Source organism: Peromyscus maniculatus, chromosome 21 (genome assembly GCF_049852395.1).
Source record: "Peromyscus maniculatus bairdii isolate BWxNUB_F1_BW_parent chromosome 21, HU_Pman_BW_mat_3.1, whole genome shotgun sequence".
In the NCBI taxonomy this organism is placed as follows: domain Eukaryota; kingdom Metazoa; phylum Chordata; class Mammalia; order Rodentia; family Cricetidae; genus Peromyscus; species Peromyscus maniculatus.
In genome coordinates this window covers 26,991,621-27,052,568 of record NC_134872.1, presented here as the reverse complement: position 1 = coordinate 27,052,568, position 60,948 = coordinate 26,991,621, and the positions used below count along the sequence as shown (strand labels likewise).

At 49.6% G+C, this 60,948-nt stretch overlaps 2 protein-coding genes across 2 annotated transcripts; one reads left to right on the top strand and one right to left on the bottom strand.

Moving 5' to 3' along the window:
• Positions 1-13,753: 13,753 nt before the first annotated feature.
• Nodal (nodal growth differentiation factor) lies at positions 13,754-20,296 on the top strand. The gene is made up of 3 exons (XM_042266098.2): positions 13,754-13,949; positions 17,133-17,848; positions 18,682-20,296. The coding sequence occupies exons 1-3, from the start codon at positions 13,754-13,756 to the stop codon at positions 18,832-18,834; spliced, it is 1,065 nt and encodes a 354-aa protein (XP_042122032.1). The 3' UTR covers positions 18,835-20,296.
• Positions 20,297-23,363: 3,067 nt separating this feature from the next.
• On the bottom strand, positions 23,364-47,050 carry Eif4ebp2 (eukaryotic translation initiation factor 4E binding protein 2). The gene is made up of 3 exons (XM_006972706.4): positions 46,898-47,050; positions 30,116-30,301; positions 23,364-28,903 (listed from the first exon to the last, which is right to left on the bottom strand). Exons 1-3 carry the CDS (start codon positions 47,040-47,042, stop codon positions 28,872-28,874), a joined length of 363 nt encoding a protein of 120 aa, XP_006972768.1. The 5' UTR covers positions 47,043-47,050; the 3' UTR covers positions 23,364-28,871.
• Positions 47,051-60,948: the final 13,898 nt, after the last annotated feature.

The window sequence follows — 60,948 nt, the reverse complement described above, 5'->3', positions numbered from 1 at the left end:
CAGAGTCTCTGGCTAATCGCATTAGCTCTCCTGGGTTTTCCTGCATTCTCAGCCAGGTATGCGCACCTCACCTCTCCCATGATGCCTTTGAAGTCTGGGGCCCTTTGATGTGAGTGGGGGGATGTGGCTGCCTGGAGATCCTGTGACCCTTGTGGTCAGTGGCCCACAGAGCAAGGGTTCTGGGAGCCTGAGCTGCAGGTGCCCCCTCACTGCCTGAGGTGAGCCAGTGTGGGCTTTGGAGTCAGAGAGCTGAACGGGGGAGCTAGCAGCCGCTACCCATGCCACCTCTGCTCAGTTACCCAGCCTCTGAGCCTCCCACCCTTCCCTTTCAAAAGAGGACTATAGAAACACCTACTAGGTGAGAGAGAGAGAGAGAGAGAGAGAGAGAGAGAGAGAGAGAGAGAGAGAGAGAGAGAGAGAGAGAGAACGCTTCCATCTCACCTGGTCAAGAGCAAGACTCTCTGAAAGACAGACAAATCTTCCTGGGCTTCTGGCAGCCCCGAAACTGCCTTCCAAAGGCCTTAGAGAACTAAGCTTTAATCAAAATATTCTCTTAACCGTATTTTTTCCTTCAGAATTATAAACAAACATACGAAGAGCATCATTCTAATTATTTCCATTTTCGACACTTAGTTTCAGGTACATGTTCGTTTAATTTTATCTGTTCTTTTTTGTTTTGTTTTTTTTTTCTTTTGAGAGCCCTAGATGTCCTGGGACTTGCTGTGTAGACCAGGCTGGCCTGGAACTTGTGATGAACCCCTGCTTCTGTTTCCCAAGGGCTGGAATTATAGGCATGAGCTATCGTGTCCTCCAGCTTTATTGATTTCTTTTTGGGGGGGGGGCGGGATAGCATCTTGCCATGTAGCCCTGGCTGGCCTCAAACTTACAGCAATCCTCCTGCCTCTACCTCCCAAGTTGTTCTTCTGACTACCACGCTCGCTCGTACCTTAGCACACGCTTGTCTTAACACATATACACACAAACATAAGTAATTTAAAAACAAAATCACTGGACTGGGGAGGTAGCTCAGCGGTAATGTGCTTCAGTAGCACTTGTGAGACACGGGTTCAATCCCCAGGAGCAGCTTAAAAAAAAAAAAAAATTCAGGTAGGCAATGGTGGCGCACGCCTTGAATCCCAGCACTCAGGAGACAGAGGCAGGAGGATCTCTGTGAGTTCAAGGTCAGCCTGGTTTATGAATCGAGTTCCAGGACAGCCAGGACTTTTGCACAGAGAAACCCTGTCTCAAATAAATAAATAAATAAATAAATAAATAAATAAATAAATAAATAAATAAATAAATAAAAAACAAAACCAAAACAATTTGGTAGGAGCTGGAGCGACAGTTCAGCAGTCAGGAAGACTGGCGTGGTGCTCTCCCAGAGGACTTGGTTCCTGGCCCAGCACCCACTCCACAGCTCACACAGCAGCCTATAATTCCGTCCTCAAGGGATCTGCAGCAGGCACCTGAACACACATGAACATACCCACATGCAGACTCACACATTCACATAAAGAAGTAAAAGTGAAACAAACCTTGTCTTTTTAATGTGTTTGAGTGGTTTTCTTGTGAATCACATGCGTGCCCAGTGTCCACGGAGACCAGATGAGGGTATCTGATTCTCTGGAACTGGAGTTGTGGATGGTTGTGGGCCACCATATGGATGCTGGGAATCACATCCGAGTCCTCTGGAAGAGCCAGGGCTCTTAACCACTGAGTCAATTCCCAGCTCCCAGAATGAAATAAATATTTTGAAAATTTTCAGTAAAGCATCACAGGATGACTTTGTAAGTCTCTATTGTTTATTCTTTTGAAGTTATTAAGGATTAAACAAATGCTTATAAAAGTAAAAGGTATCCCCCTGACTCAGATTGCCAGTACAGATTTTTTTGTTTTTGTTTTTTTTTTAAGACAAGGTCTTGCTATATAGCTCTAGTTAGGCAAGATGGCATGTGCCTTTAATCCCAGCACTCTGGCAGGCAGGAGAAGGTGGATCTCTGTGAGTTTGAGGATAATCTGCTCTAGGTAGTGAGATCCAAAACAGCCAGAGCTACATAGTGAGACTCAATCTCAAAATAAACAGATGAATGAATGAATAAATAAATAAACAAACAAAGAAACAGGGTCTTGCTACATAGCTCTGAGTGGCCTGGAACTCCCTACATAGTGCAGGCTAGGCTTGAACTCATGACAATCCTCCTGCCTCAGTCTCCTGAGTGCTGAGATTTTAGGCACGAGCCACCATATGGCTCTGTCTTTTCTCTTTCTGTTTGTTTTTTCGGTTTGGGTTTTGAGACAAGGTCTTGTGCGGCTCAGACTAGCCCTTCTTACTAAGTCACGAAGGATGACCTCCAATTCCCAATCCTCCAGCCTCCACTTTGAAGCGTTGGAGCTGTAGGTACAGGTCCCCACGCCTGGCTTGCCTTTGCTCTTAGTAAGTGCCCTCACTGATCATTGTCCTAAAGCAGTTTGAGGGACAGTCAGCACCTTTGCCCCTAGAAAACAGTGCTGATGTTATGACATCCCCAACACAGACACACAGACACCGGAGAGATGGGGGGTGGTGGGGGGGCGGAGCGTTTCTCAGCCTGCACCTCACCTTCAGCACTGTGGTTTCCTCCTGGGACAACGGGAGGTGGGAGGCAGGAGACAGAGGCTGTGGGAATCTCGGTAGCTCCAGGATGGGAGGAGAAGCCAGCCTCCTGGTGGTCTCCCTGTTTGTTTCACAAAACCTTCCCACTCCCCGGGGGGTTCCCAGGCCCAGGGAGCCTTCACCTCCTGACCCTGTGGGAAGCACTCAGCCGGACTCCTGCTGGAGAGGGCCCAGGATGAGGCGTTGCAGGGCCCTGGGGCTAAACCAGCTCAATCCAGTCTCTCAGGCTAAGATGACCACGTCAGCCCAGTTCAGGACCCAGCTGCCGCTGAGCTCCTGAGAGGCGGGTGCCGAGTGAACGGTGCATGTAGACGGCACAGCCATGGGCCATGAGTCCAGATACTGGCACATCAAGACAGATGTCCCCCGCCGTGTGCCTAAAAGAGTGAGGAAGACTCGGACCAGAGGGAACTGGTGACCTGGGGCTCCTGTCCTTTTGGCAGCCACAGCCCCAAGAAGCATCTGCCCAGTCTTTTCTCCTTCCCACTTGTATCCCCACCCCCCACCCTCACCCTCAGCACAGGTATTGGGTAACATGTATTCAATCAACAAACACATGCTGATTTCTTATGTGTAACAGAAATAGGCCAGGGGCCCTACTGATGAACCTGTCTCATAGCTCCAGGATGAGGCTGGGGGCCGAGGAGGGGACAGCTAAAAAACGAAGGAATAGCAACCTATAAAATGAGGTCATCTCTGCTGTGGAAGACGACAGAGAGAAGGCTACCATATGGGAGGTTCCTTAGCTGGAGTGACTGAGGAAAGGCCTCCTTGGGACTGTGTGGGGACATGCCAGCACCTGGCCTGCGTTTACAACTCGGGAAAACTTAGGGCCCACCCCAGCATTACCACCCATTAGGTATACTCTTCCTTAAGTGAGCTGTTAAGTCTTTTGAGCCTCAGTTTCTCTGTCTGTAATGTGGAAGTCAACAGCCCACCTTAGTCACTTCCTAGGACTAATCGGAGGTGTCCACACTTAGCATGCTTCTAGTTCACCCAATCAGGGCCGTGTACATACAACCTAAGTGCTAGTCACCATGAGGGACAGTGAACAGAGCCATGGGTCATCGGGACCTTCCTGAGTCTGTGCTTCCTGATTCCAGGTCTTTCTCAAATCTAATGTGCATCAAAGTTTACAAGTCATTTGACTTTTTTTTTTTTTTTAAGATTTTTATTTATTTATTTAAGTTGCTTTTTCTTTGGAGACAGGGTTTCTTTGGGTAGCCCTGGCTGTCCTGAAACTCGCTCTGGAGACCAGGCTGGACTCAAACTCACAGAGATCACCTGCCTCTGCCTCCCGAGTGCTGGGATTAAGATGTGCACCACTACCGCCCAGTTTATTTTTAATTTTATACGATGTGTATGCACATGTGTTGGTGTGCAATCTGTGCTGGTGAGTGCAGTACCCTTGGAAGCCAGAAGAGTGAGGCAGATCCCTGGAGCTGGAGTCACAGGGAAGCTACCTGATGTGGGTCCTTGGAACTGAACTTGGGGCCGTTGTTAAAGCAATGCATGCCCTTAACCACTGAGCCATCTCTCCAGCCCCAAGTCCTTTGTCTTGAGGGCCAACAAATAGGTTTAATAGGTTAGGAAGGGAAGGGACCTGGGCACACTGACCTGGGCAGACCTAGCTACATGAAGCAGTGACTAGTCAGCTCTAAGGACCGTTTGCCGTGGTGAAATGAAGATCCAGATCTTCCCATTTCTCCAGTGAAGAGAGACAGAAATCTACCTTCTGCAAAACAGCAATAATTTTCAGCCGGATGCCATGGCTCACACCTAGAATCTCAGCACTTGAGGAGTTGAGGCAGGGGGATTGTAGATGAGCTACAACCCCAGGCACACAGTGAGTTCCAGAGCAGCCTGCTTTGTATAGTCCCAGGCCCTGTCTCAAAAAGGAAAAGGAAGAGAGGAAGCATTCTCTACTGCTAATGACTTAAGAAAAACATTTTGAAACAGGACTGGAAAGTGGCAGATAAACATTGCTCTCGGCCAACTGGCTTCAGACACAGTGTGCCATCCCCACTCACCAAGTGCCAGGCCTGCTGGCAGGAAGCTCCTGCAGGCTCTCAAGTACTTACCTCCTAAACAGAGACAGGTGGGGACCAGTCCTGAAGGACAAGGTGTCGGGGGTGGGGGGAGAGTAGGGGACAGTGACCCTGGAGCTGGATTCTGAGGAACAAATAATGTGTTTATATGTTTTACTTATCAGTTGGGTTTTGTTTTGTTTTGTTTTGTTTTTGAGGCAGAATCTTGCTAGGTTTCTCAGGCTAGCCTTGAACTCATAATAATCCTCCTGTTTCCACCTCCCAAGTACCGAAATTATGTGTGTGAACCATCACACCTATTTATTCAACTCACTCTAATAAAGGCAGGATTTACCAGAGCCTAGGCTGGTTTCTAACTCCCTTTGTAAGCTGAGGATGACCTTGAACTTTATTCTCCCACTTCTACCTCCTGAGTGCTGGGATTATACCAAACCTGCTCTATGTGGTCGTGGGTTTCACGTATGACAGGCAGACTCTTAGCCAGCTGAGCTGGATCCCCAGCCCTACTTATTAATTTTGACAAGAGGTCTAGTTGCTGTACCTGTGTGCTCAGATCACCTGCCGCTTTTGCCAGCCTTAACTACTTAGAAGGCTTGGAGCCCCCTCTCACCTGATAAAAGCAATGTTTTGTGTAAATAAAGAGGCAAATGATTTCTGGGGGGAAAAAACAAAACAAAACAAAAGAAGCTGTGAAAGTTAGGGAAGGGCAGGTGCTCCTGAGAGGCTGTAGCACATTCAGGGAGAGGTGGGCAAGTGGGGGGCGGGGGGGAGAACAGGACTGTGAGCTACAGGCTGGAGAGAAGGAGCTGGCAATACCTCAAGAACACAGAGAGCCACCTGAGCCCTGCAGGGGCCCCGATGGGACCTCTCAGCTCTGGGTGTCGGTCTCCCAAGAGCAGTGGTATAGGGAACAGATGCGTGGGACGTACTAAAAGGGAAGAAACAGTGTGGGAACCCCTCCTCCTCCCCTCCCCCCACCCGCTGCCATTCATGGAGTTCTTTTATTTCAGGTCACTGAAAGTAACGAATGGACTGGGGGCTACAGAAGGGAATCAAAAACTGTCCTGCTTTTCGAGAATTCCATTGCAATTCTGGTGGCTGTCGTGGATACATGGCCAGCTGTGGATACATGGCCAGCTGTGGATACATGGACAACTGCTGAACAGTTCTCGCTTTACTCATTCATGTGTTAATTTTTTATTTGTATTTTATGTATGAGTGCTCTGCATGTACACCTGCAGGCCAGAAGACGGCATCAGATCCTATTATAGATGATCGTGAGCCACCATGTGGTTGCTGGGAACTGAACTCAGGACCTCTGGAAGAGCAGCCGGTGCTCTTAACCCCTGAGCCATCTCTCCAGCCCATTACTCATTTATTTTTGAGATAGGGTCTTACTATGTAGACCTGGCAGGTCTGGGACTCAGATCCGCCTGTGTCAGCCTCCTGAACACTGGGATTAAAGGCACCTGCTTGCTGGACGATACTTTATTTTAGGAGCTTTTACTGTATAGTTGGAGACTGTATAGAGAAGAGGATTCCTGTCCCACCCCCAGTATTGAGGGGAACCCGGGGCCTTGCCCATGCTAATCAAGCACTCTACTATTGATCCACATCCCCAACCCTTTTCTCATTTTAAATTTTGAGACAGGGTCTCTCACTAAGTTGCCCTGGCAGGCCTTGAACTCACAATCCTCTGGCAGTTGGTGTTACAAGCTTTAAGCCCCAACTTCTGGAGGGGACTTTCAATCTGTGTTGGTGGGTGAGTTGGGGTTGACTGAGGCGATGCACTGGAAACACCAGAAAGGGGGGGGTTCTGGGGCCTTGCTTTCTAGGTCTGAACCCACTGAAGCAGCTGGCAAACATGGTCATTGAACACTAGACGATGTGCCAGCCACTGGAGTGATTGATGCAAGACGGCCGACGATCTCCACCTTCACAGAGAACTCGGTATTGAGTTCTTCCACTGTGGCCTCTGTATGCTACTTGTTGAGAAGTAGCCATGAAGAGTTCCAGGCTCTCCCACGTATCAAAATCTACAGAGGCTCGTCTCTTATATCAAATAGCACAATGTCTACATATAAGCTATATACCTTCCCAGACACTCTTTTTCTTTTTTTGACAAAGCCTCATGTAGCCTAGGCTGGCCTTGAACTATGTAGTTGAGGATGGCCTTGAGCTTCTGATCCTCCTGCTTCTGCCCCCACCCCCAAGTGCTGGGATTACAGGTGTGCACCACCACACCAAGTTTCTGGGGTGAAACCTAGAGCATGCTAGGAAAGCATTCGGTAAACTGTGCTACGTGCCCAGCCCTTCCCATACACTTTAGATTATCTTCCAGTGATTTACAAGATCTGGAAAAGATGGGCAAACCATTATCATACTCTATATAATGATAAGTTGGTTTTCCTAGAATATTTTCATAGCCAAAATGGTTGAATCGACAGATTAAGAACCTGCAGACTCAGAGGGATCAAGTGTGTATGAAGGCAGCCATGTAGGCCGAGTGTAGTGGGGCATACCTTTAATTCCAGAACTCTGGAGGTGGAGGCAGGTGGATCTCTGTGAGTCTGAAGCCAGCCTGGGGTAGAAGATTTTCAGGCCAGTGGGGCTACATGATGAGATCCTGTCTCAAAACAAAACAACAGCAACAACATGGCAGGTAGGAAAAGCTCACTAATATTTTTTGTTGTTGTTGTTGTTATGTCCCTGCAATCCCAGCACTTGGGAGATGGAGGCAGGAGAATCAGGAATCCAAGGCCAACCTCAGCTACATAGTGAGTTTGAGACCAGCCTGGGGTAGAAGAGACTTTGTCTCAACAAACCAAAACCAGAGCAGGAGAGATGGCTCAGAGGTTAAGAGCACTGGATGCTCTTCCACAGAACTTGGGTTCGATATCCAGCACCTATGTGGTAGCTCACAACTGTGAGTAACTCCAATTCCAAGGGCTCCTACCCCCTTTTGGGGCCTCTGAAGACACCAGGCACACATGTGGTACACAGATATATAAGCAGGCAAAACACCTATTGTAACACAAAATCTAAAGGTCCTATAATAAAAAACCCAGAGCCAGATATTGGGGTAAATGCTTCAAGATCCAGAGAGACAAAGGAAGAAGCCACTGCCACGTCTCACCTCTCCAACTCCACAAATCCTCGGACTGAATGTCTCTGAGTCCTCAGCTGAAATGGGTCCAGCCAAAAAGCTTTAGTTCCTGTCTCCTCATGCCTTATACACCTTTCTCTGCCCAGCCATATTACTTCCTTCTCAGTACTGGGATTAAAGGTGTGTGCCGCCACTGCCTGACTCTGTTTCTCTCCTAGACTGAGTCGATCTCATGTAGTCCAAGGTGGCTTTGAACTCAGAGATGGATCTCTGCCTCCCGAGTACTAGGATTAAAGGTATGTGCCACCACTGCCTGACATCTATGTTTAATCTAGTGACTTGTTCTGTTTCCTGATCTTCAGACAAATTTTATTAGGGTACACAATATATCACCACAACCTATACTCATAAAATAAAAATAAATCTTAAAGCCTGTCAGTGGTGGCCCATGCTTTTAATCCCAGCACTTGGGAGGCAAAGGCAGGCGGGTCTCAGTGAGTTCGAGGCCTGCCTGGTCGACAAAGCAAGTTCCAGGACAGTCAGGACTGTTACACAGAGAAACCTTGTCTCGAAAAAAACCAACCAAACAAACAAATAAATAATTTTTTTAAAAAAGTAATACTATATAGTAAACATGTCTTTGACTTCCTAAGAATCATGTCTGAGTTAACAAGCTGTGAACTCATGGGATGACCAAACTTATTCAATGAATTGCCAAATGCTACACATACGACGTTTATCTGCATTTACTATCTATGGCATTATTTAGACATTATTATTTATCTTCATTTTATAGTCAGGCAGGCAGAAGCATCAAAATGGATCTGGCGAGATAGCTCAGCAGATGAAGGAACTTGTTGCCAAGCCTGAAGACCGGAAGCCATATGAAAAAATGAATGAAAAGACAGCCCCAAGTTGCCCTTTGATCTCCACCTACATGCCAGGGCACATGTATGATCCATACACAAACACAAATAAATACATCAGTGCTTTGTTTTTAAGAGAGTAAACAATTAAGCCAGGTGCTGGTGGTGCACACCTTTAATCCCAGCATGCAGAAGGCAGAGGTGGGCGGATCTCCGAATTGAAAACCAGCCTGGTCTACAGAGCGAGTTCCAGGACAGCCAGGGTTACACTGAGAAACCCCGTCTGGAAAAACAAAACAAAGAAAGAAAGATAGTCAACAATTGACTCAGTACATTGAGGTGGTGAGAGAAGAACTGAGATTTGCTTTCTCAAGCCTGACTTCAAGGGCCTAGAATAATCACATGCCCCACGCTGGTGTTCAAGTCTGGGAGACAGCAAGAGCAGCCTGCTGGAAGCCTCTGCCACCTCAAGAGACTTTGCCCCCCCCCGGGCCCCCCCCCGCCCCCGGCCCCCCCCCCCCGCGCCCCCCAGCAGCGGTGTGACCCCGGAGGTTATCATTCAGGTCAGACTGTCTGGGGAAGTGAGAAAGTGTCACCCTCCGCCTTTCAGGAAACAACCCTGGGACTAACTAATGCCCTTAATTAAGGGAGAAGGGTGACTTGATGGTTGGCCTGTGTCCTGAAGAGGCTGCGAAGACGTGGGTCCTCTTCCCGAGGAGGAGCGAGAGAATGCTGGAGATGGACGAGCTTTGTCAGACAGTCCAAGGAGAAACCCCAGATCCCCAGGCAGCTGGGGGCCAATACACACAAGAAATGAGCTCTGTCTGCAGCCCCGGTCACATGAGGGCAAGGCTCGGGAACCTAAAAAAAACTTCTACAAGACACATGTGCACAACTGTATCAGTCAGGGTTCTCTAGAGTCACAGAACTTATGGAATGAATCTATCTATCTATCTATCTATCTATCTATCTATCTATCTATCTATCTATCTATCTATATTTGGGAATATATTTTTACGGAAATTTATTGCAATGATTTACAGGCTGCAATCCAACAATAGCTATGGTGAATGAGAAGTCCAAGAACCTAGCAGCTGCTCACTCCCACGAGGCTGGGGGTCTCAGCTGGAATGGATGCGCTAGCAAGGCAACAAGGTGAGTGCAAGCAGGTGGAGGAAGACCCCTTCCTTCCTCCATTGTCCTTACATAGGCTTCCAGCAGAAGGTGTGGCCTAAACTAAAGGTGTGCCTTCCAGCCTCAAGATCCGGATCAGAGGCATGTTGTCTTCTGGCCTCAAGATCCAGATCACAAGTGTGTCCTCCATTCCTGGATTATAGTTCATTCCAGATATAATCAAGTTGACAATCAAAAATGGTCATCACACAACTTTTTTTTTTTTTTTGGACACAGGGTCTCATTGAGTTTAGTTACTATGTAGCTAAAGCTATCCTGGCAGATTCTCCTGACTCCATTTCCTGGGATTATAAGTATTGCCTGTGTTTTCTTTTTTTCCCCTTTAATTTTTTTTTTTTTAAATATGGCTGGGCATGGTAGTGCACAAACTTAGGAGGCAGAGGCAGGTGGATCTCTGTGAGTCCAAGGACAACCTGGTCTAGGTAGTGAGTTCCAGGACAGCCCAGGACTACACAGAGAAACCCTCTCTCGAAAAACCAAAGAGGGAGAGAAGAGAGAGAGAGAGAGAGAGAGAGAGAGGGAGGGAGGGAGGGAGGGAGGGAGGGAGGGAGGAAGGGAGGGAGGGAGGGAGGGAGGGAGGGAGGGAGAGAGGATTTACAAACAACTTTTAAAGCATTTCCTTACATATTGATGTGCTGTGCCGTGGCAGAGAACAACCTTCAGGTGTCAATCTCCCTTCACTGTATGAGTTACAGGAATCGAACTCAGGTCACCCGGTTTGGTAGCAAGTGCTTTTTCCCACTGAGCCATCTCACCAGCTCGTTCTTCTCCTTCTCCTCCTTTTCTCCCCTCTTTTATGAGAAAACACCAGGAATTAAAGCATGGATGCAGGTGACAGGTAGACCTGCCTCTCCTGCTGGCTGTTCCTTGGGTATCTTGGGGCCAGAACATCACCTTCTCCTCGGGAGCTTCCACTTCGCCTTACAGTCCTCCTGTCTTGGACATGGGGCAGATAATGAAATCCAAGGAAACTTAGCTGAATGCGCAATGCACATGCCTCTCAATAATTAGCCATTGCTGTTATCATTAACTTCAACTCGCTTGTTTGTTTTTTTTTTTTTTTTTTTTCAAGACAAAGTTTCTCTGTGTAGCTTTGGCTGTCCTGGAACTCTCTCTTGTAGACCAGGCTGGCCTCGAACTCACAGAGATCCGCATTCCTCTCCCTCCCGAGTGCTGGGAGTAAAGGCATGCGCCACCACCGCCCGGCACTTAACATTCTTACACTTCTATGTGCCACATAGCGCAAGAGACACAGGATGCCAAGAGCTTAAGAGAAGCTTCTAACTTAGCACTGAAGGTAGAAAACCCATAAAGTTGGGGGCTGGAGAGATGGCTCAGCGGTTAAGAGCACTGACTGCTCTTCCAGAGGCCCCAGGTTCATTTCCCAGCTCCTACATGGCAGCTCACAACTGTCTGTAACTCCAGTTTCAGGAGACCCAACAAGCTCACACATGCAGGCAAAACGCCAATGCACATAAAATAAAAATAAATTAATTAAAAAGAGAAAGAAAAACCATAAAATCATCTTCTTGACTCTTGGTACATAAATTTACCCTTAGCCACCTGAATCCTAGGAGTCCAGACTCTGGCAGTCACGGGTTCTAGAATTTTCATTTCTTCAGCACCCCTCTGCATTGCCATACTTGGTGCTCATATTTTTGTTAGTCAGGTTCTCACTATGTAGCCTTGCTGGCCTGGCATGCCAGCTGGAACTCACCGAGAGAACTTGCTATGTAGATCAGACTGGCCTCGAACTCACAGATCTTCCTGCCTCTACCTCTCAGAGTGCTGGGATTAAAAGCACCTCCCCCATGCCTAGCAATCTGTCATTGTTTAATTTCTATCTGCTAGGATCCAGGTGCTGTCCACCTCTGGGGAGGGGTCTGCTCCAGAGGGCAGGAGCTCCTAACTCCCATCAAGTAACATTGATCAGGAACACTGATACCCATCCCTATGTATAATCCTTTCAACAGGGTTCAGAGCCTTTTAAGCACTTAGTTTTAAGTGCTTAGGAGATCTCTCCAGCTGTTTTATTTGGGACACATCCTACAAAACTGTAACCTGGCCCACCCAGGTTTCCAAAGCCTTCAGATAAGAACCACTGGGGAGCTTGTTGAATATGCAGATCACCACACCCTCTCTCCCAATTCTAATTCTGAAGTCTAGAGGGAAGTGTGGAGCCCAGGGTTTAACAAACAGCCCAGGAGACTGGCATCCTCGGGCAAGTCCAGACTTGGTGCTCAGCACTGTGGGTCTGCAGCTGGGACTAGAGGGGAAACTTGGTTCCTATGGGTCCACCTAGCAGGCATGAAGTCATAGGCTCAATCCCACGACCAGGACACCTGTAATGTAAGCTGAGTACTTAGGAGGTGGAGGCAAGAGGATCAAATTTTAAGGTCAGCCTCAGCTACAAAACGAGTTCAAGGCTAGCCTGGGCTACATGAAACCCTGTTGCGGGAAAAGAAAAATGCTTGGGCCAGGCTATGATATTGAGTGGGAGGTCAGGGTAAACCAGCTGGTGTGCAGGTCCCCAGGACCTGTGGGAGCTAGCCTGCAACGTGAGGCTCCTTCCAGCTCCTACAAGATCATGCAGGTCCGCAGGCCCCAGGGAGCCTCGGTCCCCTTTAACATCTGCTCACGTCTCAGGCTGTGCAAAGTACCCAGCACATAGTAGGTGTTCAGTAAATGTTAGCCAGCTGCTAATGTGCTAGTTGGAGGCTTGAAAAGGACGGGGTGGGGGGCGGGGAGCAGCTAAGGAGAAAGCCAGCAACAGTGGAGGAAAACAGGGGGCGGACTTCGGGACAGGAATTTACATTTCTTTAAAAGGTAATTCCAATCCTGCCTTGCGTTTTGAGAACACAAAGCCTAGGATCTTTCCATTCCCCAAATTCTCTTCTCCATTCCTATGAACGCAATCATTTGTACAGTGTGGAAAAAAAAATGTTCACCCTCTTAACATAAATAACACCCCTTATGAATATGACATTTTTATTATACCGAGTACCACGCAAACAAATACGATCGATGAGAGTTCCTTTGATTGAGAAAATAAAAGTCGTTTAGTTCCGTCTGGGCAGACAAGGTCAGCATCAGGCCTCAGGGAGATGGAGCAATCGTCTTGAGGATAACTAAGGGTCCTGCCACTGTTGTAGGAGATGCAGCCAGCAGGCCCCAGTCCCCCCCCCCCCCCCCGCCCCCTTTTGGAAAACTCCAGTAGCAGGCAGGGAAGGGCCTGTCACCACCCAAAACACCTGGGTGAGCTCTCGCTGGGCCTCCCTCTGCTCCCCAGGAGGGCGCTTTGGTATTTGAAGCTGACATTTGTCACCAAGGCGCTTCCTCTCGATCTCACCTTCGTTCTCCCCAAACTCCCCATACCCAGTACTTGCCAAGGAAGGCTGTATGTACCCCAAGCAGGTCTGGTGCTACCCAAGAACAGAGGATCGCCCCCTCCACCCCAGCACTCCCTACGTGATTTTGGATGAGCTGAAAAGAGAGGATCACCAGGGGTCCAGGAGAGGAAGAGTAAGGAAGCCATTGTTGTGGTTCTGGGCTTGAAACCAGGGCTCCAACACACCTCCAGCTCAGCGGAGCACCATTCACAACAGGTTAACAGCCTGCTGGCTCAGGAGTAAGACTTTCTGAGGTAGAGGTGGCAAGGTGCGGGGGCAGCCCAGACTCAGTCTCTGCATCCAAGCCCCCCACTCCAATTTATCAGTCACATCTCATCACATCGCACCTTCCCCCGGCAGGGACTCCCCTGCCCTGCCCCGCCAGGGGAGTTCTAGGTTCTTAAAGGCCTCTCAGGAGGGAGGAAGGGAGGGGGCGGGGCGGCGGTGGCGGAGATATAAGGGACCCAGGCGCGGTTTGCGGGTCCATCTAGCCCACCATGAGTGCCCACTGCCTCCCTATCCTTCTTCTCCATGCCTGGTGGGCTCTACTCCAGCCGCGCGCCGCGACGGTGGCCGCCTTTCCTCTGTGGACACGGGGTCAGCCCTCGTCACCATCCTCTCTCGCGTACATGCTGAGCCTCTACCGAGACCCGCTGCCTCGGGCGGACATCATCCGCAGCCTCCAGGCGCAAGGTAGGCTGCAAGCCTGGCCTCACCAGCACCCAAGGGCGCACGGCCCGGGAGGCACGCGGTGGATGCGGCGGGGACTGGGTACCAAGGGGTCATCCAGAGTCTGGTCTTTTTTTTTTTTTTTTTTTTTTTTCTCGAGACAGGGTTTCTCTGTGTAATTTTGATGCCTGTCCTGGATCTCCTCGCTCCGTAGACCAGGCTGTCCTCAAACTCACAGAGATCTGCCTGGCTCTGCCTCCCGAGTGCTGGGATTAAAGGCGTGCGCCACCACCGCTTGGCCAGAGTCTGGCCTTAACGATGTTTCCGCGTGGGCAGGCTCAGGGCACAACGCTGGTGGCCGGATTGGAGAGGAACCCACCGCCTTTCGGGTTCTAGCTTAGGTGGCCGAGTAAGGGGGTAGGGCGAGGTCCCGATCGCGCCACTGAGCATCTGGGAGCCTCAGTTTGCCCATCTGTAATTTAGAAATCGTAGGACCTCCTTCATTGACTTATGGAGAGGACTAGGTGACATCACCCCACCGCCCCCAGAAACGCTCTGCACGAACCAGGCATATACTAAAACAGGGGTCGTTATTGAGTTTTTGTCCCGGCTGCCGCAAATGCCACCAGGAACTAGGGCTCAAAGATCCGCAATTAGGGATCGAGTGCCAGAAGTCCAGAACTCAGGCAGCTCTCGTTGCTGGGCGGTGTCAGGTGTCCTGGGTGACCCCGGGCTCGGAACCTGTGTGGATGGAGGTGTGCGTGTGTGTAGTTGGCCCAGTGACCTGAGTGTCGCTCACCAGACTAGACCGACAGGTGGGTGCCCAGGAGAGGGAGTCCAGATTCGGAACTCCTTTCCCGGGCTCAATCCACATCCCGCCGCCTAGGCAGCTTGGCCAGCCCGGGCCTCTGTCCTACGGGGCCAGACGGCCCTCCGCGGGACCCGGACGCAATCCACATCTGCTAATCCGGTCTGACCCGTCGCCCGCCGGCCCTCGCGACCTGGAGGCGGAGCCCCTAGTCCTTGCCTGCGGCGTCTGGGGTGAGACTGCCGGTGACCCTTTCCTGAAGGGTCATCTAGGGACGAGGGACCCGGGCACCCTGAAGGGCGAGGCAATGGGAAATTGTGGAGTGGAGTGCTCCGCCCCTCCGCCTAGGGTGGGACAGAGGCAAAGCGGGAAAAACACACCTTTCCAGTTCACTTCCCTTTTAGAAAGTTCTTGAAGGTTTATGTAAGTGATCTGGGATTCAGGAAAACTACTTGGGTCCATCCAATTCTGTTTTCGCAGTCGCCTGACTCCACGGCAACATCACCTCACTTTTTGTTCGCTTTTGGAAAGTCTAAAGCATTTTAACTATTAGCCAGTGGTATCAACTGCCTCTATTTCAGCAAAAGGCTCTGCCTGGAGGGACTCTAGGGGAGAGCGGCATTCCAGGTCACTTCTTCCCTCATGAGTCAGTATGTAATCTGCCCCATCATAGCGGGATTGGGGTCTGTCAGCTGGAATCTTAGTGCTTGTCTGTGCCTCACTTGTGCGGTTTACCCATGTGCAAAAATGGCAGTACCAGTTGGGGGTGGATGTGGAGATGGGAAGACAGTTCTTGTATAGCCTTGGTGTATGGGAAGCAGAAAATGGCAAGGAGTTATGATAGCCCCTTGCCTCCCTGGCTGAGACCTGGGGCAAGCAAATAGCCTGAGTTGCAACTTTAACCTTCAGAATCAGAGGTGGCTAACCGTACTAACGATCCTTGCCAGATCCACATTCAGCACACAAGTGGGTTTCAGGGTGGCCGAGAGAACCCCTGCCTCATGCCCACCCCATTCACACTGACAGTATCGGTTGTTTAATGAGTTCGAGCTACATCTGGAGGACCCTCCCCCCCCCCCCCCAGGGAACCCTAGGGGTGGCTTAGGAGGAAGCCGTTTCTTCCTGCCCTGCCTGCACACCGGTCATCACGGTTACTAGCAACTTCGTCTCCGTGAATTTCATTCCTAAATGTTCTATGGCACACAACATCACGTCTTTCTACTAAGAAGGTGACGGAGGCCCAGAGAAGGAAAACCACCTGCCCAAAGTCAAACTCGAACCATGACGGGAACTCTTCAAGTCGTGGGGGACTCAGGCTGCTGCTCCTAGCAGGAGCACCTGCTCTGAGAGACCATTTGCAGACACTTAAGTTTCAGGTCACACCCAGGCTGCTACTGCAGGAAGCAGGAGTGACTAGAGGCCCCCACCTAGCTCCCAGGGTCAGTGGTGGCTGGGGAAGAAGAGTCTCCTGATGTTGCTAATGAGGAGGGAAAGTGGAAATTAAATAAAAAAGGCAGCTAGAGATGGGTGGGGAGAAGCTGCCAGAGGCAGAAGCTGGAAATTTCCTTGGGCAACTCACCTAAGTCCCATTGTTCTCTGACTGCCCAGGGTGTGTTGAAGGGAACTGGCTAGAACAGGGATTTCAAACTTACTTCTAGCTCTTACCCTCCCTTCCTTCCTTCTGTCCCTCCTCCTCCTCTTCCCTGGGCACCCCCACCCCCACCTGCACCCCACAGTCTCAAGCCCAGGATGGCCCTGAACGCTCAATGAAGTTGAGGATGACCTTGAACTTTTGACTCTCCAATTGTACTCTGGAGGGCAGAGATTGCGGGCGGGTTAGCTGCACCACACCCAGTTTACCAGGGCTGGGGATCAAATCCCGGTCTTTGTACTTCCTAGGCAAGGGCTCAACCAACTGAGCTCCATCCACAGCCCTTTGGCTCCTTTTCAAGATAGAGTCTTACACAAGCCCTTGGACCTCCCAGGCCTCCATTTTCCTTCATCTCTAAAATGGACTATCTCTGAGTGTGTACACACACATACATACATACATACATGCATGCATACATACATACATACATACATACATACATACATACATACATGGTAGCTTAACTTGTAGCCCTAGCACTTGAGAGACTGAGACAGAGGATGGCCCAGAGTTCCAGGCCAGGCCAGGCTAAATATCAGGTTCCAATACTGCCTGAGTTAGTATGAAACTCCACCTCAGAAAAGCCAAAATAAATAAAACAGACTCCATGGTTTTGCAAGCCAACGGGGGTGGGTGAGGGAGAGAGATGGGTGACAGGCAGCCTACCCAGCTGGTAGAACCGCTCTTACCCTGACAGAACTGACAGAACTCCCTCTCACCCTGTTTCCTTCCCTGACTTCTCCCCCAGACGTGGAAGTGAGTGGGCAGAACTGGACCTTCGCGTTTGACTTCTCTTTTCTGAGCCAAGAAGAGGATCTGGCATGGGCGGAGCTCCGGCTGCCGCTGCCCGGCCCTGTGGACCTCCCCACGGAGGGCCCACTCACCATTGAAATTTTCCACCAGGCAAAGCTGGACCCAGGGCAGGACCCAAGCGACTGCCTGGAGCGAGTTCGGATGGAGCGGTTCACGATCGCCCGGTCTCAGGTGACTTTTTCCACAGACAGCACTGTCCTGGAGGTGACCCGGCCACTCTCCAGGTGGCTAAAGGACCCCAGGGCACTGGAGAAGCAGATATCCGGTCTGAAAGGAAAGTGCTGGAATCAGCCCCACATCCCACCCCTCACCGTCGCCAGCACCAACGTGCTCATGCTCTACTCCAACCGGCCTCAGGAGCAGAGGCAGCTGGGTGGCGCCACTTTGCTCTGGGAAGCCGAAAGTTCCTGGCGGGCCCAGGAGGGACAGCTGTCTGAAGACCGGGGCCGATGGGCCAGAAGGCACCGGAGACATCACTTGCCAGACAGAAGCCAGCTGTGCAGGAGGGTCAAGTTCCAGGTGGACTTCAACCTGATTGGCTGGGGCTCCTGGATCATCTACCCCAAACAGTACAACGCCTATCGCTGTGAGGGCGAGTGTCCTAACCCTGTCGGGGAGGAGTTTCACCCTACCAACCACGCCTATATCCAGGTACGAGGTCCGGGGAATGGAACAGGTCGCTAGACAGGGCATGGGGCTCAAGGTCAGCCATGAGATAACTGGGTGTGGTCACTAAAGCACCTCCAAATGTTTGCTCCCGTGAGGATGCAGAGATTGTCACAGCACTGAGTCCTGTGCCTGGGGTGACCCTGGAAGAGCGCTCTCTCTCTCTCTCTCTCTCTCTCTCTCTCTCTCTCTCTCTCTCTCACACACACACACACACACACACACGTGCACACACACACATGCACGCACACGCATGAACCAAGCTGACCTCAAATTCATTACATGCCCCAAAATGGCCTGGAACTCCTGATTCCCCAGCCTTCACTCCCCTAGTGCTGGGAGTAGACGCATGCACCACCATGCCCAGTTATCACAATGTGGGGGATCCAAACCCAGGACCTCGTGCATGCTAGGCGAACACTCTACCAATTAAGCTGCGTCCTCAGCTTTTCCTCGTTCCTATAATTAGGTGATGGGAATAGAAGGAAGGATCTCTGCTCCTTCAGCTCTGACATTCTGGGGAAGGACGTTCAAAATTGGACTTTGGGACTAGGCGCGCCTTCCTGCTCCTGCTCATTGCTTGTGTGACACTAAGCTGCTGCGTCTCCGAAGCCTGTCTGTTTCAAGGCCAGCAGCATATTTCACAGGCATGGAGTGGGGGGGGTTCATGGGTTGTTTGCACACGCAGCATTCTATTATTTATAAAAATAATTTTCTAGTTTGGTACCAGACGCTGATCTTTTCACTTTAGCCAGAAATACTAAGTCTGCCTCTGCCCCAGTGGTCCGAACGGACTGACCCTCCTTCCTCTCTTCCAGAGCCTATTGAAACGCTACCAGCCCCACCGGGTCCCGTCCACATGCTGTGCCCCTGTGAAGACCAAGCCACTGAGCATGCTCTATGTGGACAATGGCAGGGTGCTCCTGGAACACCACAAGGACATGATTGTGGAGGAGTGTGGGTGCCTCTGACGGAGCCAGGGAGGTGCTGAATCAGCTTGCCCTCCACAGTGCTGCACTCCGGGGAGACCCCACAGTGTCTATCGGGGAGCAGAAATGGAAGAAAGGCTCTGCCCGCCAGAGCGGAAGAGGAAGGCCTGCCCCCTGTGCATACAGGGCTCTGAGACCTGCCAGGCCAGAGGCGACTGCGGGGGAGGCAGGAATGGGGAAGCCTTGCAGGGGCTGGCTGGGCTCCCTGGAAACAGGGGTTATGAACTGAGCGAGTGCTTTTTAAACTTTGAAGCCCTTGAGATGGTGTGCAAAGGCTGGGGTATATATGTATTTATTTTTGAGGCCTTCTGTAGCTTTCCTGTGTTCTTCAAAGCGGTCTGTGACCCACTGCCTCCCTAAAGATCGGTATAATGTTATTAGATTAAAACTAGCCATTTGGCTCTCCCTGCTTCAAGCTGGGCTAGGGGAACCCCACAACTTTCTGGCTGGCTGGGGCTAATGTGGCCTTCCTCAGCGGCTCCCTGATCTCTGCTAATGAGTTGCCTAAACAATAAAGCCACTGTCCAGCTCTCCCGGGGCCAGCTGGTGCCTTTGACCAGAGAGGCGGGCACTTGTCCAAGAGGGACTGGCCCAGGTGGACAATATAGAAGCCAGAGCGTCAGACGTCTGCTTGGCAGACATAACCCAACTCTATTAAAAGTCAGTGACAATTCACCTCAGGCTTTCAAGGTGTGTTTTGGGGACCTGAGTTTTCCGGTCCAGCCGGGGATGGGGTTGTGGTCACAGCTTTTCGCAGGGAGGCTGTGTGATGTGGGAGAACATTCACTGCCTGGCCTCCTCTGGTGAAAAGAAGCGGCAGAGCCGGATTCATTCGTAGGAAGTACCCCTGAGGGCTAGGGAATGATTGTGATTCAGTGGCAGCTACTTGCTTAGTATATGAAAGACTCCGGCTAAACCCCTGCATACCAAAGCTGGGCCTGCGGAGCACACCTTTACAGTGCAAAGGGCAAGAAGAGAGCTCTGTGAACTCAAAGCCAGCCTGGTCTACATGTGAGCTCCAGGACAGCCAGACGACACAGGGAGCCCCTGTCTCAAAATAGTTAAACCCAGCATGAAAGGGAGGACCGAGGGTCTTCAACTGGGTTGTCCTCTGGGCCTTCTCCCATCTTTGAGCCTTTAAGCCTTAAAGTATGGGACTTGCTAAGCCCTTTTGGGGGTGGGGGTTAACTCCTGATTCTGCATAGAAGGAAGCTCAGCTTTTCTTTCTTCTTTCCTTCCTTCCTTTCTTATGTATACAATATTCTGCCTCCAAGTAGTATGCCTGCAGGCCCAAAGAGGGCATCAGATCTCATTACAGATGGTTGAGAGCCACCATGTGGTTGCTGGGAATTGAACTCAGGATCTCTGGAAGAGCAGCCAGTGCTCTTAACCTCTGAGCCATCTTTCCAGCTCCCGAAACACAGCTTTCTAAAGAAAGTTCTACCACAACCCCCAGCCCCAAACAAAAACTAAACCTTCAATCCCAGCCCTAGGGAGGCAGAGACAGGCGAATCTCTGAGTTCCAGACCAGCCTGGTCTACAAAGTGAGTTCCAGGACAGCCAGGGCTACACAGAAAAATCTGGTCGGGGTTGAGGGAATGGGTGTGGGGTTGGGAAGTAAATTCTACCACTAAAATATCTGAGCAGCTGCTTGTTCTTTTGGCTGGGGGATGGGGCTTTGGGGGACCCAAGTCCACAGGAGCCCTACTTTGCTTCCCAGGATGCCCATCCATTTTGCTCCAGCCCTGGCTCAATCACGGCAGTTAGACTGGTCCAAGCAGGGACTGGGTTGGCTACAGCCTAGCCTGGGCTTGACAAAGCCGAAGGCCCAGGACTCAGCAGCAGAGATGGGTCTAAGCGAGCTCCAAGCTGAGTTGGGAATTTTGCTTTTTAGACGCAACCAGCCTGAAACTCAAGGCAATCCTCCTGCTTCAGATTCTCAAATGTTAGGATCACTCACCTCTACCACCATGCCAAGCCAAATTTTACTTTTGAAAACAGCCTCATGAGGTCCACTCGTCCCAACTGCTTTTCTGATGATGTTACCCCAGAGAGGCCTCACGGACGGCACAGCAGTGCTGAGAGATCCAGGGTACCTGGGTGGCATCTAGAGGACTAGGCTAACCCAGCTTAGACCAAAGGCTTCATCCCCAGGGCACAAGCCCACCATGGAGCTGGAGTTCTTGGGAGTCAAGTGGCGTCTTGGGGCTTTAGGAAGCAGGTGCCTGTAGTTCTGACACAGCCAGACAGCAGGGCCAGCAGAGCCAAAGGCCAAGCTATTTGTGGCTCCAGCCTGTGGGAGTGTTTACAGTTGCCTGTCCCATGAAGTTGTGACAACGCTCCCTGGTGACATGGTATGGCCTGTGTCAAACTAGGGATGTGGGCACAAAGCGATCAACTACGTGTACTGGTCATGCCCGTCATGCTCGCTGCAGGGCCACTGTGCTGCCCTGGCCGGGGGTATCTGGGTGCCAGTGTCTAACCACGGCTCTGGATCTGGTCCATGGGTTGGCAGGATGCCTTGGACTGCCTGCCTCTGAGAACTGTCCTGAATGTGGGGCTTTAATAGTTATTTGCTCTCAAGGCAAAGGTCTGGTGTTCTGCAACTGCAAAGCAGAAACAATTGCTACCTACACACACACACACACACACACACACACACACACACACACACACACACACACGCCACTTGACAAGTCGGTGGGTCTGGCAGTAGCAGCAATAAGACAGTACGGGCACAACCTCTGCTCCACAACCTGTTTATCTCCGCCTTAAGAATCCTTTCACAGCAGGAAGATCCCATCCCTCCATCCCCAGGAAAGGCTCTGCAGGTTATCCCAGCTCCAATGTCCCTTTAGCTCTAGGTCCATACAGTTGCATCTGCTCTAACCCACGCCTGCACGAGGGTCTCCACAGGCTGGTGATTCAAACACAGCTGAGCTTCGTGTTGTTTTGAGAGGGTCTCACGGTATAGCCCATGCTGGTCTGGAAGTCAACAGTAATCCTGCCTCAGCCTAGCAAAGTGATGTTCTCGTTCACCTGAGTTCTTTTATAAGAACTGGCTGTACCAGCATGAGGCACAGATTGTTCTGGCCTTACAAGCACCTATAAAATGATTTCTTCACCCTGATAAGAGATCGGAGGTTGAGAGATCTAAGAATCTTCCCATGGAACTGAGGCTGCCCCACCCAAGGTCCAGCCCCAAACCTCTACTCTATGCACTGTCTTGATAAGCTAAGCCTCATTTTTTTCTGTGAACCTGTCCACAGCCACTGAGAGAACCAAGACAAGCCTGGCTCATGCAGAACAGCCTAGAGCGGCAGCTCTCAACCTGTGGGTTGAGTATCAGATATCACGCATATCAGCTATTTACAATTCATAACAGCAGTAAAACCACCACTATGAAATAGTGATGAAATCATTTTATGGCTGGGTCACCACAACATGAGGAACTGTATTAGAGATACAGCATTAGGTAAGTTGAGAACCACTGGCCTAGAACAAGACACATATGCCAGGGCTGCCCTCTCACAGCAGGGAGAGGCCATCAAGCTCCTGTGTTTACACTCACAGGAACAGAATGACAGTGAGCCATTAGATCATTAGCTGATTCCACAGAAAGCAGCTGGCCTATTCTGCCTGGATCCTCTGGGCGGAGACTTGCCAAATGTGAATAACCCACAATAGTACCCTGGAAACTGTTTTGGTGTTTAGGGTGTGTGTGTGCGTGCGTGCGTGCGTGCGTGCGTGCGTGCGTGCGTGCGTGCGTGCGTGTGTGTGTGTGTGTGTGTGTGTGTGTGTGTGTGTGTGTAGCCCAGATTGGCCTTTAACTTTGTTTTGTTCTTCAAGACAGGGCTTCTCTGTGTAATAGCCCTGACTGTCCTGGAACTCTCTTTGTAGAAGAGACTGGCCTTGAACTCACTGAGATCCACCTGCCTCTGCCTACCAAGTGCTGGGACTAAAGGCGTGCGCCAGCACCACTCGGCTTGGCCTCCAACTTTTAGCAATCTTCCTGTCTCAGCCTCCTAAGCACTGGGGTTACAGGTGGGAACCAAGCATGATATCTGAATTTAAATAAATAAATAAAATGAAAGAAAGAAAAAAAGCTAGGTGGTGGGGGGCACACCTTTAATCCTAGCATTTGGGAGGCTCAGGCTTGTGGATCTCTTTGCATTCAAGGCCAGCCTGGTCTATATGAGAAGTTCTAGGTCATTTAAGAGCTACAGTGAGACTCTGTCTCAAAAACAAAAAACTTAACATAGCAAGTTTATGCTGGCCAGTTGGTGGTGGTGCACGCCTTTCATCCCAGCACTCAGGAGGCAGAGCTAGGCTGATCTCTGTGAGTTGGAGGCCAGCTTGGTCTACAGAGTGCGTTCCAGGAGAGCCAGGTCCACAAGTGAAACCTTGCTTCCAGAGAAGGAAAAAAAAACTTCAGGCTGGCTCTGTGGTAGAATGTGCCTGTAGCATATGTGAAATTCAGGGTTCAGTGCCCAGCAAGACAAAACACCAAGTCAATATTCAAGGTCTTTATTTAACTGTAACAGCAACAGTTGGTGGGGATTTTTCCCTGGTTCCAAACACCTGCTAGCTTGGAAGGACAGAAGAAAACAAACTGGCAATGGACTCCCACAGGACTGTCTTAGGGGTGCATGGAACCTCCCACTAACCATTGCTGACAGTGAATGAGGGGAGGGGAGGGAGGGGAGAGCACACCAGGGGAACAAAGTGAAGGACCAGGGAAAGATTCCATCCCACATGGTTAAGACTGCAGCAGGGAAGAGGGTCGGGTCTGTCTGCAAACACAGATTCTGAAAATGGACAACTGGAATCGGAGTCCTTGGGGCTCTTCGAGTTGCCTTCTTTAAGGCTTACTGGAGCTGGCCCAGGTGCCATGAAGTGGGGCAAAGGCTTGGCGTGAGCCAGTGTGGTCCCGCTGGCCCTTACCTCCTGCTGGTGTCCCCACTGTCCTGCCCTCCAGTCAGAACCCCCAGGCCTGGGCTGGGCAGTTCTTAAGACTGAAACGGAAAGGAAGGGGGTATAGAGAGGCAAAAATGGGCATTCTGTGCTGGATTCATGGAATTCTCTAAGTTTGCAATGCCCTGGGTTTGGGTCGGAAGCCCTGGCAGGAGCTCCTTTGGCAAGATCTGCACAGCCAAGTGTCTAGCAAGCACTCACCCTCTGTCACCCCTCCACCGCTGAAAGGTCAACCCGAGTTCCTATCGGCTGGGAACTGTTTCAGCTCAGTAGTCTCTTCCACTGGGCACACAGGATGGCCACTAGGGCTGCAGGAAGAACTGAGCAGAGACCACAGACCACCCCAAGACTTGGAAAGTTAAGCTCTGCCAAGAGGCAGCAGCTTCCAGGACCTGCCTAAGAGACAGCTACAGTTTCCGAGGGTGGGGAAGGTATCTTGATTGACCAACTGGGAAAACAAAGACCTGTCAGTCATCCTTACAGACTTCAGTCAAGTTTCTGTGAGCTAGCTTCAATCAAGTCCACCACTGACGTGGAGAAGCATGTCCTCAACTACAGGAACCAGAATCCCGCCCCTAAAAGCTGAGGCAAGGAGCCGTAGGTAACCGTGCCCTACTCAGAAGTTCAGACAGAACCCTCCACCCCAGGAAGAAATGATATGCCTCCACTACAAATCCCACCTTCCATGGTAAGGATGGGTCAGTGATTGGGTTTTCGCAGATTAATAAATAGCTGCCGTGGGCATGGAGTCCAGAAAACACACCAAAGAACTTGAACTACAAGAAGACAGTGGTGCCTTTCCTCTAGAGGGACTAAGAAGGGTTACACCACACACACCCACCTCAAGCAGCCAGCACCCAAGATGGAGATGGGAAGGAGGCTCCATCCCCGATACGTGGCTGCCAACACCTGAGCCTGGTACACTCCTGCCCCAACTCACAGTGGCAGTCTGTACAAGCAGGCCGGGTGGACTTTCAGTGGAAGCCAACTGAACTGCCAAGGTCTGAGAGGCCCAAGGAGACAGTAACACGAAGCTCCCATCCCCCACCCTCCTCAGATGCGAAGGAAAGTCACCACCAGTACCTGAAGTACACACTAAAGCAAGCATGGCTACAGAAAGAAACGCTAGTGAGGACAGAGCACCAATTCACACAAGAGCCTCCATCCAAGGACGGGAGAATGGCTGGCGGGAACGAGTCGCCACTCCATGAGCCCCGAGGCACAGGGGAGCTACCTCTTAAGCTTCCCCCACGGGTGAAAACAAGACTGCTTCTTTTCAAGAGCACACTTTGCAGCCAAGTGCCCAGGAGGCAACAGGTTATTTACTCTGCATGCTGCACTGACAAGGCGATCAAGTTCACAGACAAGTGCGTTCTCAGGTGCTCCTGGCTTATGGAGACGCTACTCCGGGTGGGTGGGTGGGCGGGCGGGACACCGTGACCAATGCACGGACCAGGAACAGGATCTACTTTCTGTTCTGCAGCTCTTGATCCTAACATCTAGAGCCCTCTGTGTCCTCTGACAAGCCCTGCTCCAGTCGAGAAGGCCTGTGTGGCTGCACGGGAAGGCCCCCAGGCCCTTCTGTCAACTCTTGGCTAAAGGAAGGCAGAAGTGGTACACGATGCTTGAAGAGGCCACCGCAGAACCTGGCCAAAGCAAGCGTTCTTGAGAAGACAGGCAGACAGACAAGGATGCAAGGGATCTGGGAATCCTCATTTCCTGCAGCCTCTCTGAAGACACACAGGCAGCCTTGGGGAAAGAGAAGTCTGTCTTTTACCCCCCTTTGGTCCTACCTTAGGGGCTGTTTGGAGAGCAATGTGCACTCAGCTTGTGGCTGTGAATATCCCCACCTTCCCGAGGACGTTTTCCTCCTGGTGGGGTATGGTGGTTTAAAGGCACTGCGACTTTCTTCTTACCCACCTCCTTCTCTGGGATCAGCCACTCAGGAGGAAGCCAGATGCTAGGGCAGGATAGCTAGAGACCCACATGGGGAGGGACCAAGGACGGCCCCCTGCTGACAACCACAAAAACAAAGTATGGAAGTGGGATTCTCCAGCTCCAGGGGAGAGCAGCCCCCCACCTAGTTCAGAGACAGTGACTCCTGTGAAACACTGAGCTGCAGGGTTTGTTACACAGCAACAGAGGACTCAGACAGGCAGGACAGACTCTTGCAGGTGATTTGTTACACAGCAACAGATAACTCAAGCAGGCAGGACAGACTCTTGCCTAGAAGTCAGCTTTTCCACTCCAGGGCCCTGGAGAAGGCAAGGAAACACCTATTTCAGCAGACCATGAGGGCTGGGAACTCTGAAGGAAGGGCACTGCTGGTGTGTCTCCTGCTATGGAGGTTCTTCCTCATCTAGGTTGATTGTCCCAAGTGCAGAAACACATCCTTCATAGAAAGCACAGATGGTTACTATGATTTAAATAAGTCTCACTCAGGTAGGTGGGAGGCTGGCAGATTAGGACTCTGTCCTCCATTTGGGGCTCCAGCTGTGAGGCTTTTTGACCACTCAGAGGTGAAGCCCCACTGGGCCCTGCTTACTAGAAAATGGCTCATGAGGCACAGCACAAAGATACCATCTGTTGGGAGCTTATTTCATGTCTTGTGCAATTCTCCTACAATGCTGATTTATGGAGGTCAAAGAATGAGCAATGGCGGCCTTCATACAAGGCCTGCACCCAACAGTGAGGGGTCCCGGCAGAGGACATAAGGCTAAGAGGATCCTGCACCACGCAGGTGACACGCCAAGGAATACGAGACATGTCTTCTGATTGAGGGGGGATGACAAGAAAAGGGGAGGTGTCGCGATCCTACTCAATTCCCATGTCTCAACTCCCTTCCCAGCTGTGAGTCCAGGAAGGCACTCTGCTGCAGGAAGGGATATTCTTCTGACACTCACACCTCCTCCCTTCAGCTGGAGCGAGTCCAGAGTGCCACCACCAACGTGCGAAGAACCATGAGCCTTGCTCCCGAAGAATGAAGCTCCAGGGTACAGAGGTCCTGAGCAAGCTGCTTATATAAGCCAATGGCAGCACAACTTAAGTTTTCCCAAGACTCCATAAAATGAAATTTGGAGTTTAATTAAAAACACAACAGATACATTTAACAAAGAAATAAAACTCTTCTGATTATCAACTTGGAGACTCCAAGAATCCCCAAACATTGGAGACCCAGCTTATTCCTGAGACAGCGACCGTCACGGAGGGTTGCAGTCCGAGCTATTCACATTGTGTGGCAGAAACTAGAACCAAGTTCTGCAGATGTCCTTCCTTCCTTTTTCCTAAAGTATTCACAAAACAGGGTCTTTCCATGGTTCAAAGGAAAAACACACAGCTTTCTTTCCCAGCCAACGGGGATCTGAAATCTTACTAAGAGGGCTTAGACAGGCATCCAATACAACCAGAAACAACCAGGACACCAGTGGCTGCTTCCCTGTCTTTCTTTAGGAGGACTCACCAGCCTGTCTGGGGGGGGGAGGAGCTCTCTCCTGGGATCTCCACGTGGGTCCACAGTACCAGGAGAGTGGGACGGGAGGAGGAGCAAGAGAGCAAAAAGGTAAAGGAAAGGATGAAGTTTTCGTCAACAACTCATAGCAAGGCAAACTGGTCCAGTTTCACACACCACCCACTCTACACTCCAATAGCCCCCCAAACTTGAGAGCACAGGGAAGCGCTCAGAAGGAACTATGAGAGACAAAGGACAGTGAAGACAGCAGACTTGCCTAGGAACATTTTTTTTTAATAACCTTCCTAATACTGGAAGATGTTTTTGTTAAAAAAGTTGCAGTTCAAAATTGTACTGAAAACTTATCTAAAAATAGGTCTGTAGTCATCTTAAAAATAAAAGGTCCCTCCTCTGATAAGAGAAGAGACAGATATTCTCAGATACCAACATGGGAGGTATCTTTGACGCAGATTTGGAAAATGCCCGGTGGATGAACCAGAAGGAGAGTGAGGGAAAAAGGAAGGAGAGAAGAGGAAGGGAAGAAGGAAGGATGGACTACGATGAGGAGGGTAAAGAAGCGGGGAGGAACGCATTTTTTTAGCCCATACTCCTCTCTTGGCAGCCAAGCACAAAGCAGATTCAAAGGAGGGGGGAACATACAGGGGCGGGAAGGGTCAACTTTAAACTCAAAATATGATAAACTGCAGGACAGCAAAGATGCTAAGGTCTCTCAGGTTTAAACCGTGCCTGCTGAGGCTGGCCACAGTTGGGCATTCTCAGGCAGCCCGCTGGGACCAGTTGTCCCCAGCAGGCGGGGCCCAAAGCACTTCAAATGACTGCTCTGGGAGCAGACAACAGTCACGGGTGTCTCAGCTAGAAGACGACTCTGCCTGCACGGTGCAGCCGGGAAGAATGGCAGACACAAAGACCAGCTGATCACCCAGGGGTCTCTCCAGGAAGAGGGCTTAAAAATACCCGTGCCAATGAATTAGGTAAAGGGCCGGGGAGATGAGCCATCACACTCAGGACAGAAGCCTTCCTCCCAGAGGAAAGGGAGGCTGATGCCACATGCCCCCAAAATGCAGTCAGGGGTGCAAGAGGTATAGAGCTGTGCTCCAGTACTGAGGACAAACATCTCCCAGGACAGGGCAAGCAGCTCATTTGTTTGACCACCCCCCAAAGGTTTAAAGATCTCACATCCAGCACTGAAACACCAGAGGGGGATTGTACAGGAGCAAGGGGCACCCAACCTCCTACCTCTCCAGACACCCCGAGCAGAGGTGCATCTTAGAGAGTTCCTGGACTTGGGGCAAATCTGACGGGGGCAGGAAGACTCTTGGGAAATGACCAGGGAAGCTACAGGGATTGCTTTCCTCTATGGACCAACCGCTCAGCTCCACAGACTAATCAAGGGCTTTCATCCTAACCTTAACTGGGCAGGGGCAGGGGAGATGTGGTTAGACGGAGCTTGTCTCCCATCGTTTGGCACCCAGAGGGAGGGGACGGGGATGTGCTGCTTCTCGGTTCACTGCGTTCCTGCTGGCCCAGTCAGGTCACACGGGCTGCTGCACCCCAGCCTCCTTCGACTCTGCTGCAGTCAGATGTCCATCTCAAACTGCGCTTCATCCCCTGGTCAGAAGGGAAAAGATGAGAAGTTCAGTGCAAAAAGAAATGGCAAAGCTGTTTTCAACATCCTTCTCTACCTGCAAAGGACAGAACTAACCCAAACTGTCCCATTCTCTGTGACCTCACAATACCTACCCGAGTGTAATGCTAGCCCTCAAATTCAATCTGTCCATTTGAGGTGAGCCGGGGCTGCACAGCGAGACCCTGTCTTAGCAACAAAACCTCATGTATTTTGTTCTGGCTGACTGATCCCATCCAGGGGTGGGGGGTGGAGAGGAGAGTGGCCACTCCAGGAAAGGTCCTGGTCACTCCAGTGAGCTCTCTTCTGGAGGCTTTGACTGGACCGCTGCAGTGGGGGATGACAGCTTACCCCCAGAATCCAGGCCCTCGGAAGCTGAGGCAGGGAGATAGCTGCAAGTCTGAGGCCAATCTGGGTTTTGTAGTGAATTCTCTTAGCCTTGGCTAAGAGCGAGATCTTGTCCCCCCACACCCCCAAAAAGCCAACAAACAAACAAAACCCTCAGTTGGACCTGCAGAGAACATGAAGCCCAAAGCCTGAGGTGAGCACAAGGCCACCTCACCTCATCTCGCTCTGAAGGTGCAGGCAGACTCCTATCAGTCGTTCTATATTCAGAAAGCAGGTTTGGTGCTTTTCTGTCTTTTTTGAGACAGGATTTCTCTGTGTAGCTTTGGCTGTCTTGGAGTTGCTCTGTAGACCAGGCTGGCCTTGAACTCAGAGATCCACCTGGGATTAAAGGTGTATGCCACCACCACCACCTAGTCAGGTTTATTTTCTGAGATTGATGGAAACAGGGGTCTAAGATTCTGCTTTGGGGTGTATGTGTGCATGTGAACACCTGTGCATGCAAGGAGGTCTCGGGGCAGCATGTCTGCAATTGTGTCTATATGAGGGTGATCCCTAGCAAATGAAGACTCCTGCACCTATGTAGCCCTGGCTGGCCTCCAACTCACAGAGATCTGCCTGTCTCTGCCTCCTGAGTGCTGGGACTGAAAACATAAACCACTCCATCTAGCTCCCATCCTCTGATTTGTTTTCCCCAAGCAACTAGTGAAAACGGACAGCATTTTAGTAGCTGTTTAGGAGAGGAAACGTCAGACACGTAACCGAACTCAGCTGTGCTTTGGAAGCCACACTTCCTAGTCTACAGTAAAGTGACAGTCCACCCCAGAGCCGCTCCCAGCCCAGCCCCTCACCAACTGCATGCTTCCTGTCATGATTGTTCAGGTTGTTCAAGTTGTTCACTTCTACTTTGGAGTCTTCAATTAAGGTGCCAGGGCTGGTGACTCCAGGGATATTGGGCAGATGGCAAGGCGGGGTCTGTGCCATGGGAGAATTGCGACGATCCAACAGAAACTTTCGGTCATAAATGATTCGTGTTCCTGAAACACAGGATTGACGAGTTTCAGATCAATCAAGGCACCACCAACGCAATGACTACCGAGGCTGGCTACCTGTGTGGCTGTCCTCCAGAGGACACACAGGCAGACCGCTGTGGCCGGCTGTACCCACCAGGTACAGGTAGAGACCAAAGCACTGGCACTTCAAATGACTGCTCTGGGAGCAGACAAAAGCCATGGGTGTCTCACAGTGAAGACGACTCTGCCTGCACCATGCAGACCAGCAAAGACCACCCGGAATCCCTTCAAATGCCCCTTAATCCTTCAAGATGTCGATGCAGCCAAGAGGAGAGTCTACCCTCTCGCTGTGAACAGGGTGAGGTGCTCTGCCCCCGGAAAATACCTGTCAGTTCTTCAACACTCAGCTCCAATGCACTCCCTGTAGGAAGCCGTCCTCCCTCCCCTTCACCCACATCATTCAATACATCCCCTTGTACAGGACTCCTGCTTACGTACGTACGTACGCATGTACGTACGTACCTGTCTACAGACTTCAAGCTCTGCATGCCAGCTGTGTCTTATCTGTTTACAACCGATATCCGAACATTCCAATTTTCAAAGCAAATTTCTTCCCTGCCCCCCTTCTTTTCTTTCTCCTCCCCTTAAAGAAATTTAACCTGGGCCGGGGTTTTAGACCTCAATCTTGCTTCAGCCACTTACCTGCTAAACCAACAACTCCCAAACAGTTTATTTTTATGTTATATGCATTGGTATTTTGCCTGAATATATGTCTGTGTGAGGGTGTTAGACTGCTGGAACTGGAGTGACAGACAGTTGTGAGCTGCCATGTGGGTGCTGGGAATCGAACCCAGGCCCTCTGAAGAGCAGCAATGCTCTTAACCACTGATCCACCTCTCCAGCCCCTATCATAATAAATTTCTTAATGAAAGAATAAGCGAATATAAACAAGTATATGAAAAAGTAGATAACCACCATGTATTGAAGACTACCCAAAGAAGCTTGGAGGCTGACCTCCTCCCTAGAGAGACAGAACACAGTATTTCTTCAAACATGGACTAAGAATGCCTTAGTCGATAGAGGAACGTGCTCCAGGCTGACCAGGCTTGGTGGAAGGAGATGGGTGACTCCCAAGGTTGGTCTTTTTTTTTTTTTTTTTTTTTGGTTTTTTCGAGACAGGGTTTCTCTGCGTAGCTTTGCGCCTTTCCTGGAGCTCACCTGGTAGCCCAGGCTGGCCTCGAACTCACAGAGATCCGCCTGGCTCTGCCTCCCGAGTGCTGGGATTAAAGGCGTGCGCCACCACTGCCCGGCCTCAAGGTTGGTCTTTTTAAAACCAAGATTTATTCTTGTTAATTTACAAGAGTATCTGACCAGCATGTATGCGTGTGGACTGATGTACTGAGAGGCCAGGAAGCAGTTCCCCTGCAACTGCAGTTACTGATGGATGAGCCGCCATGTGGGTGCTGGGAGCAGACCCAGCTTCCAGTGCTCTTAAAACACTGAGCCCATCTCTCCAGCCCTCAAAAATGTCCTTTGACCTCTGCACACACTGTGGCAAACAGAAGCCCATGACACACACATTAAACAAACACACACACACCCCAAACACTGCTTCCTGTCAGAGTCAGCCGAGGTTTTGTCAACTAGAGTATACGTTACTTGGCAGACTCAGGAAAGCCTGCTGCTTACAAGCTCTTATAGGCACAGTGTTTCTAACCTGTGAACTTGAGACTCAGCAGGGGACTGCTAAGAGTTCCAGGCCAATCTGGACTGTAGCATGAGACCCTACCTCAATGTCCCCTGCTAAGGGAAAAAAGAAAAGAAATGCACACCTGAAGCTGGAGAGATGGCTCAGTGGTTAAGAGCATGTATAGTGGAATATGATGCCCTCTTCTGGCGTGCAGGCATACATGCAGAGCTCTCATAAAATAAATACATCTTAAAAAAAAAAAAAAAAGGTACATAACATCACCAAATCTTCACAGAAACACAAATCAAAACCACAAGAAGAGCCACTGTATACGTGGCAGAATGGCCATTATCAAAACCCCAAGAGGTAAGTGTTGGCCAGGATAAAGAAAGGGATATGGTGATGGTGCAGTATACAGGGCACAGGCATTCTCCAAAATGGGATGGATGGCTGGCTGGCTGGCTGGCTTCCCAGAAATTAAAAACACCATTTCTATGGAGTCTACCAATCCCACCTGGGGTACAGCTCCAAGGAAATGAAACTGGCAACGCAAAAAGGCAGAGTTACCCATAATGGCAAGTTCACTGTCTGTCAGAAGAGTGGGGGGAGGGGCAGAACTGCCCGAGCATGAGGTCAACCTGGGCTATAGCAGTGAGACCTTGTTTCAAAAAGCCAATAAAACAAGCCGGGTAGTGGCTCATGTAGCGGCTGAAAGGGGGCACAATGGCCTTTTGTAACAAAGGGGAAGAGCTTTAGTGGACTGACTCTCCACATTTGTCTGACACCCCCATTTTTTACTAACATTTATGGGATACAGTAATGTTCTAATTCATATGTACACTATATAATTATCATATGTATATTATATATTTACCACATCTACCTTAAACTTTTGTCATTTTCTTTTGTTTTTTAAAGTTATTTACCTGTATGCGCGTGCACAATGTGTGTGCTTATAAATGATTGTATGTCACCACGTGGTGCTAGGCACCGAACCTGGGTCCTCTGCAAGATGAGCCAAGTGCTCTTAACTGCTGAGCCATCTCTCTAGCCCCATATTGTTTTTAGACAGAGCCTCCCTATGCAGCCCTGCTGGCCTTGAACTTGGTGTCCTCCTGCCTCCGCCTTCTAAATGCTGGGACTGTAGCACTCTACACCCAGCTGAAATGTTTTTTTGTTTTTTTTTTTATGACAGTATGTATGTACGTACATGAAGAGGCATGTATGTATCATGGTGTGCACATGGTTGTCAGAGGACCACTTTCAGGAATCTGGTCTGTTCTCTCCTACCATGTGGATCTCAGGGAATGAACTCAGGTCACCAGGTTTGGCAGAGAGCATCAAGATTTCAACAGTGCATTAAGTGCTGTCTTTTAACTAGTTACACAATAATGTGCTGTTATAATTGAATTCATACAAAACAGGAGAGTATCCTCTCTTTTCAGAGGTTTTGCTGTGTTTTCAAATCGGTAGGCGGAAAATTAAAGATTTCTGAAGTTTCAAGTAACTTTCATTACAATGGCATAGTTTCAATATTTTATCATCAGTTACTACTGATCTCTTGCTATGCCTAACTTACAAATGAGGCTCATCACAGGGACAGACCGAGGAAATGGGCAGCCAGGGCCTACTGCTATCTGTAGTCTCGAGCACCTGGAGGATGTTCTGAAACCCAGCCCCATCCATGGTCAGGGGAGATGCCAGTAATGTGCAGAGCACACTTGTGAATCTCCTCATCAGCTGACGGACATGTGGCTGCTGCAATGCCTTGACTATTAGAGACAACACTATCTAAGATCCAGATATCCATGTAGGTTATGGTGTGGACAGCCATTCCCTGGAGCATGTCCCCATATGGAATGGCTAAGTCACATGCTAACTGAGGAACTGCTGTTTTCCAATTCACATCAGACTTCCCACTCCTGTCAGCAGTGTGAAAGCTCCAATCTCACACAATGCAATTCACACTGTTCTGTCCCTAACTGACAGGAAGTGATTTTCCCCATACTGACTTACATTCTCTGGTGGCTGATTATGCTGACTTTGCTCTTCACGTGCTTACTGGCTTTCCAATACACATCACCTTTGGAGAAAGGTGTCAGGATCTCTGACCTTTTACTGTTTTAATCATCCTCTCAACACACACACACACACACACACACAGACACACACACACACACACACACACACACACACACACACACACACACACACACAGCTGAGGACTGAACCCACAGACTTGTGTATCTGAGGCAAGTGCTCTACCACTGAAATCTCCAGCATTATTTTTTTACAGTCTGGATACACATAATTTGTAATTTTTTTCTGAGCATATATTTTCTCCCTTGATGGTTTTCTCTCTTCTCCCTTCTCCCAGTCCTGAGGATTGAACCCAGGGGCATGTGTTAAGTGATGTCATTCTTCGAAGCATAAAAAGAAAATTTTTTAAAATCCCCAGCTGGCCTAGAACTTGCAGCAACCCCCCTCCCCCACCACACACACACACACACACACACACACACACACACACACACACACACACACACAGAGGAGTGATGAGATCCAATATATGTTGGTTGTTACTGCTTGTATTTTTCACGCAAAATCTAAGAAATTACTTAACTCAAGGTTATGAGGTCTGTTGCCTGTTCCTCTAGGAACTATAGCTGTGAATTGTAGGTCCAAATTCCATTTCTGTGTGTGGACACACAGCACTGTCTGCTGAGAAGAGGGTCAATCTCAATTCCTATGGCACCTCTACTGAAGAGTGTGTGTGTGTGTGTGTGTGAGTCCTCCAAGTTCCCTTTTCACTTTCTATAACTGTGTGGCTACTTCAGGTCCCTTAAGAGTTCTATATGAATTTCAAGGCCATCCCAAAGATGCAAGCTTGGACTGATTGCCCTTACTGTGTACATCATCTCCTAATCAAGTGCCTCTTGAATTTCTTCCAACATTAATTAAAAAAAAAAAAAAAAAAAAAGATTTATTTATTTATTTAATGCATACAAGTGCTCTATCTGCATGTACACCTTTAGGCCAGAAGAGGGCATCAGATCTCATTACAGATGGTTGTGAGCCACCATGTGGGTGCTGAGAATTGAACTCGGGACCTCTGGAAGAGCAGCCAGTGCTCTTAACCTCTGAACCATCTCTCCAGCACCTCAACATTAATTTTTCCAATTATGTTTTAGCTACTTAGTGTGTGTGCACGCAAATTCACCTGTTCGTGTTCAGGGCATACATGTTATGGAGTGCACGTGGACGTCAGAAGACAACTTGAAGAAGTCCGTTCTCTCCTTCTACCACATGGATCCTGGGGATCAAACTCAAGCCTGGCGGCAAGACCCTTTACCTACTGTACTATTTTAATGGCCACTCAACATTTTGTAGTTCCCAATGCACAAGTTTTGACATTTGACTAATTTTACTCAGTCATACCTACTGAGCCAAATTATTACTTTTCCAGACCAATTTATTGAATTTTGAGTCACTACAAGTTAAAGAATTTACTAATTTGGGATGGGCAGTGGCGGCGCACACCTTTAATTCCAGCACTTGGGAGACAGAGGCAGGCGGTTCTCTGTGAGTTTGAGGCCAGCCTGGGCTACAGAGTGAGTTCCAGGACAGCCAGAGCTACACAGTGAAACCCTATTTCAAAAGACAAACAAACAAACAAAAAATTACTATTTGGTAGTTACATCTCACATGAGACCCAAAAAATAGCAGTAGCAATCAACATGTTAGTGATTAACAAGCACCTGACCACTCCAAAGAACCAAACTATTCAAAGAAATGTTAATTACCAGGAAAAATTTCTTTAATTCCTAAATGGATATCTGTGCTTACAGTAAAGAATCAAAGACTATTAAAAATTAAAATATTCCACCAGGCAGTGGTGGTACACACCTTTAATACTAGCACTCGGAAGGCAGTATCTCTGTGAGTTGAAAGCCTGCCTGGGCTACAGAGCGAGATCCAGGACAGGCACGGAGAAACCCTGTCTCGAGAAAATAAACAAACAAACAAATAAATAAAATATTCCACGTCCTTGACAGGAATGAACTTGCAGACATACTTTTTTGTTTTTTAGGGAAACAGGGTCTCCCCCTGTAGCTCAGACTGGCCTCAAACTCCCAGCAATCTGCCTCCCACCCTTAGGAGCGCAGTGTATGGACTGCAGATGAACTGGCAGAGAGTACTTGCCTAGCATGGGTGAGGCTGAGTCTGAACTCCAGCACAACAGAAACACACAGAAAGGCGCTCATGTTCCTCTCTACACAGAAAAGGACTAACAGGGCCAGGGCAGCAGAGACCCTGAGAAAGGGGTCCTTCAAACACTGAACTGAAACGGTGGGGGTTAGGGAGTGAAGTCCGAAGAGGACTTGAAGGCATGGTCACAGCCGTCATATAGTGCCGGAAAGCAGGCAGGCAAATTGAATTTAAAAAGAGACAAGAGCCAACCAGTTCAGTTCAGTGGGTAAAAGCACTTGGTGCACCAACCTGAAGCCCGGGAGTTCAATCCCTGGATCCCACAGTATGAGAACTGACTTGGCAAGCAACCTTGGCAGTCTATGGGAATTCTTTTTACATTTTATTTTTAGCCAGGCAGTGGTAGCACCTTTAATATCCCAGCAGAGGCAGGCAGATTTTGAGGTCAGCCTGGTCTATAAAGTGAGTTCCAAGACAGCCAGAGCTGTTACCGAGAGAAACCCAGTCTCAAAAAACCAAAACTAAAATACAATTTAAAAATTTTCAATCTTGGGCTGCAGAGATGGTTCAGAGGTTAAGAGCACTGACTGCTCTTCCAGAGGTCTTGAGTTCAATTCCCAGCACCCACATGGTGGCTCACAACCATCTGTAATGAGATCTGGCACCCTCTTCTATGTACATAATAAATAAATAAATCTCAAAAAAAATTATTTCCAGTCTTTAATTATGCACATTTGTGTATAGGTATGTCTACAAGAGTGTAGGAGGCCAGATGGTGTTGAACTCTTGGAGCTGGAGTTACAGGAGGCTGTTAGGGTCTGATGTGGGTGCTGCCAAACTCCAGTTCTCTCCTAGAGCAGTGCATGCTCTGAACCACTGAGGCCTCCCTCCAGCCCTGACATATCTTTAGCTAAGTTCTGTGGCTAATAATCCAAAGAAAACTAAAAGCTGCCTAAGCCAGAGGCTCCCCAGGAGACTGGTGGTAGCCAAACTACATTTACTTTGCTTAGCCACTAAATCCCTGAAGTACTAATAAAACCAGAAACGAGACTGTTTTATAACAACTAAAGGCATAACTGGGGTTCGAGGCCTTCTATCAGAATGTGACTAACTATACGTTATGCAGAATGGAGACCTCCGAAGTTCTGTGGATGGTCTATCGAATCCTTTAAGTCAGTCCATGCCCCAGTAACAGGGAGCAAAGGTTATCAAATGCAAGTAGTCAAGGATGGACCCCATCTGATCACTGCTTGGGCATAGAGGAATGGCTGTGTCCTACCAGGAAGGTCCACTGTTGGGGAGACCTTGAAAAGCATCTGACAGAAGCCCTCTTTACAGACAAAGAAATCAACCTAAATCATAGTGACCCAGGAGACACGGGACAACACAATTAACACAGGCACTCAGGCAAATCAGGCAAAGTCTGGGTTGCATGAGTTGAATCAGGTGTTCTTTAATGCTAACAACACGGGGCTGGGGATGTAGCTAGTTGGTAGAAAACTTGCCTAGCATGCACAAAGCCTTGGGGCAATCGCCGCATAAACATAAACAGGGCATGATAGTACATGCCTGCAATCCCAGCACTCAGGAAGTTGAGGCAGGATCCTAAATTCAAGGTCATCAACAGCTACTTAGTTCTGGCCAGACTAGGCTACAAGAGAGCTTGTCTCAAATTCAAAAGAAAAAACAAAACCAGCTAATACTAAGTCCAAAATGTTGCATGACCTGAAATCCAGCCGAGCCCATCTATTAAGTCTCTGGAAATCTGAGTCAAAATGAAGCGCGCCCACTACTGTTTGGATTTGAACATTCGCCTGGAAATTTCACTCCACAGAAATACCTGAAAGAAAGTACAGGTTGGGTCTCTCAGGCTGCTGACTGCATCCTGGATCAAATCTCACATCCTATGTTGTCATATCTTGGAAATACTAACGATTAACTACCCATCATTGCAAGTGGTGTGGGGAAACCACAAATTCAACTTAGGCTCCCAACCCAACTATTTCCTTCTCAAGTCCACTTCTTTTAGCACTTCTAAAAACAATCTGTATCTGTTACACCCTCCACTTTTTTTCACAATGAGGAGTGTGGACTCGTTCCCTGAATACGCCCACCTATGCTACTGTGACCTGCTGCTTATCTGAAAAGTTTTATGAGTCGAGCATGGTCGATGGTGGCACAAAAATTTAATCAAGCAGGCAGAAGCAGGTGGATCTTTTTGAGTTTCAGGCCAGTATGGTCTACATATCTAGTTTCAGACCAGCCAGGGACATATTGAGAATGTGTCTCAAAATCCAGACACAAGAGCCACTTCATTTCAATGCAGAAGTAGCACAAGACCTAAGAGCTCCTAACAGCCTAAATCGCAAACGAGCCTGCCACGCTTCCTGCGAAATATCTGAATCCACAGAACATATCTATCCTCTATACAGTCAGCATGCCCACTAAACAGAAAGACACTGCCAAAGGAATTAAAATGGAATGAGATGTTATTGCCTTCATTCCAAAACCTGGCAAAGACCACACAAGAAAAACAGACTAACGTCCCTCCTAAGTAAACAAAAGTCCTCAACCAGAACCAACAAATTCAGCAACATCCAAAGAGGATTATTACCAGAACCTAGGGAGATTTAGCTGACCTGACTTCTGAAAAGTCAATTAATGGAATGTATCCTTTCGTTTTGTTTGGTTTTGGTTTTGGAGACAGGGTTACTCTGTGTAACAGCCTGGCTGTCCTGGAATTATTTGCAGATCAGGCTGGCTTCGATCCACCTGCCTCTCGTTCTCAAGTGCTGGAATTAAAGGTGTGCACATCACCACCAGGCTATGAATATATCTTAAAGAATAAAACAAATCACGTAATCGCCTCACTAAAAGAAAAAACTCTAGGTCTCAGAGGATCACTTAAATGGCGGAGTCTTCGAGCCTGATTCCCAAAAAGACCCCAGCATTCTTTCATGATGATTACATCCAACAAACTAGGAAGAGAGGTGCACTTCCTCAACTTCTAGCAAATGGCACCTGTAAGAACCCCCACAGCTAAGACTTTATTTACTTAATGGTGAAGACTGTCTGTTTCTCCCGAAAGATCAGTGTGCCACGCCACCACACCGAAGGACCTACCCAGGAGGATTGGTCAAGAAAACTAGCCAGGCAGTGGTGGCACACACCTTTAATCCCAGCACTTGGGAGGCAGAGGCAGGCGGATCTCTGTGAGCTCGAGGTCAGACTGGTCTACAGAGTGAGTTCCAGGACAGCCAGAACTACACAGATAGATGCACCCTCTAAAAAAACAAAAAGAAAAAAGAAAAAAAAGAAAACCAAATAAGCATCCAGATAAGGATGGAGACCTTCATCTGAAGCAACAGGAAGCCACAGGATCAAAGTGTATTTCCCAGGTTCTTTTTGCTTGATGAGAATTTCACCTCAAACTACTCCGTGAAATGAACAGATTCTATTTGTCACGGCATCTGTCGCAGAAATCTACATGATCATTTATTGAAATGCAAACACGCCAAGACTTCTGAGCGTTTGGTTTCAAGCTGTGGCCTAGGAATCATGATGAGGTGGTCTTTAAAAACTAGGCTCTTGGCCAGGGCTGGTGACAAAGACCTGAAATCCCAACTACCTTGGTGGCTGAGTCAAGGGAGAAAGAAAGCTCAAAAGTCAGCCTGGGCTACAGAGTGCCTTCAAGGCTGACCTGGGTAACTTAGCAAGATCCTGTCTCAAAAAAAAAAATAAATAAATAAAAAGTACCTCCCACCCCCCCCACAAAACGTAACAACCTAGACAGAAAGTCATCCAAGAGAACTCTAAAAAGTTGTGATAAGGATACTGAAGTGTAGCTCTCCATGACTGATGGCTTCTGTGGAGGGTGTGGGTGGGGAAGAGCTCCGTTTTCTTTAAGGGGCTGGCCACTGGGAGTGTAGCAATGCTCCAGTGAGTGTATGTGAAACACAAAGTGGATTCTCTTCTTCTTCTTTTCTGGGAGGAGGTTGTTACCTGGGTGGACTGGGAGGACTGGGAAGTAACTGTGATTGGGATGCATGATGTGAAATTCCCAAATAATGAATAAATAATGAATAAAAATATTATGTTAGTGGAGGGAAAAAAATCAAAAGCTCACTAGCTAGCCAGTCAATCAGTGAGCTCCATTCAGTGAGAGACCAAAACTAAGGCAGAGCACATCAAAAGAACAGTGATGCACGCATGCGCGCGCGCGCGCGAGCGCACACGCGCACACACACACACACACACACACACACACACACACACACACAACCAAACTAGGAACACTTGGGATGGACAGCTGTTGACAGCTGATAAAAACCAAACTAGGCCTTTGCTTCACTGTTTGTGATCTACCAACCTCAGACCACAAGTGCTGGAATTACAAGAAAGCACCACTGCATGAAAGCTTTCAAGGGGCTTTAAAAAACAAAGGAAGGTCGGGTATGGCAGCACATACCTTTAATTCCAGCACTCAGGAGGCCGGGGCAGGAACAACTCTGTGAGTTCCAGGCCAGCCAGGGCTACATATCAAGACCTTGCCTCAAAAACAAAAACAAACAAAAAACAAGCCCCACAACTCACCAACAAACCCACCAAGGGCCCAAGGGCCCTTCCCTCCTGCTGGCTCACCAGATGGGAGCAGCTTCCCCCACAAAACTGTCCTCTCTGACCTGCAACTCTTTACATATACAATGCACTAAGCCTACAGAATCCACAAGTGCACAAAATCCCTGTGAAACTGCCTTTAAGATTCCAGTTCTGGGGCTGGAGAGATGGCTCAGAGGTTAAGAGCACTGCTTGCTCTTCCAAAGGTCCTGAGTTCAATTCCCAGCAACCACATGGTGGCTCACAACCATCTGTAATGAGATCTGGTGCCTTCTTCTGGCCTGTGGGGATATGTATAGACAGAACAATGTATACATAATAAATAAATAAATAAAAAAAAAAAAAAAAAAAGATTCCAGTTCTGGGGCTGGAGAGATGGCTCAGCGGTTAAGAACACTGGCTGCCCTTCCAGAGGTCCTGAGTTCAATTCCTCGCAACCACATGGTGTCTCACGACCACCCATAACGAAATCTGGTGCCCTCTTCCGGCCTGCAAGGACACATGTAGGCAGAACACTGAATATATAATAAAAAGAAGATTCCAGTTCTGGAAAGGTCTCTGCTGAATGACCTTGAGGTGCAGGTGTCATGGGATGGTGACAGAGGAGGGACTGTTCCGCATCAGGAACAGTGACACTACCTTCCCTGTCACCCCATCTGATCTGCTCCTCTCTCCCAGTGCTGCCTTGACAAGAAATGACCTCAGCCCTCACCAGGCTTGCAAAGCTAGTCCCTCCAAAAGCTGAAGAACAGAGACCCTGGCAGAATGCATTCTCAGTGAATAAAAGTGTTCAGCACATAATCAGAGGATCTGAGTTCAGATCCCCAGGACCTATGTAAAAGCTGAGTTTGGCTCTGGGTGGCCTGTATTCCCAGCTCGAGGAGCAAATGTGTGTGTGTGTGTGTGTGTGTGTGTTGGGGGGGGGGGAGGTTGCTAGAACCTGCTGGCTAGAACCTCTAGGTTCAGCGAAGCCAGGCTCAGTGACAGACCCTGTCTAAAGGGTGATAAGGTAGAGAGTAAGCAAGCAGTGTTTTCCTCGGTCTTTGCATGGGTCCACAGGGGCACACAAGAAACAGGAGAGAATGGGATGAAGTCAAAGAAAGACATCTTGTTGGCTCAGAATAAACAGGCCAAAGTCACTGAGAAGCTAGACCATAGCTCATTCCTCCAAGAAAGGACCAACTGAGAAAGCAGGTTCCCCAATACATCTTTCTCCTCCTCCTCTTCCTCTTCTCCTTCTTCCTCCTGATATAGCTCACTTTAGTCTAAAGGGGATGATTATTTTCCCCTCTTCAAGCCTTCTCATTTATTTCCATTCTTCCAATAGCCCACAGGTAACTCTGCCCCAGGAGACGGCTGGCAGGGAAGACACAGAAACACACGGATTTCAGGCCATAGTGATTAGTGGCCCTCTGCTGCTCCTGTACACAGTGTTCTTTTCTATACCTGAGAATGTGATGAGGAGAGGAGCAAAGAGGAGGCTAAAATAGGCCACTCTACTTCTGCTTACCCCGAGCATTTGTCTCTCAGGAAACGACAGGAGACGACTGTGGGAAGACATTGCTAGCCAGCATTCCAGAGGTAGAAATGTCTTCAAAGCCTGTCAGCTTCCTTTCCCAGGAAGGTAAGCATCTAAGATGGTGGGGGGGAGAACCTGGGTAATGCGAAGACTACTGAATCTGACATTAATTGGCTATACAGTACTAAGAGGCTCGTTTCTTTGGGTCTCAGAGTTGTTTAATTCTAAAGCGAACTCCAGGGTCCCCCAGCTAACAGGACTGGTATATTAGAAAGCTCCACTTCTGGAACCAGCTCATCTTCCACGAAGGCGGCGGCAGCAGCAGCAGCAGCAGCTTCTACCACCCATTGCTCCGTAGACAGGAGAAAATGAAACACGCTTTCCTGTCCCTCAGTAATGAGCAGAGTCCCCTTAGATCAGCAAAAGCAACTCAAGATGTCACAGCAATTGTGCTTTTAGCTCAGCTCTCATTTTCAAACCACCCAGGAGAGTTTTAAGAAACCCTTCAGCTGGGCTTGCTTACTCTGGGTCTCCCAACAAATGGAGGAGGGTTCTTGCCCCGCCAAGGCCAATCTTACAGGGCACTCAGCAAATAGAATGGGACCTGCAATGGTCCCCGAGGGTGTGGCACTTCAGATTTCCAGAAGCTTGAGGCAGGAAACGCACTCCCTTCCCTTCTCACTGGGCAGAAATTCCCAGTCCAAGCCTGCTGTTTTCAGGTCTCAAGTACGTAAGTCGGTCATTTGACTATATTGTTCCAAGTCTTACCGGCAGCCTCCATCCCTTCTAAATGGATCTGAGGTCCACACAGAGCAAGGACTACACTCAACACTTTCTTTTTTGAAGACAGACTCTCATGTAGCTCGGGTTGGCCTAACTCCTTCTGGCCTCAGTTGGCTGTGATTCTTGAACCTGTCTCCTTGTCCAGAGTGCTGGCCTTACAGGCCTGCACCACCTGCCTAGGTCAGCTGTCCTTGTTTCCTGAAAAGTGCTGACCACAAAACTCACTAGAGACATTATCTACCAAGGAGATAAGATGACAAAGGAAGAGGAAGAGAGATAAAGCAGCAGAGGGCAGAATTTTCCAAAGCAGGAGGCAGCAGGATAGCTCAGAGCTAAAGGTGCTCACTACACAAGCCTGATGACCTGAATTTGATCCCAGAGACCCCAGTGGAAGGAGAGATCAAAAGTTGCTCTCGCTGTGCATCACCACTGCCCGCCTTTAATCCCAGCAATTGGAGGCAGAGGCAGGTGGATTTCTTTGAGTTCGAGGCCAGAATGGTCTACAGAGCGAGATCCAGGACATCCAGGGCTACACAGAGACACCTGTCTCAAAAAACAAAACAAAAAAGTTGCTCTCTGACCTTCACTGGCAAGCCCAAACACATCCCCCCCCCCCCAGTAATAAAGGTGTTTTTTTTTTTGTTGTTTTTTTTTTAATGAGTATGTGTCTATGAGATGTATGCCATGTGTGCAGATGCCAACAAAGGCCAGATGAGGTATGAGATCTCCGGAAGCTGGAGTTACAGGCAGCCCAGTGTGGAAGCTGGGAACTGAACTCAGGTTCTCTGCAAGACTGGCAGGCACACTCTTAACTGCTGAGCCCTCTCTCTAGCCCCAGTAAAGACCACCACAAAAATCATTCCAGCCAGGCAATGGTGGCTCATGCCTTTAATCCCAGAACTTGGGAGGCAGAGAGGCAGGCAGATCTTGGTTGAGTTCAAGGTTAGCCTGGTCTACAAATCCGAGTTCTGGGATAAAGCTGAAACACAGAGAAAGCCTGTCTTGAGCCCCGCCCCCAAGTCATTCTAAAAGGGAAAAGTCAGTAACCACTGAGCTAACTGCTATAGAAGACTGCTTAGCCAGTCGTGGTGGCGCATACTTTTAATCCCTGCATTAGAGAGGCAGAGGCAGGTGGGTTGGTGCTGAGTTTGAAGCTGGCGTGGTCTATCAGCCAGAGTTATACAATGAGACCCTGTCTCAAAAAATAAAAGCGCAGGCCGGGCGGTGGTGGCGCACGCCTTTAATCCCAGCACTCGGGAGGCAGAGCCAGGCGGATCTCTGTGAGTTCGAGGCCAGCCTGGGCTACCAAGTGAGCTCCAGGAAAGGCGCAAAGCTACACAAGAGAAACCCTGTCTCGAAAAACCAAAAAAAAAAAAAATAAATAAAAAAAAAAATAAAAGCGGGGGGTGGGGGGTAGGGGGTAGGGTGTGTGTGTGTGTGTGTGTGTGTGTGTGTGTGTGTCCAGCTCCAATCTCTATAGTGCTATCTCCTTACAAACAGGAAGCAAGCCCTCCTGCATCAAATTCCAAAGACTGCCAGGCGTAGTGGCCATCAATGAGACAGAGGCAGGTGAATCTCTGAGCTCCAGGCCCGCCGGGGATATATGGTGAGACCCTGTCCCCAAACAAACAAATAACCACGTGCAAAAAGCTCTGCAGACACGGGCTGAGTGGTGACTATTGCGGAAGAGCAAATGAATGCACATTTCCGGCAGACCTTCCCAAGCATTTCAGAATTGATCCAAACTGTGAGACAGCTTCTATCTTTAAAGCAAGGCTTAAAGACTATGTGCCTTTTCTTTTGAAAGCAGAGTAGCTTGGTGTTTCCCTCTCTGGATCTTCCCTCGGTACAGCAAGATTAACATACAGCTAAAAGTATGGTACCTCCCCGCGTAAATCAGAGCCAAATGCACCTGTCACTGCGACATGTGCTCTGAACTGCGAGAAGCATAGGCATTTTACTGACCAATACCTCAAAGAACTCTGGAGTAAACTACAGAGCTCTCTCCACCACCTTGGAAAGAAGCTTTTTGTTTTGTTCTGTTTTGGAGACAGGTTCTTACTATGTAGTCTTGGCTGTCCCGGAAACCATTATGTAGAATGGGCTAGCTTCGAACTCAGAGATCAATCTGCCTCTGTCTGCCAAGTGCTGGCCAATAATCTCTGTTTCTTAAAAGTTATCAGTTCAACTTAAGACAATTCCATCTGGGGCTGACCAAGACCTTTCCTGATTTTTGGTTCCACCGGTACGGAGGGACACACACCAATAATCCCAGCCCTCGGGGAGGCTAAGGCAAGATCATGGGTTTGAGGTCAGCCTGGATCACATAGAGGTCCAAGGTAGGATGAACCATATGGTGAAACACTGTCATTTAACAAAAGAAGAAAAGAAAAACAAAACCCTGCTGGCCTTGAATAGACTAAATCAGGAAGGTTTCTTCAGCAACTTAAGCCACTGCCCCCTCACCAGGATCTCCACTGTTGACAGTGAACCTGTCTTCCTCTTAAACCTGGCTATCCCTAAGGAATGACTTCCTCTGGTCATTCTGAAGGTCTTTCAGGGCATTCATCCCGTTCTCTAGACTGACTGGCCTGGCTGGATCCTCTGCCAAACTTTCTCCTAAATTTGTTTGCTTTGCTCCCGCCCCTCTTCCTTGTCTGGCTGTTTTTTTTTTTTTTGTTTTTTGTTTTTTTTTTTTTTTTTTTAGACAGGGTCTGACACTGTAGCACAGGCTGTCCTAGAACTCATTGTGTAGCGGGGTGTGTGTGTGTGTGGCCTTAAATTGCAATTCTCTTGCCTCTTTTTCCAAAAGTAACAGGACCACAGCCCCAAACTACAACACACAGTCTCTGGATCGCTATGTCTTGGTGTTGGCAAGGCGGTCCCTTACTCTGTGCCTTACTCTTGCACAAGATTCCAGGAGGGCCAGGCACAATTGCAAGTGATTGGTTGGAGTGAACTTTGGGAGTCCTGCCCCATGGTCAAGACTACCAACCAAATCGTCACCCCCGCTAGTCAAAGCCCTGGGTCACCAAAAGAAGGCAAAGTTCTGAGATTAGAAAAGGAAGGCCAGTTCCCTTCATTACCGCCCTGAAGATCCCTTTCCAAGCTCCTCCCTCTAGAGAACTGCCCAGAAAGGGGACAAACAACCTTTGCGCTTCCTTCTCCCGTGACCAATTCAGCATGTGTCTGTCACCTCTTCTCTAGTGTTGCTGGTACACAGTTCTCGGCCATCTTTTGAAAAGCAACCCCAGGACTGCCTCTCTCCACAAGCCCCTTCCCTAGGATCAGGCAATCCAACCCGACTAGTGTGTGCTGTCTCACAAAGCCCTTCCAGTCTCAAAGCCGCTCCCCCAAAAGCCCTGGGCTGAAAGCTGACAGCGCCTCTACCAGAGCCAACCTCTTCTGGGCTGCTACAACTACAGGAGGCATTTCACCCCCCGGTTCTCCCAACCCGGGACTCCCCGGACCTGTGATGACTCCTCCAACAAAGTAAACAATTCCGTTAAAGGAGGGTAACACTGGGCGAGGCATGCACAGTGCATGCCAGCCTCGTCCCGGGGCTCTTAAGCACGGCCAGATAAGTCATCGTACGGCTCCGCGCCGGATCCCCCGGTCCGACTTCCCTCCCTCAAAAACCCACAGGGCAGCTCCAGAGAGCAGCCCCGCCTCGCAGAGTGCACGGTCTGCAGCACACAGCCCGAGCAGGCGGACCTGCCCGGGAAAGGATGAGAGGAAGCGGTAGGTCGAGCATTCAGTGCCACGCGCCAGCCGCGATGGCGGGCAGGCCCGGGCGGCTCACCTCCCGGCGTGGTGGAGAACAGAGTCCCCCCGGGCGTGGTACAGTAGTCCTGAGGTAGCTGCGCGGCGTCGCTGATGGCCACGGTCCGCGTGGGGATGGCGCGGCTCTGGCTGGGCTGGTGGCCGCCGCCTGCCGACGCGGACATGGCTCAGGCGCGGGCTCGCGGCTTTGTGCAGCGGCGGCGGCGGCGGCGGCGGGGCCCGGGGAGGCTCTTGGCTCCTCGAGCAGGCGGAAGAGCGCGCTCGGCTCTCAACTCGGCCGGCTCTCGCTCGGTCGTCCCGCTGCGCTCCCGCTCCCGCCGCCGCCACCGCCGCCGCCGCCGCCGCCGCCCGGTCCTCCGGCCTCCGCCCGCAGCCTCAGCAGCAGCACAGCAGCAACGGCAGCAGCGGCAACGGGGACCACCGGAAGCGAGCGAAGGCGGGAGCAAGAGGGAGGGGGAGGGCAATATGGGTGCCGGACGTGACGTGGGCAGAGGCGTGCCGTGGGAGGGGGCGGGGCCCGAGGGCGGGGCTGAGCCGACGAAGGCTGGAGCCACAGTGTGATCCCGGAAGTCCGAAAACAGGAAGCGGGGCGCGAAGGGCGGGGCCTTCAGGGTGTGCGGGGCGGGGCTTGGAGGGGCGGGACTGAGCTCGGGAGGAGCAGAATGGAGGTGAAGCTGAGTGTGGGCGACTCACGCAGGCGAGGAGAGCTTTTGTTCGTGGTGTGTGGTGTGTAGGTGTCAACTAACAATACTTTCCGGGTACCTACTTCAGTTTCCCACCTATATGTAATAATTAAAAGTATAATTTGGGGGAGGGCGGTCCCCCGCGGATGGTTCCGCGTGTATAAAGAATGGCATTTGCCACCAAGCCTGCCGACCTGAGTTCCATCCCCAGAAGCCACTAGGTGGAAAGGTGGGTCGGGAGGGACCGACTCCCGCAAGCTGTTCTCTGACCTCTAGCCGCCAGATGAATAAATAAATAATAAATAAATAAATGTAATAAGTGTTCTTAAAAGTATAATTTTAGTTTTAACTGTTCATTATTAAATAAAGGCAATGCGTACATGATGAACTAAGGGTTAAAAATAAACAACTAGAAAACCGGCTCAGTGGTTAAGAGCAGCAGAAACACCAGGGTTCAGTTCCTAGCTCAGAACTATCCATGACTGCAGTTCCGGGTACCCGACCTCCTCTTCTGACCTCTGCAACAGCAGGCTCACACACCTAAGGCACGCACATACATGCAGACAAAGCACTCATACAATAAAACAGAAGCCGAGCTGAAGGCCTTTCTATGCTAGATAGCTAGTCTGAGGCCCCCAGGATTACAAGAGACTGCCTGAAAAGGTAATGAAAAGTTGGGGGGAGGGCTGAGGAGATGGGTCCACCTGTAAGATTGCTTACTGTGCAAACATCAGGACTTCAGTTCAAACCCCATCATCCACATTTAAAAAAAAAATTTTTTTTAAGGCCAGACATGAGCCTGGCAGTGATGGTACATGCCTTTAATCCTAGCACTCAGGAGGCAGAGGGAGGCAGATCTATGAGTTCCAGGACAGTCTGGTCTACAGATCAAGTCCCAGGACAGCCAGGACTATATAGTGAAACCCTGGCTAAAAAAAAAAAAAGGCTAGACATGAAGTAACCCCCATGCTGTGGAGAGCAGAGGCCAGGGTTGCAGCTGGGCCTTGCAGGCTTCCATCCTAGCTCAAAGCTCAATGGGACCCTGTCTCAACTTGTCCTGGTAAGTTTTTTATGAACTTGACACAAACTAGAGTCATCTGGGATGGGGAACCTCCATTGAGAAGGTGTCCTCATCAGATTGGGGCCTGTAGGCAATCCTGTGAGGCATTTCTTGATTAATGATTTATACGGGAGGGCCCAGACCACTGTGGGCAGGGCCACCCCTGTTCATGTTGTCCTAGATGATACAAGAAAGGAGGCTACGAGAACGAGGGAGAACAAGCCAGGCAGCCAGGGAGAACAAGCCAGTAGGCAGCACTACTCCATGTCCTCTGTTTCACTTCCTGCTTCCAGTTCCTGCCTTGAATTCCTGCCCGGACTTTCATTTATGATGGACTATAAACTTTAAGGCAAAATAAACCATTTCCTCTTCAAGTTGCCTTTGGTCATGACCTTTATTACAGCAATAAAAAGCGAAGTAATACACAAAGCAGCAAGGGGAGACTGGTGGACCCCAGAATCCTCCTTTCAGCTCTGAGCCCAAGGAAACATGTCTGCACATAACACACACATACATAGACACACATACACCCTCTCTTAGTTAGGGTTTCTTGTGGAATATTATTTTAGCAGGCAAAGAGGTGTTACTTTTATTTATGCTGCATTTGATTAATTATGTAAAGATATATTGCATTTGTTTCACCTTGCCTGCCTAAGACAACTGATTGGTCTAATAAAGAGCTGAACGGCCAATAGCTAGGCAGGAGAGGGATAGGTGGGGCTGACGGGCAGAGAGAATAAATAGGAGGAGAAATCTAGAAAGAGGGAGAAGAAAGACGAGAGAAGGAGGGAGACACCTGGGGCAAGAAGTCAGGCAGCCGCCAGCCAGCCAGACACATGAAGCGGTGAAAGTAAGATACACAGAAGGAAAGAAAAGTAAAAAGCCCCAAGGCAAAAGGTAGGTAAAGAAAACAGGCTAATTTAAGTTAAAAGAGGTAGCCAGAAAAAGAGCCTAAGCTAGGCTGAGCATTTATAACTAATAAGAAGTCTGTCTGTGTGTCATGATTTGGGAGCTGGTTGGGGGCCTAAAGGAAAGAGCCTGGTACATTTTGACATTACAACATGAGGCCTGAATTTCCACATAGGGCCTGAGAAAACTAAAAGAGAGAGAGAGAGAGAGACGGAGAGGGAGAGGGAGAGGGAGAGAGAGAGAGGATAAAGTTCCTTTAAGAAGCTCTGCCACAAGAGCCGGGGTGGTGGTGGTACACCCCTTTAATCCCAGCACTTGGGAGACAAAGGCAGGCAGATCTCTGTGAGTTCCAGGTCAACCTGGTCTACAGAGAGAGAGTTCCAGGATAACCAGGACTGTTTCCACAGAGAAACTCTGTCTGGAAAAACCTAAAAGGAGGAGGAGGAGAGGAAGGAGAAGGAGGAGGAGGAGGAGGAGGAGGAGGAGGAGGAGGAGGAGGAGGAGGAGGAGAAAGAGGAAGCTCTGTCATATAGCAGAGCACTCAAACAGTTAGTACGTTAAGTACGCCTGCTATGGTGTGGAACACCCACTTTCTAGAGCGGAGGGGTTGAATGCGGTTCAAGGTCACACACTTCCGGACTGGGCCTGCAAGCTTAAGGCTCAGCTCTTACAGACCCAAGCAGGATGGAGCCAGCTGCCAAAGCTGCATCAGAGGACCCAATGGTAGCTTAGCAGTTTAAGATTTTGCTCATGCAGACAGAAAAGGCTAGAGATATGCAGTAACGACATATCTAGACAGAAATAAACCTCTAAATAGGTTACAGTGTATGTAAAAATGTGCATAGGCAGCAGCAGGCGGCAGTGGCAGCGGCGACGGCACACGCCTTTAATCCCAGCCCTCAGGAGGCAGAGCCAGGCGGATCTCTGTGAGTTTGAGGCCAGCCTGGTCTACAGAGTGAGATCCAGGACAGGCACCAAAACTACACAGAGAAACTCTGGTGTATTAATAATAGTAATAAATAAGCCACATAGAGATGGAAATGCACAGGGAGTCTGGATCCTGTATGGTATTGTGTTGTCTTTGAATTTTTTTTGTTTTTGTTTTTGTTTTTGGACACAGGGTTTCTCTGTATAGCTTTGGTGCAGGTCCTGGATTTCACTCTGTAGACCAGGCTAGCCTCAAACTCAAACAGAGATCCGCCTGGCTCTGCTTCCCAAATGCTGGAATTAAAGGCATGTGCCACCACCACCACCCGGCTCTTTGAATTTTTTTTTTTTAATTGCTGATAAGCAAACAACAGCTACTGGGAGACATGGGATTGTGAAAAAGGCCTGCTGAATTAAACCAGCCTATGTACCTTAGGAATGCTTTAACTTTAAAATGGAAGTAAAAACTGTATTGCTTTTGGAAAGAGATTATGCTTTTGTTTTCACAGGAAATGAAAGGGTATAGATTTATTTAAAGTTAATAGAGATCAGGTTTGATTGGGGAAGATCCCCTGAAAATCTGGGCTACAGATATAAAGAAATAAACCCAGAAAAACTATGAGACAGGTGATGTATATTTTACCTGCTTAAACATAAAGCACACACACACACACACACACACACACACACACACACACACACAGACAAATCATCTTTGGCTGGCTTGTGTGTAATGGACAGTTCATACTTGTGTTAATGCATATGTGTATGTTACTTTTGAAAGTTAGTGTGTTTTTAGAGCAAGGGATCCAGACACTGATGAAAACAGGTGGCCCAGGTGATCCGGCCTCTCAGAGCAGCTCTGTTGCAGTTTCCTCAGAGTTCTGCATCCAGAACGGCTTCAAGGCTGCTGGCTGAGATGGTTGAGCCTCACAGACTATTCTAGCCAGGACTACAGATAAGCCTTGCGCTTTCCCATTGCACAGAGACTGGACAACAAATGTTATAGCTAATTTCCTTAGGACTTGAGCATTCTCTCCATTTTCTCAAGTTCACTAAAGATGCCTTTGTCCACAGACAACAGGAAGCAGTCCAGAGAACACAATGCCCACAGTCCCAAGAAGTGGAGTGGTTGGTTTTTGGTCATTTGATGGGTTATGGGTGTTTGTCATCATTTAGTGGAGATATAAGAATATAGGATAAAAGACAACTATTAAAATCAAATATTTTGCATTGGTATAGATTTTGGCATATTGATACAAATTTAAAGTTATTTTTGTTATGCTGTATATATGTTTCTACTCTTTTTTGGGGTATTGTGCTTATGCAGCTCATTTAAGAATGTAGTTTATAATTAAGAAATGCAGCCAGGCGGTGGTGGTGGTGGTGGTGGTGGTGGTGGTGGTGGTGGTGGTGGTGCACGCCTTTAATCCCAGTACTCCAGAGGCAGAGCCAGGTGGATCTTTGTGAGTTCAAGGCCAGCCTGGTCTACAGAGCGAGATCCAGGATAGGTACCAAGGCTACACAGAGAAACCCTGTCTTGAAAAACCAAAGAAAGAAAGAAAGAAAGAAAGAAAGGAAGGAAGGAAGGAAGGAAGGAAGAAAGGAAGAAAGGAAGAGAGGAAGAGAGGAAGAAAGGAAGAAAGGAAGAAAGGAAGAAAGGAAGAAAGAAAGGCAGGTTAGTGGCCATCTATAATAATCAAACTTATAGTCATGTTAGATAAGTTTTTTTTTTTTTTTTTTTTTTCGAGACAGGGTTTCTCTGCGTAGCTTTGCGCCTTTCCTGGAGCTCACTTGGTAGCCCAGGCTGGCCTCGAACTTACAGAGATCCGCCTGGCTCTGCCTCCCGAGTGCTGGGATTAAAGGCGTGCGCCACCACCGCCCGGCTTAGATAAGTTTTCAAAGTTAAATAAATATATTTTAGACAGATAGATGGTCTTCAAACACTTCAAAGACCTACATAATATGACACTTAAGATGTTTGATAACCCAGCCGGGTGGTGGTGGCGGTGGCGGCGCACGTCTTTAATCCCAGCACTCGGGAGGCAGAGCCAGGCGGATCTCTGTGAGTTCGAGGCCAGCCTGGTCTCCAAAGCGAGTTCCAGGAAAGGCGCAAAGCTACACAGAGAAACCCTGTCTCGAAAAACCAGAAAAAAAAAAAAAAAGATGTTTGATAACCCAAGGCTTTTCATGACAGTGAGGCATGTCTGCTCCCAGCAGCACCAATTTACTTCAGAGAAGATGTTTGAACAAACTCCATATGAAGTTTGTTTTTATTATGGCTAAATTAGTCACTGGGCAAAGAAACTAATCTTGCCTTGACTACTGACAGTATGCTGTACAAACTGGACAAGCAGGACAGAAAGGAAAAAGACTACCAAACTTTCCCAAAACAGGTAGGACAGTCCTTCAAAATTCCTGCTTCATGGAAAAGTCTGCCAGATATTCTCAGCCTGTAGGTCAAAGATTGGATGCCTCAACACTGCAGAGGAACCTTGGGTGACTGTCCAGGCAGCCAGATGTCTGTCATTTCTATAGTTTTGGAAGTGGTTTGCACTGCACTTCCTGTTCACTAAGGTAGTATTATATCCTTCTGTGATCTTTAATGGAGTTGAAGACGAGATAGATACAGTTTTCCTTAGTTATGATAGAAAGTAAACTAGATACAGAGCTATAGACTCATCAAGATAGAATAAATAATAGAGTGATTTCTCCAAATTTGCCAAGTGCAAATGGACTGGATATTGTAAATGTAATCCTTATTTGATAATTCTTCTTATTATATGTAGCTTTGCTATGTTAAAACTGAAACCCTTCCTCTTTAGACAAAAAGGGGGAAATGTTGTAGAATATTATTTTGCAGTTTCTATTGCTGTGAAGAGACACCATGTCCATGGCAACTCTTATAAAAGAAAACATTTAATTGAGTGGCTTACAGTTTCAAAGATTTAGTCCATTATTGTCATGGCAGGACATGGCAGCGGGGAGTATGGCAGTGTGCAGGCAGACATGGTGCTAGAGAAGAGCTGAGGGTGGAGGAGGTACATCTTGATCCCAAAGGCAACAGGAAGTGATCTGAGTGTCACACTGAGCAAAGCTTGAGCAAAGGAGATCTTAAAGTCCACCCCATCATGACACACTTCCGACAAGACCACACCTCCAAATAATGCCACGCCCTATGATCTTATGGGTGTTCATTACATTCAAACTACCGTACACCCCAAAACCGAAGTAAAGAAAAGACAAAAAGGGGAGGGGCTAGTAGGAATGTAACTCAGTGGTGGTGTTTGCCTGCCAGGTGTGAAGACCTGGGCTCAGTCTCCAGTACCACATAAAATTGGGTTTGGTGGCACACAACTGTAATCTCAGCACTAGGGAGGTAGAGGAAGGAGGATTCCAAGTTCAGAGTCATTCTTAGCTGCATAGTGAGTTTGAGGCTAGCTTGACATACAGGAAACCTTATCTCAAAACTAATAAATTATAGAGAATCCCCTAAAGCTTTTTTTTTGTTTTGTTTTTTGTTTTGTTTTGTTTTGTTTTTTTCGAGACAGGGTTTCTCTGTGTAGTTTTGGTGCCTGTCCTGGAACTCGCTCTGTAGACCAGGCTGGCCTGGAACTCACAGAGATCCGCCTGGCTCTGCCTCCAGAGTACTGGATTAAAGGTGTGTGCCACCACCGCCCAGCTCAAATATCTTTTTACTTTTGCCAGTTTCTAACTCGCCTATTAAGGTTTTCTTACTTGGAGCTTAGAATTCTTTTTTTTTTTTTTTGGGGGGGGGGGGGCGGATTTTTGTTAGTGCGGATTACCAGTATTGCTAATTGCTGCATGGCAAATTAAAACCGTGATGGCTTTAACATTACTATTAATGCATTAAACAATAACCCATTATATGCTGTTTCATAGCAATTAGAGTCATTGGAGCTGTAATTTTAATTTTTGTTATGTTTTGCTTTTTTTTTTTTTTTCCAAGACAGGGTTTTTCTGTGTAGCCCTGGCTCTCCTGGAACTCATTCTGTAGACCAGGTTAGCAGAATTCTGCCTTTTGTTTCTGGTGTCAGTGACTGAACCATTTCATGTCCCCTCCAGCAGAGTATAAAGCTTTTATTTCTAGGTTCTTTGGTAACACTGATTCTGCCTATCTTTTGATTTTGGCCACCCTAGACAGCAAAGTGACAGCTCATTGTACCTTTAATTTGTGTTTCTGTAATGGTTAATTATGAATGTTGTGAACCTCTGTATTCCTATTAGCTATCATTCTCTTAGGAAAAAGGTCTGTACAAATCACTTGTCCATTCTTCGTTTGAGTTATTGGACTTAGTGAATCTTAAAAGCTCTTTATATATTCAGAACCTTGAAGCTTCACCAGATAGAGAGAACACTTAAATTTTTTCTTCTCAGACTGTAGAGCTTTGAGTGAGGGCCTGCTTCAGGGTGAGGTTTTCTGTAGGGTAATCAAATCCAAGCCATCCACTTCTCTGGGGACCATAAATGACACTGTCTATAGGTATTATATCTTTTGTTGTGTGTGTATGAGTTAGTGACATATGTGAGGGTGGGGGTATATGCATGCGCATGTGGAAGTCAGAGGCTGATACCGGTGTCTTTCTGGCCAATCTCCATTTCTTTGACATATTTTTGGTTTTTTGTTTGTTTGTTTGTTTTTTGTTTTTCGAGACAGGGTTTCTCTGTGTAGCTTTGCGCCTTTCCTGGAACTCTCTCTGTAGACCAGGCTGCAACTCATAGATCTTCCTGCCTCTGCCTCCCAAATGCTGGGATTAAAGTGTGCACCACCTCCATTTCTTTGTGTGTGTGTGTGTGTGTGTGTGTGTGTGTGTGTGTGTGTGTGTGTGTGTCTGTATGAATGTGTTTGCCTGCATGTAAGTACACTTCATGCGTGCCTGGTGCTTTCAGAGGCCAGGAGAAAGCACTGGATCCGCTGGGACTGGACTTACAGACGTTGGACTTACAGACAGTGGAGAGCCACTGTCTGCCCCTGCCCGCTGAGAATCAAAGCCCAGTCTTCTGCAAAAGCAGCCAGTGCTCCTAACTGCCAACCCATCTTTTGAGCACCTCATCTGATTTTTTGAGACAGGGTCTCTCACTGAACCCGAAATTTGCTGACTCAGGTAGACTGCCTAGCCAGTAAATCCTAGGGCACCTCCTGCTTTACCTCCCCAGAAATGGGATTATAAGTGTCTGGCGTTTTTTTCATGGGTTCTGGGGATTTGAACTCAGGTCTTTGAGCTTGCACAGTAAACACTTTACTGAGTCATTTTCTCAGCCCTAGGTGCTTTTTCTTTTGCTTGTCCTTTCCTCCAGGAAGGATCTCCAATCTCCTGTCTGGGCAGCTGGGGCTGAATACCAGGGCTTTCAAGCCATGCTGGAGTTGGGCCAGGGAAGAGGACCCTCGCCATTCTGAATGGGGACTTTCACAGACCCTTTGCTTAGAGTGTAGCTTCCCCAGGGCACAGCTAAGTCTCCAAAGACGCAGGTATCTCCTAGGCTATTTGTAACTATTGTTTAGTCTCTGTCAAGGGAAACCTCCTAGCCCTTGTGGCTCTGGGGATGGAGGGATGCCTCTGGGAAAGATGACAAGAAAAGTCCACTCCTCTCGGCCACCCTAGCCACACAGGACAGCTCCTCTTCCTCTCTCCCTAGCCCTACCTTGCTCTACTGACTACAGACTCACCTTCGGGGCGGGGGGGGGGGGGGGGGGGGAATTGGGTGTGGCTCAGTGGTGGAGGGCTTTGCTTACTAGCATGAACTAGGCTGGCCTGAGATTTCACCCCTACACACATTCTCTCTCTCTCTCTCTTTCTCTCTCTCTCTCTCTCTCTCTCTCTCTCTCTCTCTCTCTCTCTCTCTCACACACACACACACACACACACACACACACACACACACACGCTGGGCATCAAGCCTGGTACCTGGGCAATGCTAGGTAGGGCCTCTCTCACCTACCCACACCCAGTCCTGATACTTAGTTCTTGAAATGGTATGTCTTCTCCTCTTCCTCCCTTTTTTAAATTTTATTTTCTTTTTTGTTTGTTGTTGTTTGTTTGACTGTAACTTTTTTTAAAGATTTACTCATTTATTATTTATACAGTGTTATATATATATGTTACACATAATATACATGAATATAGGTGTACGTGTCAGAAGAGGGCACCAGATCTCATTACAGATGGGTTGTGAACCACCATGTGGTTGCTGGGAATTGAACTCAGGACCTCTGGAAGAGCAGCCAGTGCTTTTAATGTCTGAGCCATCTCTCCAGCCCACCCTCCACCCCACACCCCACCCCTGTTTGACGGTAACTTTAAGATGAATCTTTCGGTGGTAGAGGCACAGGCCTTTAATCCCAGCACCTCCCTTGCTTACCCGGTCTACAGAGTGAGTTCCAGGACAGCCTGTGTCTTGGACGTTTGAGGTTTTATTCATATAACTAAAGTTTTGTTAACTGGAAGTGGCTGAGTTGTCCCCAAGGTAGTGGTTTGGCAGTGTGGCCTCTGCAAACTCACCCCTTCACACATACTTGCTCCCCTGTGCCCTCTGTGTCTGGCTTCCCGAGGGCAGAGGAGAATCAGCCGCCCACACCAGATCTGTATCACTGACGGATGATGGTCCCTCATCCCGGAAAACACTTTTCCCCTTTACAAAGCACTTTTGCAATCATTATCTCAGGAGCCACAGCCCCGGCGATGGAGGCAGACTGTTTGCTGTTCTTATCTGTCCTTCACAGGTGGAGAAACTGAGGCTCAAAGAACCTAACTGACTTCTCAGAGGGGGGCAGCATGGCCTGGTGGAGCTGGACCAGGAGCTCTGCTCCCATCAGATGCTGATGCTGCCATCAGATGGACCCCTGCACTCCCTCCCCCCTGCACCCTCTCCCCCTACACTCTCTCCCCCTGCACTCCCACTGCACACTTCCTCCCCCATACTCCCCCTGCACACTCCCTCCCCCTGCACTCTCTCCCCCTGCACCCTCTCCCCCCTCTCTCCCCCTGCCTCTCCCCCTGCTCTCTCCCCCTGCTCTCCCCCGCCTCTCCCCCCTGCACTCCTTCCCCCTGCACCCTCTCCCCCCTCTCTCCCCCTGCACTCTCCCCCTGCACTCCTTCCCCCTGCACCCTCTCCCCCGCACCCTCTCCCCCTGCTCTCCCCCCTGCACTCCCCCTGCACTCCTTCCCCCTGCACTCTCTCCCCTGCAATCTCCCCCTGCACTCTCTCCCCCTGATCTCTCCCCCTGCACTCTCCCCCTGCACTCCCTCCCCCTGCACTCTCTCCCCCTGCACTCCCTCCCCCTGCACTCTCTCCCCCTGCACTCTCTCCCCCTGCACTCCCCCCCTGCACTCCCTCCCCCTGCACTCTCTCCCCCTGCACTCTCTCCCCTGCAATCTCCCCCTGCACTCTCTCCCCCTGATCTCTCCCCCTGCACTCTCTCCCCCTGCACTCTCTCCCCTGCACTCTCTCCCCCTGCACTCTCTCCCCTGCACTCCCTCCCCCTGCACTCTCTCCCCTGCACTCTCTCCCCCTGCACTCTCTCCCCTGCACTCTCTCCCCCTGCACTCCCTCCCCCTGCACTCTCTCCCCTGCACTCTCTCCCCCTGCACTCTCTCCCCCTGCACTCTCTCCCCCTGCACTCTCTCCCCCTGCACTCTCTCCCCTGCACTCTCTCCCCCTGCACTCTCTCCCCCTGCACTCTCTCCCCCTGCACTCTCTCCCCCTGCACTCTCTCCCCCTGCACTCTCTCCCCTGCACTCTCTCCCCCTGCACTATCTCCCCTGCACTCTCTCCCCCTGCACTCCCTCCCCCTGCACTCTCTCCCCTGCACTCTCTCCCCCTGCACTCTCTCCCCCTGCACTCTCTCCCCTGCACTCTCTCCCCCTGCACTATCTCCCCTGCACTCCCTCCCCCTGCACTCCCTCCCCTGCACTCTCTCCCCTGCACTCTCTCCCCCTGCACTCTCTCCCCCTGCACTCTCTCCCCCTGCACTCCCTCCCCCTGCACTCTCTCCCCTGCACTCTCTCCCCTGCACTCTCTCCCCTGCACTCTCTCCCCCTGCACTCTCTCCCCTGCACTCTCTCCCCCTGCACTCTCTCCCCTGCACTCTCTCCCCCTGCACTATCTCCCCTGCACTCTCTCCCCCTGCACTCCCTCCCCCTGCACTCTCCCCCTGCACTATCTCCCCTGCACTCTCTCCCCCTGCACTCCCTCCCCCTGCACTCTCCCCCTGCACTCACTCCCCTGCACTCTCTCCCCCTGCACTCTCTCCCCCTGCACTCCCTCCCCTGCACTCTCTCCCCTGCACTCTCTCCCCTGCACTCTCTCCCCCTGCACTCTCTCCCCCTGCACTCCCTCCCCCTGCACTCCCTCCCCTGCACTCCCTCCCCTGCACTCTCTCCCCCTGCACTCTCTCCCCCTGCACTCTCTCCCCCTGCACTCCCTCCCCTGCACTCTCTCCCCTGCACTCTCTCCCCCTGCACTCTCTCCCCTGCACTCTCTCCCCCTGCACTCTCCCCCTGCACTCTCTCCCCCTGCACTCCCTCCCCCTGCACTCCCTCCCCCTGCACTCTCTCCCCTGCAATCTCCCCCTGCACTCTCTCCCCCTGATCTCTCCCCCTGCACTCTCTCCCCTGCACTCTCTCCCCTGCACTCTCTCCCCCTGCACTCTCTCCCCCTGCACTCTCTCCCCCTGCACTCTCTCCCCCTGCACTCTCCCCCTGCACTCTCTCCCCCTGCACTCTCTCCCCCTGTACTCTCTCCCCCTGCACTCCCTCCCCCTGCACTCTCCCCCTGCACTCTCCCCCTGCACCCCCTCCCCCTGCACTCTCCCCCTGCACTTTCCCCCCTGCACTCTCTCCCCCTGCACTCTCCCCCTGCACTCTCTCCCCCCTGCACTCTCTCCCCCTGCACTCTCCCCCTGCACTCTCTCCCCCCTGCACTCCCCCTGCCCTCCCCCTCTGCCCCTGGCCTGCAGTCTTAGGGAGATCATGATGTCCTGAGCACACCCCCCCCCTCCTGCAGACCTCACTGGCCTTGAGCGGAGGCCAAGGGCTGCTGAGAAGTCGGTCATGATGTCACTGTGTCCAGGCACTGAGGGGCTGAGCGGCTTTCAGAGATCATTGCTCACACCCCAGCAGGGGCTGCCTAGTTTTCTGTTTCTTTTTTGTTTTTTTTGTTTCTTTTTTGGTTTTTCAAGACAGGGTTTCTCTGTGTAGCCCTGGCTGTTCTGGAACTCGCTCTGTAGACCAGGCTGGCCTCAAACTCACAGAGATCCTCCTGCCTCTCCTTCCCCAGGGCTGGGATTAAAGGCCTGAGCCATCACCGCCCAACTGCTGGCTAGTTTTTATGTCACCTTGACACAGGCTAGACTCATTTTGGAAGAGGAAGCTTCCATTGAGAAAAAACGTCCCCGCCATGTTGGTCTACGGGCAAGTCTGCAGTGTATTTTTCTTCAGTAGTGATTGATATGGGAGGTCCCAGTGGTGTCACCCCTGGACAGGTGCTCCAGGCTGACTAAGAAGGCAAGCCGTCCTCAGGTGTGGTGGCTCAGGCAGGACCCTGAGGCAAAGGCAGGGTCTCTGTGAGTTCCAGGCCAGCCTGGTCTACAGAACTAGTTCCAGGACAGCCAGGGCTACCCAGAGAAGCTCTTTCTGGGGGGAGTGGGGGGAGGCTGAGCAAGCCCTGAGGAGTTGGCCAGTAAGCAGCACATTCCTCTCCACCAGCTCCTGCCTCCAGCTTCTTATCTTTAGTCCCTGTCCGGGCTTCCCTTCAGGATGGACTCCAAGCTGTAAGATGAAGTGAACCCTTTCCTCCCCAAGGTCCGACCCTCGATCATGGTGTTTTAGCACAGCAATGGAAACCCTAACCAGGACACCTGCATGCCTTCCCTAGGAGGAATTAGTATTCCTATTTTACCAACGAGGAAGCAGCTCCAAATAAGCAGCTTGCCAACATGATCTGGCCCCTCTAAAAATCTCCCGTGCTTGTGCGTGCGTGCGTGCGTGTGCGTGTGCGTGTGCGTGTGCGTGTGCGTGTGTGTGTGTGTGTAGGCTAGAGGTCAGTGTTGGGGGCCTCTTTCTCAAAATTGATCTCCACCTTTTTAAAATTTTCATTTTGTTGCTGTTTCTGTTGGAAATTTTTATTTTCTTTATTGTTGCTTTTAGTGCATGTATGTGTGTGTGCATTCAAATCCCACAGTGTGCACGGAGAAGTCAGAAGATAACTTCGTGGGGTTATTTTTTCCTCTTCCACCCTTCTGTGAGTTCTGGGGTTGAGCTCAGGTCACTAATCCTGCTGGCAAATACCTTTAGCAGCTGAGCCTTCTCGCCAGCCCCTTCCTTCATCCTCAGGGAACCTGGAGCTTCCGGATTTGGCATGGCTAGCTGGCCAAGGAGACCAGGGACTCTCCTGTCTCTGCTTCTCAGGTGCTGGGATTCCAAGGCTGCACAATGAGACCAAGCTGTTTATGTGGGTTCTGAGAGATCAAAC

Bases quoted from the DNA above. Each gene is read 5' to 3' on its own strand.
- Eif4ebp2 (XM_006972706.4), bottom strand. From the start codon at position 47,042: ATGTCCGCGTCGGCAGGCGGCGGCCACCAGCCCAGCCAGAGCCGCGCC. The intron at 30,302-46,897 runs GTGAGCCGCCCG...CCTGTGTTTCAG, and splicing joins GTTCTCCACCACGCCGGGAG to GAACACGAATCATTTATGAC. The intron at 28,904-30,115 runs GTGAGGGGCTGG...CCTTCTGACCAG, and splicing joins TGACAGGAAGCATGCAGTTG to GGGATGAAGCGCAGTTTGAG.
- Nodal (XM_042266098.2), top strand. From the start codon at position 13,754: ATGAGTGCCCACTGCCTCCCTATCCTTCTTCTCCATGCCTGGTGGGCT. The intron at 13,950-17,132 runs GTAGGCTGCAAG...CTTCTCCCCCAG, and splicing joins CCGCAGCCTCCAGGCGCAAG to ACGTGGAAGTGAGTGGGCAG. The intron at 17,849-18,681 runs GTACGAGGTCCG...CCTCTCTTCCAG, and splicing joins CCAACCACGCCTATATCCAG to AGCCTATTGAAACGCTACCA.